Source organism: Symsagittifera roscoffensis, chromosome 3, assembly GCF_963678635.1.
Source record: "Symsagittifera roscoffensis chromosome 3, txSymRosc1.1, whole genome shotgun sequence".
Taxonomy (NCBI): Eukaryota; Metazoa; Xenacoelomorpha; order Acoela; family Convolutidae; genus Symsagittifera; species Symsagittifera roscoffensis.
In genome coordinates, this window is record NC_087064.1 from 68,861,176 (window position 1) to 68,924,989 (window position 63,814).

At 35.3% G+C, this 63,814-nt stretch overlaps 2 protein-coding genes across 3 annotated transcripts; both read right to left on the bottom strand.

Moving 5' to 3' along the window:
* Nucleotides 1-22,119: 22,119 nt before the first annotated feature.
* Nucleotides 22,120-48,995, bottom strand: LOC134841802 (phospholipid phosphatase 3-like). Its single transcript, XM_063857839.1, has 5 exons — nucleotides 48,493-48,995; nucleotides 47,995-48,152; nucleotides 44,420-44,560; nucleotides 43,600-43,890; nucleotides 22,120-22,331 (listed from the first exon to the last, which is right to left on the bottom strand). Exons 1-5 carry the CDS (start codon nucleotides 48,993-48,995, stop codon nucleotides 22,120-22,122), a joined length of 1,305 nt encoding a protein of 434 aa, XP_063713909.1.
* Nucleotides 48,996-50,526: 1,531 nt separating this feature from the next.
* On the bottom strand, nucleotides 50,527-60,447 carry LOC134841167 (uncharacterized). Of its 2 annotated transcripts, none has more exons than XM_063856971.1 (8): nucleotides 60,300-60,447; nucleotides 59,413-59,507; nucleotides 59,059-59,142; nucleotides 56,607-56,758; nucleotides 55,768-55,994; nucleotides 52,548-52,848; nucleotides 51,530-51,800; nucleotides 50,527-50,876 (listed from the first exon to the last, which is right to left on the bottom strand). In XM_063856971.1, exons 1-8 carry the CDS (start codon nucleotides 60,367-60,369, stop codon nucleotides 50,598-50,600), a joined length of 1,479 nt encoding a protein of 492 aa, XP_063713041.1. In that variant the 5' UTR covers nucleotides 60,370-60,447; the 3' UTR covers nucleotides 50,527-50,597. The 2 variants fall into 2 exon arrangements, with proteins under 2 accessions (XP_063713041.1, XP_063713040.1); XM_063856970.1 differs by having other exon boundaries at nucleotides 55,768-55,991; nucleotides 60,300-60,438.
* Nucleotides 60,448-63,814: the final 3,367 nt, after the last annotated feature.

Sequence of the window (63,814 nt, forward strand, 5' to 3'; positions counted from 1 at the left end):
AAACAGCGATCACTCTCAACGATTAAAAGCTGCATTTTTTATTCAAGTAGCAAAAATCATTGCTGATGCATAAAAGGTAGAGAAATAAACTTTCAAACTCTGTACCCTAAAAGCAAGTTTTAGTGATGAAAAATTTGAATTCTCAATGGTTTTCCGAAAAGGTTCTCCATCAGGATTATGCATTCAGCTACACTAACTCGAAGTGAGATTTGTACCACAATACTTTGATTTAAAGGAAATCTTCAAAAAACTTAGAGACATATGTAGGCTCCCACAGCATGAAAGAGAAAAATTAATTTCATGAGACAAACCAATTTCACAGAAACTGTAAAAATGAGAATGAACAGAATGTGCCAACAAGTGCTGTCATTGATTATAATCAAATGGTCAACAAGTGTTGCTGGTTTTTGTCTGACAAATTTTGTGGTTCTCAGCGCTGAAACGTTGATAAATTTAGCTGATGTTGTGTTTCAAGCCAAAACGAAGTTAGGTTTTGTTCAACTCATTCAATTTTCCGAATTAAAACGTGTACAAATCTGTACATACTCTTTTTTGATTTTGTATAACATTGTTTTGAAACCAATTCTAAGCTACAAAAAGGAGAACTAGTTTTTTCTGTATATCATTTTTAAATATTTGGCTGAATTAGAAAGTTTGTCGATTCAGTTTTTCAATTAACTTAAAAATTTCTAACTCAGAGATGCTATTGACTTGATGATATTGTATGACTGATAAAAAAATGATAGTATTGCAAATTGGAGAGCAGGTGCAGGCTGGAATTTTTTATCTTCAAGTGACTCAATGGTGAAGTTGTCTCAAAACTTACTATAGGACGGGCGAAAATAGTTTTTGGAAACAAATCGTGTTTTCAGCAACAAATGGGACCGTTTACTCTCTATTTAGGTGAAAAATTTTCCTGAGCAGAAAAACAATAGGAGTGGAACATCAAACAAAAATAAGAGTTGGTGAAGACAAAGAAACAACTCTAGGGCTTAGATTCAATAGTTTTTCTTAAGCGAGACAGAACTGAAGAGTGAGGGTGCTTGTTGGCAAATTGAGGACAGAATTATAAATGATGATGATAAGAAGAAATTGACCTAAATTTTTTGTCAAGAGCTCTCACCTTAATAAAAATTTGCTGAATGAGCGGATTAAGGATGAAGTGAGAGCCAAATGGGAATTTTCAGAGGTTTAAGAGTGTGCACTTGAAGTAAGGTTAAGAAATCGAGAGTAGTGAGTTTATAAGCAGAGTAAGCAAATCTTCAAGGTTTTTGAACTGAATCTCCCAGGGTGAAACTGGATAAAACTGAAACTTCAAGGTAAAAACGATCCTACCGACTAATGTAGGTTTTGATAAACTGAGTATTCTGTTTTTTTTTACGAGAAATCATTACCCATTTTTCAGCTCAAACTAAAAAATTGATTGGATATGGCATAATGTTTTTCAAATCACTCGATGTGATACCACGAGATCAGAATTCAACACGCGGCTCTAAAACAACTATTGATTCAAATTTGTTTTCCTACCAACCTGTGATATACGCTTCTTTTTATATCCTGCAATTGGATTTAAACATGTATACAGTTTTTATAGTTTAGCAGGCGATGCAGGTTTTGTTGGAGGTTGTTTTTATTCAGAAATTTGTTTTCGACAATCATTGCTTCTAACTTTAATGATCTCATATGAAACTGTAGCTGGTCTTTCTTTTTCTCCAGTGATGAAACGTTTGGTTCAGATGAAATGGCTCAAAGTGTTCCGGTAAATACAGGCACCAAGACAATTTTTCCATTAATCAGCCTAATGTATTTAAGAAAAAAACTGATATTTATCAGGTTGAAGCGCCTTTTCCTTTTTCGAATTGTTTAGTCTCCTCGCGTTATTTAAGAGAAAAAAGCTTTTTAATTTTTTTTGCTTTAAATTGACAAAGATTTAACTTTCAAATAAAAAAAGTTTTTATAAAAAGGAATATTGATTTCTTTTATAAAAAAAGATTTTATCAGCGGGCAATGAAGACAAAATTACAATTGTTTTAATTGAATAGTTCGATGACAGTGATTCGTGTTTTTAGAAACAACACAAAAGTCGCGATTTATCCAATGTTCTTCTTTTCAAAATAGTAGTTTTACTTCACGGAGTGTTCATTTTTTTAAACTAAAACGCACTTATTTTTGTGGGTGTGGTTTTTAGTTCAAATTGAATAACAGAAAAAAAAAGTTCATTTGATATGAATTTTTCTAAAAACTTGAGTCAATTTTTTTTAGTCAGTTTGGAAAATCCTCAACAATTGGAATCTGCTCTGTAAGCCTCTGCAGTGTCCCGGCCCACAAAATTTGTAATTGAATTTTGTATTTGTTTCTCCGGCGTTGATATCACAAGTTCTCTCTCAAAAACCTTTTGTCTTTCGGCAAAATTGCAGGTAGTACTCATCGTTTACCTAATCTGAGCCAACCAACAAATATCACAGGGTCCACAAAAAAGTTTTCAATTCGAAAAATTTATAAAACACAGCAAATTTACAAAACCACTTCGCGATAGTACATTTTTTCAGTTTGTTTTTTTCTCTAACGATTAAAATTATTGCAAATTTGTCACTTGACATATGATAATTTTAAAGCATCAAAAAATTCCTGATTAATTTCTGTGCTGAAAAAGAAGAAACTCAGTTTTGAAAATGTGTTTAAGTTTCTTAAGTTCTTAATATTTATAGAAAACAGCATCTTTTTTTGTCATCATAAGCAAATTTTACAATGAATGTTGGATATAACACACTTGTACCAATCCCCGGTTAACTATAGGGGCATGTTTTATTTCAAACAGCTGAAAAATTATAAGCTAGATAATCTTTGAACAACTACATTGTGTCACATAACACATTGTGACTCTTGGGCGAGTTAAACTACATCGTTCTTGAGCTTTTTATCGTTTATGTTTTTCGTTTTGTACAATTTCAAATTTTCAATTTTACTTTTTATACAAACCTCTAAAAATCTCCCTTTTTGGAGATCTTTTGGCACGAAACCGTTTGAGACGCTCAGAGGAAATGTAAATGAGGTTTTCAAAGGTTTACCAATTGCTAAGCAAAAAAAAAACAATGCTGAATTTTTTCTTTAAAATACTTTTTTTCATAAGCTTTCAATTAGTCCGAAAATATAAAAGAAATAGTTTCATTATTTATCTTCCAGGAGGGATAACGTTTCAAGAAAAATTTCATTTCGGAAAGGATAGCTACTTAGAGCTTTTGTTTTCAATACTGTTGTTTTGGAGTTTAAGTTTTTGGTCTTTAATTGCCGATTCGAAAAGAATTCACCGACCGTTCCTTGAGATCGTTCTCTCAACTCTATCATTTTTTCATTAGAAAATGCTTAGCAAAAAAAACAATGCTGAAATTGTGTGCATTCATATCTCTTTAAAATATTTTTTTTCATAAGTTTTCAATTAGTCCAAAAAATATAAAAAGAAATAGTTTCATTATTTGTTTTCAGGAAGGATAAGGTTTAAAAAGAATGTTTCATTTCGGAAAGGATAGCTACTTAGAGCTTTTATTTTTAATGCTGTTGGTTTGGAGTTTAAATTTTTTGGTCTTTAATTGCCGATTTGAAAACTTCAAAGTATTGAGAATTTAAACAAAAGATAAGCAAAAAAAACCATGAAACGTTCCAATTGAGAAAGAATTTACCGACCGTTCCTTGAGATCAATTTCGCAACTCTATCATTTTTTTATTAGCAATTCCTTTTGTTTCAATGGTTTCAGTAAAAAAAATTAGTGCTTTTCTCCTGGCAAAATTTACTTTTGAATAGGTTTGCACCTTCTCTCGTCTCCCACAGTAAAAATTCACGAAGTCCTTTTGGGACTCGATTGTTGAGTCCTGAAATGCCCATTCGCCATTTTTTTTGCCTCAATACAACACTGTTTTGAGTCAAGACTATAAATTAGCATTAAGAATTAAAAAAACAGCGATCACTTCCAACGATTAAAAGCTGCACTTTTTATTCAAGTAGCAAAAATCATTGCTGATGCATAAAAGGTAGAGAAATAAACTTTCAAACTCTGTACCCTAAAAGCAATCTTTTGTGATGAAAAATTTGAATTATCAATGGTTTTCTGAAAAGGTTCTGCTGAAGACAACACTTCCATCAGCATTATGCATTCAGCTACACTAATTCGAAGTCAGACTTGTACCATATCAAGGTTATTGCAGCGACAAACGTTAATTAATAAGGAGTGAATTAATGAGATTTGAGTGATAATTCCAGTAGCAAATCAGATCAAATATATATGGTAAACCACCCGCACAAAGTCGCTCGAACCAATGACTAAAGGTCATGTTTCACCAGCTAATTTTAACAAAAATCGGGAAGTGATCTTTCAGTTTGAACTGAATAAGAAAGATCAATTCCAGTTCAGTTAGGAAAAATCACCAATAACCCGCCTTTCAAATTAGGTGGTTCCTAGTAGAATGTCTCGGAAAAATGCAGTTTTGCACTTTCCCAAAATTTTCGTCAATGCGTCTGCAGGCATGTTTGCTGTTGGTAAAAAGGTTAATGTCACCTTCTTTTGTTCAACTAACTCTCGAAGGAAGTGTAGTTTTATGGCAAAATGCTTCGTCTTGCCGTGGTTCATTGAGTGTTTACTAAGGGCAATACAAGCTTGGTTATCAACGAAAACTTCTAAAAGCCTATTACAAAGTATGCCTAAGTCGCTAAGAATGCCCTGTAAATGAATTCCTTCCTTTACTGTTTCGACCACAGCATTGTGTTCTGCTTCGGCTGTTGAATTTGATACACAACGCTGAAGTCTGCTAGACCAACTGATTACACCTGAGTTGTCACTGAGTTTAAAACATTATCCTGAGGTACTTCTCCTATTGTCTATATTTCCAGCCCAGTCCGCATCCGAATAGCTAACAAGATTCAAGGCCTTATCCCTCCTGTAAACTAAAGGTAAACTTTTCGTTCCTAGCAGATATCTAAGACAATTTTTCCGGCTTTCCAATGCTTTTCACCTGGGTTCTCCACAAAAGAACTTAAAAAATTTGCTGCAAAGCAAATGTCGGGTCTACTTGATAAAGCTAGGTAATTTAGACAACCAACAAGTCCTCGATAGTCACATTTTTTCATATTTTCTTGTTCTATGCTACCTTCTAAAGGACAATCTTCTTTTGTCAATTTTTCGTTTTCACCAATAGGGGTAGTTATCGGCTTTGCTTCGGTCATTTTAAATCTTGATATCAATTTTTCAACATATTTCTCCTGGCTTATCCTAATTTCGTTTCCTGAGTAATCAATTTTCATTCCTAAGAACCATTTAAGATCACTTATCTCGCTTATCTCAAATTTTTCAGAGATATTTCTTTCAAACCAGCCACCGAAATTTTTGTCTGCTCCACAAACCACTATATCATCGACCCACAAGCAAATTAAACCTTCTATCTCTCCCTCAATCCTCCTAACAAACAAGCACTCATCAAAAACTGAATTTTCAAAACCTAATTCCTCAAGATAGCTTTTTAGAGTCCTATGCCAGCTTCTACCGGACTGCTTCAGTCCATAAAGACTTTTCTTCAGAAGACAAACTAAAGGTTTTCCTTCTTCATCAAACTTCTCGAACCCTTCAGGTTGCTTCATAAGAATTTCTTCATCTAGTTTAGCATTCAAGTATGCAGTTTTTATGTCTAACTGTCTCAACTATTTTGAACTGCTAAGCTCAGGACTATTCTTATGGTCGACATCTTGGCTGTAGGCGAATACGTTTCGTGAAAATCCCTTCCTCCAACTTGGCTAAAACCTTTAGCAACAAATCTAGCCTTAAACCTGGAAATTTCACCATTAGGTCCGTACTTCAAAGCAAAATGCCATCTGCTGCCTCTAGGCTTCTCTCCTCTATTTCTAACTAGTTCCCAAATTTTGTTTTTCTCTAATGAATCAAACTCTTTTTTCATTGCTTCTTGCCAGTCAGGGTCTGCTAAAGCTTCCTTAGCACTTTTCGGTATATTTTCTCCAAAAAATACTACATCACCTACTCTTTCTCCTTCGTCAATTTCTATCTTTTTCTCAAAGTAGAACTTAGATTCGTCAAAACTAACGTTTCTAGTTTTTTGCACTTTGAGTTTTCCTTCACTCTCAATTCCTATCAGATAAGCTTTACTATTTTCCGATGTCCCTAAGAAAATTCCCCTTCTAGAGTTTTTGTCTAGTTTTTTCCGAAACTGTTTTTCTACAAAACTATACGCTACACACCCAAAAGTTTTCACAAAATTAAGGTTGGGTTTTTCTCCATACATTGACTCGTAGGGTGTTTTGCCTATAGCAGAATGAAAACACATATTTTTGAGATTAGCAGCCATATTAAGAGCATAAGGCCAATAAGTTTTCGACAAATTCGCATCAAAAATCATGCAGCGAGCCATTGGTGTAATTGTTCCCCACAACCTTTCTATCTTTCCGTTCTCTTGAGGGGTATAAGGAGCCGATGTTTTCAGTCTTATTTTTTGTTTCCTACAAACTCGCCTAAAATCTTGACCCATGTACTCTCCTGCGCCGTCTGAAGCTAAAGTCTGAGGGACTCCTATGTCTGCAATGAGTCAAGACTAAAAATTAGCATTAAGAATTAAAAAAACAGCGATCACTTTCAACGATTAAAAGCTGCACTTTTTATTCAAGTAGCAAAAATCATTGCTGATGCATAAAAGGTAGAGAAATAATTTTTCAAACTCTGTACCCTAAAAGCAATCTTTTGTGATGAAAAATTTGAATTATCAATGGTTTTCCGAAAAGGTTCTGCTGAAGACAACACTTCCATCAGCATTATGCATTCAGCTACACTAACTCGAAGTCAGACTTGTACCATATCAAGGTTATTGCAGCGACAAACGTTAATTAATAAGGAGTGAATTAATGAGATTTGAGTGATAATTCCAGTAGCAAATCAGATCAAATATATATGGTAAACCACCCGCACAAAGTCGCTCGAACCAATGACTAAAGGTCATGTTTCACCAGCTAATTTTAACAAAAATCGGGAAGTGATCTTTCAGTTTGAACTGAATAAGAAAGATCAATTCCAGTTCAGTTAGGAAAAATCACCAATAACCCGCCTTTCAAATTAGGTGGTTCCTAGTAGAATGTCTCGGAAAAATGCAGTTTTGCACTTTCCCAAAATTTTCGTCAATGCGTCTGCAGGCATGTTTGCTGTTGGTAAAAAGGTTAATGTCACCTTCTTTTGTTCAACTAACTCTCGAAGGAAGTGTAGTTTTATGGCAAAATGCTTCGTCTTGCCGTGGTTCATTGAGTGTTTACTAAGGGCAATACAAGCTTGGTTATCAACGAAAACTTCTAAAAGCCTATTACAAAGTATGCCTAAGTCGCTAAGAATGCCCTGTAAATGAATTCCTTCCTTTACTGTTTCGACCACAACATTGTGTTCTGCTTCGGCTGTTGAAGTTGATACACAACGCTGAAGTCTGCTAGACCAACTGATTACACCTGAGTTGTCACTGAGTTTAAAACATTATCCTGAGGTACTTCTCCTATTGTCTATATTTCCAGCCCAGTCCGCATCCGAATAGCTAACAAGATTCAAGGCCTTATCCCTCCTGTAAACTAAAGGTAAACTTTTCGTTCCTAGCAGATATCTAAGACAATTTTTCCGGCTTTCCAATGCTTTTCACCTGGGTTCTCCACAAAAGAACTTAAAAAATTTGCTGCAAAGCAAATGTCGGGTCTACTTGATAAAGCTAGGTAATTTAGACAACCAACAAGTCCTCGATAGTCACATTTTTTCATATTTTCTTGTTCTATGCTACCTTCTAAAGGACAATCTTCTTTTGTCAATTTTTCGTTTTCACCAATAGGGGTAGTTATCGGCTTTGCTTCGGTCATTTTAAATCTTGATATCAATTTTTCAACATATTTCTCCTGGCTCATCCTAATTTCGTTTCCTGAGTAATCAATTTTCATTCCTAAGAACCATTTAAGATCACTTATCTCGCTTATCTCAAATTTTTCAGAGATATTTCTTTCAAACCAGCTACCGAAATTTTTGTCTGCTCCACAAACCACTATATCATCGACCCACAAGCAAATTAAACCTTCTATCTCTCCCTCAATCCTCCTAACAAACAAGCACTCATCAAAAACTGAATTTTCAAAACCTAATTCCTCAAGATAGCTTTTTAGAGTCCTATGCCAGCTTCTACCGGACTGCTTCAGTCCATAAAGACTTTTCTTCAGAAGACAAACTAAAGGTTTTCCTTCTTCATCAAACTTCTCGAACCCTTCAGGTTGCTTCATAAGAATTTCTTCATCTAGTTTAGCATTCAAGTATGCAGTTTTTATGTCTAACTGTCTCAACTGATACCTATTTTGAACTGCTAAGCTCAGGACTATTCTTATGGTCGACATCTTGGCTGTAGGCGAATACGTTTCGTGAAAATCCCTTCCCTCAACTTGGCTAAAACCTTTAGCAACAAACCTAGCCTTAAACCTGGAAATTTCACCATTAGGTCCGTACTTCAAAGCAAAATGCCATCTGCTGCCTATAGGCTTCTCTCCTCTATTTCTAACTAGTTCCCAAATTTTGTTTTTCTCTAATGAATCAAACTCTTTTTTCATTGCTTCTTGCCAGTCAGGGTCTGCTAAAGCTTCCTTAGCACTTTTCGGTATATTTTCGAGAACTTCTCCAAAAAATACTACATCACCTACTCTTTCTCCTTCGTCAATTTCTATCTTTTTCTCAAAGTAGAACTTAGATTCGTCAAAACTAACGTTTCTAGTTTTTTGCACTTTGAGTTTTCCTTCACTCTCAATTCCTATCAGATAAACTTTACTATTTTCCGATGTCCCTAAGAAAATTCCCCTTCTAGAGTTTTTGTCTAGTTTTTTTCCGAAACTGTTTTTCCACAAAACTATACGCTACACACCCAAAAGTTTTCACAAAATTAAGGTTGGGTTTTTCTCCATACATTGACTCGTAGGGTGTTTTGCCTATAGCAGAATGAAAGCACATATTTTTGAGATTAGCAGCCATATTAAGAGCATAAGTCCAATAAGTTTTCGACAAATTGGCATCAAAAATCATGCAGCGAGCCATTGGTGTAATTGTTCCCCACAACCTTTCTATCTTTCCGTTCTCTTGAGGGGTATAAGGAGCCGATGTTTCCAGTCTTATTTTTTGTTTCCTACAAACTCGACTAAAATTTTGACCAATGTACTCTCCTGCGCCGTCTGAAACTAAAGTCTGAGGGACTCCTATGTCTGCAATGAAACTTTCCAACTTTTCTGTTGCCTCATCTCTCGTCTTCATGAAATAAATTTTCAAATATCTAGAAAAACTGTCCACAAAACCTATAGCATATCTATGTCCATCCTCAGCTAGCGGATCGATAGGACCTAAAATATCTGTGTGAACAAAATCTAGTGTCCTGGTTGCCCTGGTATAAGAATCTTTCGGGACTGGCTTCTTTTTTGCTTTATTCAACTCACAAGTTTCACAATTCTCAATTTTAAAATCACTAATCTTCATGCCTTCAACATGTTGCTCCAAATGACTTAAATCTTTGTAGTTATTATGACCCATCCTGCAATGCCACTGTTTCAATGTGCTTACTACATAACACTCGTCTTTTCCTACAAAAGTGTCCCATAAAAAGAGACCACTTTCCTCTCTTAATGGGTAAACTGATCCATTTCCCTGGCGAACAAACGAGCTCGCACCAAAAACAACTTCTGCTCCTGCTTTCTTCATTTTTGATACACTCAGCAAATTTCTTGAGTTTTCAGGAACGTACAAAGTATCCTTCAGCTCAATCATCTTAAACTCGCCTTTCTCATCTTTCACTCTGAATCTAACTTCACCTTTCCCTAAAATTTTTGATTCAGAGAAATTTGCATTGCTAACCGATCCTTTGAAGTTCTCATCTAAACTAACAAACATGTCTCGATCCTTAATCATATTACTGGTAGCTCCAGAGTCTACAACTAAGTCCTCGCCCGGAGACACTCCACTCAGAAAACTAAAATGAGCCTCTGTTTCAGCTACTAGGTTCTGCTGTTCTCGTTTAGTCTTACTAATGAACTTTTTCTTTGCTTGGCAATATTTTGCAATATGTCCAAACTCCTTGCACTCATAGCACTGTATTTTTTGAGCTCTATCTTCACTATCTCGTCTGCTAATTAAGTTTTCTCTGCACTGTTTCGACACATGTCCTCTTTTATGACACTTGAAACAAACTCTGTTCTCGCTATTAAAAGCATGCTCTTTTTCGATTACTTGTCTCTCGCTATCAAAATTCACTAAATCTCTTTTCAACTCATCTAAACTTTTCTCATCTCTACTAAACTTAGCTATAGTAGAAAAAGTTTCAAATTGTTTTGGAAGTCCTTTCAAAATAATTGAAATTAACATTTTTTCACTCACTCCTTCGTTCACTTGTTCTAAGTTATACTGAATCTCCTCTGCTCTAGTCAAATAATCTATCACTGTTTCATTGCTATTCTTTTTCAAAGTTGTAAGTTCGGAGATTAGTTTTTGCAGCCTGGGTCTTTCAAAGCTCTTAAACCTTTTCCGTAAAACATCCCAAGCTTTGCTACCATTGCCTTTATAAGGTCCTAAAAACAAAACTGATTTTTTATCTAGAGACTGCACAAGTTCGTACCAGATATGCAACTGTTTTTCTTCAAAAATCTCTTTGCCTTTATCTATTGCAGCTTGTTTTTGATCACTGCTCGCATTCGGTCTTAAACTTGGCATAAAATTTCTATAATCAACTGTCTCATCTAAAATCTTGTTTAACTTCAAGTGAAAAATTCGTGCCTCAAATTGCTCTTCAAAGTAGGAAAAATCTTCTTCTTTTCCCGAAAAAACTATCCTATCAGTTTTCGACATTGCTTTCCTAATCCAATTTTCGACTTAATTCTCACACACAAAAAAAAGCTCCAATCCAAAACTCAAAAAATTAAGTATTGCCCTAGGTAAAAGTTCAATGACCCCGTTTTCTCTTACATCCAAATCATATTCTACAAACAACAATATCGCCCGCTTATATAATTATGCAAGTATATTTGATTACCTAAATCTGATTTGGAACCTAACGGAGTGCGTACTGAATAACACATCAGCGACCTTAGCAAAGCTAAGGTCCCTCCTCAGATTTCATACTAGGTAATATCTATATTAGCAAAATAGAAATTCGTTTTTTTTATTCTGGGGTATCAGTTTTTTTTTCTTTTAATTGCAATGTATTCTTTGGATTGCTTTTGTGTCGGATTCGAGCAACCGCGTACGAACGAATTTATCCTTCGTACGAACAAATAAAACATGTAATTAATCAGTTTGTTTCAGTTTTATTTCACTATCAATAGTGTAGTGCTTCTTCCACTGCTGTGCTCACTCAGTGCCCCTTCGTGCAGCTTTTGACCGTCTTCTCTTCTTCTCTGTTGTGTTTCCCTGCTTCTATCGTCAGAGTTGTCTATCTCTAGAAGTTGTGTTGCCCTTCTTCTATCTTTGCACTTCTCTGTCTGATCAATCGTCTATCTCCAAGTAGTCAAGTAGTTTTGGCCTGCTTCTCTCGCAGTTGTCTAACTGATCAGTTGTATATTTCAAGTTGTGATTTTCACTGTCACAACTCCACTGCTAGTCTCAACTTTTTTCCTTATTCGTTTGAACAAACAGTCAATCTTGACTCCTGACTTCTCACTCGTGATTGGGCATCTGGGCCCATAACCTTTCAAGGTTATTGCAGCGACAAACTGTTGATTACTAAGGAGTGAATTAATGAGATTTGAGTGATAATTCCAGTAGCAAATCAGATCAAATATATATGGTAAATCACCCGCACAAAGTTGCTCGAACCAATGACTAAAGGTCATGTTTCACCAGCTAATTTTAACAAAAATCGGGAAGTGATCTTTCAGTTTGAACTGAATAAGAAAGATCAATTCCAGTTCAGTTAGGAAAAATCACCAATACAATCATGGATCAAACATGATCGAATCGTGGGTCAAACAGAAATAGATCATAGGTCAAACAGGGTCGATACGATTGAAGAGGGTCCAACCATGAGTCGACCATGTTCAAATAATGGGTCAAGCAGAAACTACCACTGGGTCAAACGAGAGCGAACAATGTGTCAGCTAGGGTCAATAAAGTCGAACAGGGTCATGAGTTAAATAGAGTCAAATCCTGCAGAAACTCGTTTATCCTGGGCTGAGTTGCTCGAATCTTGATTCGACCAAAACGGTCAAATGCTGTCTTTTTCTGTCGCAAGTTGAGATGGTCTAACGAGGGCTCAAGTCGAACCAAGTCGAACCTTGGGTCAAAAAGGGTCAAATCACAAGTCGAACAGGTTGGAAAAGTGAATCGAACCGGGTTTAATCATGGATCAAACCGAATTTGATTTATGATTGGAACAGGCTCGAAACATTGGTCGAAAAGAGTAATCGAATTGTGGGTCAAATAAATTCAAATCGTAGGTCAAACAGAATCAAGACAATTGATGAGGTTCGAATCATGAGTTTTAGCTTGAGACGATCAAATAAAAGCATAAGCCGAACCAGGTCAAATCTTCTCGGTATGGTAAAAAAAGGGTTGAATCATGGCTCTAACAGAGTTGAATAATGAGTCAAACTGAGTCGAATCCAGCAGAAAACTGTGTATCCTCAGCTGAGCTGAAGTACTCGACTCTTGATTCGATCGAGACAGTCGAATGCTGTTTCTTTTTGTCGCAAGTTGGGACGGTCGAACGAAAATGTAAGTCAAACCAGGCTAAATATTCGGTCAAACAGGGTCAAATCATGGGTCGTACATGGTGGATGTGTGAATCAAACTGGATTGAATCATTGATCACACAGAGTCAATTTCTGAGTCGAACAGATTCAAGCAATGAGTCAAACAAGATCGAAACGTGGGTGAAACAGTGTCAAAAAAGATTCAAAATACAGTCAAATCAAACAATTCGATACAATTGAACAACGTCGAACAATGATTCGACCATGGTTAAACCATGGGTCAGGCCGAAACTAATAATGGGTCGAACAGAAGCAAATCAAGTGTCAGACAGGGTCAAATTAATTGAACAGGGTCGAATAATTGGTAAAAGAGAGAAGAGCCGTTGGTCAAACAGGGGCGAAATGTGCATGGAACCCGGTTGAATCTTGGGTCAAATAATATCGAATCGTGGGGCAAACAGGGTCGAATCACGATTCGAAGAGGGTAGATTGAGTCAAACAAGGCTGAACCATTAGTCGAATATGACCGAATGATGGATCAAAGAGAGACGAATTATGGTCAAACAGGGCCGATTCCTGCAGAAAAGTGTGTATCCAAAGAAAGAAAAGGTCGAAGGCTGTATTTTTTGTCGCAAGTTGACACGGTCGAACGAAGGCTTAAAACGGACCAGGTCAAACTTCGGTTCAAACAAGTTCAAATCATGAGTCAAACAGGGTGGAAATGTAAATCGAACCGGATTTAATCATGGATCAAATAAAGTCCAATTATGGGTCAAACAGTGTCGAACCCTGCAGAAAGGTGTGTATTCTGAGCTGTGGTACTCGACTCTTGTTTCGACTGGATCGGTCAAAAGCTGTCTTTTTATCGCAAGTTGAGACGGTCGAACGAAGGCTTAAATCGGACTAGGTCAAACTTCGGTTCAAACAGGGTCAAATCATGAGTCAAATAGGGTGGAAATGTAAATCGAACCGGATTTAATCATGGATCAATTAAAGTCGAATTATGGGTCAAACAGTGTCGAACCCTGCAGAAAGGTGTGTATTCTGAGCTGTGGTACTCGACTCTTGTTTCGACCGGAACGGTCAATAGCTGTCTTTTTTTTTGTCGCAAGTTGAGACCGTCGAACGAAGGTTTAAATCGGAATAGGTCAAACTTCGGTTCAAACGGGGTCATATCATGAGTCGAGCAGAGTGGAAATGAGAATTGAACTGAATTGAATCATGGATCGAACAGAGTCAAATCGTAGCTCCAACAGTGTCAATACAATTGAAAATTCGAATCATAAGAGGAACAAGATCGAATCTTGGGTCTAGTAGAAACGAATCTGGGGGGCAATCAAATCTTGCAAAAACAAAACGTGGGGGAACGAACAGGGGCAAAATATAAAGCCAAATATGGTCGAATCATAAGTCAAAAAGAGTCAAATCCGGGGTCAGCTTGTGTCAATCAAATCAAACAGGGTCGAATCCTTGGTCAAACAGAGTCAAATTATGGGTCGAACCAAGTCTTCTAATCATCGGTTGAATAGGGTTAAACCATGCGTCGAATATCGTCTAAAAATGACAATGGTCAAATCATGAGTCAAAGAAGGTCGAAATATGGGTCAAATATGGTTGAATCATGTTCAAACTGGGTCTAATCATAAGACGAACAGGTTTTAATTGTGAGTCGAATCAACGATCAAATAGAGTAAAATTGTGGGTCAAACAAGGTCGAATCATGAACGATCATGGTCAACTCATGGGTCGAACACAGTCGACTTTCATGTTTCAAATAGGGTTGATAAAAATGAGAAGTGTCAAACCAAGAGCCAATCAGGGTCAAATAGTGGGTCGGACAGCGTCAAGAAAATGGAACAGGGTCGAATCAGTGGTCAAACAGAGAAGAATTGTGGATCGAACAAGTGCAATTTTAGGGTAGGGTGAAAAAGGGAATCGGACCAAATTGAATTATGGATCAAACCGAGTCGATTTATGGGTGGAAAATAGTCAAACCATGGGTCGAACAATTGCGAATTATGGGTCCAAGAGTGTCGAATTGTGGGTCAAACAAGCTCGATAAAATTGAACAGGGTCGAATTATGGATCACGTTGAGTCAAATCGTAGGTCGAACAGGATCGATACAATTGATGAGGGTCGAGTCACGTGTTAAACATTGAGATCAAACAAAGGCCGAAACCGAATCAGGTCGAAATTTCTCGATAGAGTGAAACATGAATGAACCATGAATCAAACCTGATCCCATTATGAATCGAACAGAGCTTAATCATGGGTCAAAAAGGGTCAAATCCTGCAGAAAAGTGTGTATACTGGGCTGAGGTACTCGACTCTTGATTCGAGCAAAAGCAGTAGAATGCTGGCTCTTTTTGTCGCAAGTTGAGACCGTCGAACGAAGGTTTAAATCGGAATAGGTCAAACTTCGGTTCAAACGGGGTCATATCATGAGTCGAGCAGAGTGGAAATGAGAATTGAACTGAATTGAATCATGGATCGAACAGAGTCAAATCGTAGCTCCAACAGTGTCAATACAATTGAAAATTCGAATCATAAGAGGAACAAGATCGAATCTTGGGTCTAGTAGAAACGAATCTGGGGGGCAATCAAATCTTGCAAAAACAAAACGTGGGGGAACGAACAGGGGCAAAATATAAAGCCAAATGTGGTCGAATCATAAGTCAAAAAGAGTCAAATCCGGGGTCAGCTTGTGTCAATCAAATCAAACAGGGTCGAATCTTTGGTCAAACAGAATCAAATTATGGGTCGAACCAAGTCTTCTAATCATCGGTTGAATAGGGTTAAACCATGCGTCGAATATCGTCTAAAAATGACAATGGTCAAATCATGAGTCAAAGAAGGTCGAAATATGGGTCAAATATGGTTGAATCATGTTCAAACTGGGTCTAATCATAAGACGAACAGGTTTTAATTGTGAGTCGAATCAACGATCAAATAGAGTAAAATTGTGGGTCAAACAAGGTCGAATCATGAACGATCATGGTCAACTCATGGGTCGAACACAGTCGACTTTCATGTTTCAAATAGGGTTGATAAAAATGAGAAGTGTCAAACCAAGAGCCAATCAGGGTCAAATAGTGGGTCGGACAGCGTCAAGAAAATGGAACAGGGTCGAATCAGTGGTCAAACAGAGAAGAATTGTGGATCGAACAAGTGCAATTTTAGGGTAGGGTGAAAAAGGGAATCGGACCAAATTGAATTATGGATCAAACCGAGTCGATTTATGGGTGGAAAATAGTCAAACCATGGGTCGAACAATTGCGAATTATGGGTCCAAGAGTGTCGAATTGTGGGTCAAACAAGCTCGATAAAATTGAACAGGGTCGAATTATGGATCACGTTGAGTCAAATCGTAGGTCGAACAGGATCGATACAATTGATGAGGGTCGAGTCACGTGTTAAACATTGAGATCAAACAAAGGCCGAAACCGAATCAGGTCGAAATTTCTCGATAGAGTGAAACATGAATGAACCATGAATCAAACCTGATCACATTATGAATCGAACAGAGCTGAATCATGGGTCAAAAAGGGTCAAATCCTGCAGAAAAGTGTGTATACTGGGCTGAGGTACTCGACTCTTGATTCGAGCAAAAGCAGTAGAATGCTGGCTCTTTTTGTCGCAAGTTGAGACCGTCGAACGAAGGTTTAAATCGGAATAGGTCAAACTTCGGTTCAAACGGGGTCATATCATGAGTCGAGCAGAGTGGAAATGAGAATTGAACTGAATTGAATCATGGATCGAACAGAGTCAAATCGTAGCTCCAACAGTGTCAATACAATTGAAAATTCGAATCATAAGAGGAACAAGATCGAATCTTGGGTCTAGTAGAAACGAATCTGGGGGGCAATCAAATCTTGCAAAAACAAAACGTGGGGGAACGAACAGGGGCAAAATATAAAGCCAAATATGGTCGAATCATAAGTCAAAAAGAGTCAAATCCGGGGTCAGCTTGTGTCAATCAAATCAAACAGGGTCGAATCTTTGGTCAAACAGAATCAAATTATGGGTCGAACCAAGTCTTCTAATCATCGGTTGAATAGGGTTAAACCATGCGTCGAATATCGTCTAAAAATGACAATGGTCAAATCATGAGTCAAAGAAGGTCGAAATATGGGTCAAATATGGTTGAATCATGTTCAAACTGGGTCTAATCATAAGACGAACAGGTTTTAATTGTGAGTCGAATCAACGATCAAATAGAGTAAAATTGTGGGTCAAACAAGGTCGAATCATGAACGATCATGGTCAACTCATGGGTCGAACACAGTCGACTTTCATGTTTCAAATAGGGTTGATAAAAATGAGAAGTGTCAAACCAAGAGCCAATCAGGGTCAAATAGTGGGTCGGACAGCGTCAAGAAAATGGAACAGGGTCGAATCAGTGGTCAAACAGAGAAGAATTGTGGATCGAACAAGTGCAATTTTAGGGTAGGGTGAAAAAGGGAATCGGACCAAATTGAATTATGGATCAAACCGAGTCGATTTATGGGTGGAAAATAGTCAAACCATGGGTCGAACAATTGCGAATTATGGGTCCAAGAGTGTCGAATTGTGGGTCAAACCAGCTCGATAAAATTGAACAGGGTCGAATTATGGATCACGTTGAGTCAAATCGTAGGTCGAACAGGATCGATACAATTGATGAGGGTCGAGTCACGTGTTAAACATTGAGATCAAACAAAGGCCGAAACCGAATCAGGTCGAAATTTCTCGATAGACTGAAACATGAATGAACCATGAATCAAACCTGATCACATTATGAATCGAACAGAGCTGAATCATGGGTGAAAAAGGGTCAAATCCTGCAGAAAAGTGTGTATACTGGGCTGAGGTACTCGACTCTTGATTCGAGCAAAAGCAGTAGAATGCTGGCTCTTTTTGTCGCAAATTGAGAAGGTCACAGGAAGTCTTAAGTCAAACTCTGTGGAACGAAAACTGTAGAAATTTGAATCAAACAGAGTCAATTTATGGGTCGAACTGGGTCAAACCATGAGTCGAACAAAAGTCGAACCTTGGGTCAAATTGAGTCAAATCGTAGATCGAACAGTGCCGATACAATTGAACAGTGTGGAATCATGGGTCAAGCAGAAACGAATCGTGGGTTGAGCAGGCGCGAATCATGATTCGGAAAGGCTCAATAAAATAAACATGGTCGAAACTTGGGTCAAATAGAATCAATCAAATCTGAGGTCAACTTGGGTTGAATCATGGATCTCATAGAGGAGAATGATTGCGCGTTAAACTTGGCCGAACCTTGAGTCAAACAAGATCAATTAAACAGATAGGGTCAAATCATCATTCAAACAGAGTGGATTCGTACGTCGAACAAGGTCCAATCAAGGGTGGAATAGGGTCAAACAGTGGGTCGATTAATTTGAATCATGGAAATTAAGGATCAAACAAGATTGATAATACTGAATAGCATCGAATCATCGGTCAAATAGAGTCAAATTGTGTGTCGAACAGGGTCGAATCATGGGTCATTTAGGGTCAGGTTGGAAGCATGGGTCAAATGATGGCTCGAGCAAAATTTGAATCATGAGTCTAGCGAGGTCTCAAATGATGGGTCAAAAGGGTCGATTCATGGGTGAACCGGGATCGATAGAGTAGGTCAGGGTCGATTCATGGGGCTAACTTGGTCAAATCAGGGGTCCATTCCAGTGTGTTTTCTGATTAACAGGCCGCCATGAGAAGGCCTACATTTAGTCCCGTCGTCAAAAATTAGCAAAATTTTTTGGGTCAACGAAAAAATTGTCTCTACACATGCGTAAAAATTGATTGGCCAATCTGAGAACAAGAAAACGAATTGATCAAACCAAAGTATGACTGCCACTCATACTGAAGTAGCTCTTGTTTTCTGTTTTCTAAAAAACAATTAAAAATTAAATGCAAATTTTGTTTCGCAATCTTGTTCCATTCACTTTTAAGTACAAGTTGGAACTGTTCGAAAACTTTATATAGAAAAGTAAAGTTTTTTTGGACATTTAAATTTCCTCAGCTCAATTGGGAATGCTTGTTGGACCGAACAAAGTTTCTTCCCCCGACCCACTACGCTATAAAAAGTCTAGTAAATAGCTCCGAAATAAATATCTTAATTTTACTTGGAATCCTAACGTGTAAAACTTTTACAGATGAAATATATAGTTTTTCATCTTGAGCTCAAGTAAAAACTTTGTATTCAATTGCACAAACTTTTTGTGAATACTGCTACTTGAAAAATTATATGGTTTTTTGTCCGACTTTCAAAGAAAAAGAAAAAATGTTTTTAATCCTGGCGTTATTTTTTTCTCAAGGTAGGTTTTGGCTCTGGATTTCGCATTTTGGAGGAGTTGTCCTAAACCGGTTCACAGTATGTTTCAAAACATTTTCACTAAATCATTAGCAAAAAACCGACTAATAAAAACATCAAAAAAAATAATGTTTTTTAACTTTTTTTTCTCTAAATTTTCATTTAATTTTTTGGGCAATGTAATTTAGGCGATGGAAGTTGTTGATTATTTTGATATAGAAGAGATTAAGCGCACTCTCATTTTATCTAGAAAAATGCAAAATTAGTGCTAGCTTAAGGGTGCAAGGTATTTATTTTGTTTAAGATTATTACACATGTCAGGCGGAGTGTCGTGATTTTTTGCTAAGTTTTCATCGAGTAATCTCAAGTTTTAAATGTTTATTGATATCTTTTCTCGCAAAAAAGCCGAGGTTTTTTTTCCGCAATTTTAAGCGTTTGCCGTGAACATCAGTTATTTAAATTCTTTGGATTCCCCTACGCGCGTGAGCATTTGGTTGCTGAAGCTTGAATATTGTGAGCTCAATACAATTAAGCACAAGATCAGAAATACCTGAAAATTTTTATTGATTTGTTAGTCTACATACGTTTTGTCTCGTTTTGACAATTTGGGGGAAATTTTTGACAGAAAACAAAGTTATTTTTTTTATAATCTTGACAGTTTTGCAAAGATTAGTTTTCGCTATAATTGATCGCATTTTTCATTGCTTGAGCAGAAAACTAGTTTAGGCGACTATATATAAATTGCGTGAAAAAAAGGTGCGTTTCTCTCAATTTAGTTGAGACTAAAAATGAACAGACCAAAAACGGCTTGAATTTTTGCCAACGTTTTCATTGTGAAATTTTTTGTGCGGATTTTCCAATCATAATCTAAAACGGGTCAAATCATTTGAGCCTTTTTGCCGCCCAAATTAAAAACCAATTGAATTGACTCGTTTTAAGGAAGTATCTTTGGTTTGAAAATCCGCACGACAAATTTCACCATGAAATAGTCGTAAAATTTTAAACAATTTCTGTCCTTTTCATTTTTTGTTCTAATTTAACCCAGTTGGAGAAAAACAGGATTGAAGTTTTGATTTTTTAAAACTTTATCCGATTCTTTCTTATCAATGCTATGGAAAAAAATTCAGCTCAAAGTTCAAGGTAACTTCAATCATGCTCAAAAAGATGTGTAAAAAAACAATCCAAATCAATGAAGTATGTCATTAAAAGTTTTTGCTGCATTCATCGACCCCTGTATCTGTGGAAATGAGATAGGACTCACAACAGGCGTCTTTCGAAAAAACTTTTTTCTACCAATGGAATGGAATTTTTTTATACTATTCGAAAGGTATTGTTGTCCTGAGCTCTAATTTGAAAAGATATTTTACCTGTGATTATTTTTCGTTAAAGTTACGGAGGTTCAAAGATTGCAATTTTGGCCAATTTGGGACAATTAACGCGCGATATTTCGCGCTATTAACGCGTGAGCGGAGAGTTAATCCGTCTTAGAAATCGTTCCAAATTGGTTGAAAGAAGCTTATGTGCCATAATTGGTTTGTTACAAGGAGCGAAATCTATCCTTTTAAACTTTATATGGCGTGTGGGGGGATGATTTTAAAAAAAAATTCAAATTTTAGAAAAAAAAATTCATTTTTTATATTTCATTGAATTTTTTTAACGTTATTACCGCTCCATAAACCTTAAAAGGCAGTCGGAACAATCAGGGCTTTGTTCTGTTACGAGCAGTCTTGATGTAAGTGTTTTCGAAAGGAAGAGAATAACAAAGCAGAACAGATTCCAGTACAAAATGAACTGATCAACCACAGCCAAAAAAGCAGACAGTTCGATAAAAGTTTTCATCTGGATTCCCCGCCCGCTAAGGCATGACAGTCTAAATGCTAAAACATGGCTTATAAAAAACAAACTTTTAATCCATATCTTGTAAGAAAATAAAACAGCCACGTTCCTTCTGGTAAAACAGCCACGTCACGCAATTACCCATGTCTCTTGAAAATCACGGCCGATTTTTTATTTTTTTTTGCATGCGTGTTATCGGTACTTTCAAAAATCGAATTCCACAGTATTTTAGTTTTCCGGTGGGCGACGGTTATTTCTCCGTACAAAAAAATCTGGTCACAACATCTGTAAAAATCCCTCTTAATGCGGCTAACTACATACACCGGATAGCCGTTGTCCCAGAATGCTCTCAGAGAAAAAGTTTTGATTGAAGAAAAAAGTTTACAACCTTTTTTCTAAATTTCCCGTCAGTTTTTCAAAAGAGGCAGTTGCATTAGCATTTTTTTGATAAAATTTGCATTTCAGACTGTATGTAGCAGGTAAATTAATTCAAACTCAAACGTTTTTTTTAAATATGTAAATTAAATTAAAAGTTATTATAATTACAGCCAATTTTTGTCGAATTTTTTCCCTGGTGGTACCTCCAGAAAAATTGCTGAAAGTCGATTTAATCAATTCACCAATCATTATAAAAACTTAATAGCATCAGTTTACGCGATGCGAACCATCTCCCCCTAAAAAGACCAAGTGAACAATCTCCCTTCTAAAATTAAATGGCAAATTGAACCAGTAAGGCTGCATGTATTAAGCTCAAGACTGATTGGCCTGCAAAATTATCCTTTTTAACCTCGTGAACTATCTTACCCCTATTTTGATTTAGGGGGAGATATTTCCCTTGTTCCTTTCAGCGCCAGCACGCACTTTTTGTTCTGTGGTTTGTTAACTTGTTTATTCTACATATTAAATTTGTTACCCTCTTTGTACCCTGTTGTACCGCCTCTTTGTACACTGCATTTTTCTACGAGTTTGAAACCAAAAACTGCAACTGATGATTTGCGTTTTTTGACGACTTGTACTTTTGAACCGAAAGCCCGCTTGAAATTTTGGGCTTAACTGCTGAAATGTCTAATTGCTTAATTGCTGAAAATTCGAGCTGAATTTTCAATTTAAAGAAGAAGATTTTCTGAAACATGAAGATTTAAACTGAAGCTTTAATTTAAGATGTTTTTTGACAAGCAGTTTGATTTTGACCTCACTTAATAATTTATTGCTTGAATGGGCCCAAAATTTGATTTGGTTGTTAGGGTCAGTCTATTCTTCGTCGTCGCTGCTTTCCGAGCTACTTTCACCCCCTCTAAACCCTCGGCTCTCATTGGGGAGTACTCCTCGGGTGGTTTTGAGCTGCAGTCGGGGGGAGACGGAGGGTAGGAGGAATGCAGCGTATGAGGCACAGAGTACCCCCACTATACTTCCAGCCAGTACATCAGAGGGGTGGTGTTTGTTGTCACTCACTCTGCTGAGGGCTGAAAATAACTATAAATTGTTTAAAAAAGAACATGAAAATTTTGGTTATAGAAAGTAGCAAAAACATGTAACAGAGAAACAATATTTTAAAAATAAAAAACCTTAAAAGAGAACTGTATGATTAAGTTAATTTATCATACAGCGTTTGTATCGCCAAAATAGCAAGTTTGCATGCAAAATCTACCGAAAATTAACGGATTGTTTTTTCTGACTGTTCCAAACTTCTGGCTTTTTATTGTATGTTTGAAGTTAATGCCAAGTTGTTGGTGATTTGTTTTCTGGTCAAGGAGCCAAGCTAAATTGTCAAATAGTGGAATCTCTTAATTTTGATTAAACAAAAGTTTGAAAAAAAATTGAGCCAGTTACTCAGAGCGCGGGGGGTGCCTCAGGTTTCTCAGATTTTTGCTGTTGGCTCATAACGTTTGCCTCGAGTAGGTTACATCTCTGTAATTTCATACCATTTTGCACGATTGCGAGCGAGATTAGTAGCGGTAACTGAGGGATATGAAAGATTGACGCGTGGACTGTAAGCAAAAGTTGTCTACAGGACTGTTCTGTTCAAACCCTAGCGTGTAAGAAGCAAAACAAATCGATATGATCAAAAATATGTACTATTTTGAAAGACCTTCCAGATACAGTGTTGATTTGAATTAACCGGACAAAGCGAACAACATTGAAAACTTAAACGCGTTTTTCTCAAAATTGGTTAAGATTAGACAAAAGTGAAGAGTACAAAAATTGCACAGAATTTCACCAGAATTAGTATGGTGCAGTTTTTCCCCAAAATTCTGAGCCAAAATTTTACCCCAAAAATAGGTCATTTTGGCGATTTTTATTCAATTAAGAATTACACTGAAACGGCTAAATTAATGGCTCATAAAATTAAGAAAAAAAACTTCTTACACTGCCAAACAAAATTTTAGAAAGGTATTACTTTCAAAAATCTTTTTAAGAGAATAATATTTTGGTTGATACCCTAAAAACCATTTTCACAATATACAAATCAAAATCTTTGGTTAAAGACAAATTTCAAACGTTTTACGAAAACTTTTGAAAATTTTACCCTTCTAAAATTTTGTTGGGCTGTGTACGAGGTTTTTTTGTTATAATTTTTTATCAAAAAACCTGGTAGTTTCAGTTTAATTCTCGATTCAGCAAAAAAAAACATAATGACTTATTTTTGGAATAAAATTTTGGTTCAGAATTTCGGGGGAAAATGTGCCATAAAAATTCTGGTGAAATTTTGAGCAATTTTGTTCTTTTCACTATTTGTCCAATCTTGAACCAATTTGAGAAAAAAGGGTTTGAAATTTCTAATTTTGTTTGTTTGTCCGGATAATTTATATCAGCACTGTATTTTATTGAAACAAATGATACATTTTTAAACAGATCAAACTTAAAAAAAGAGAAATTGTTAAACTTTTTGTCTTTTTTGGGCTTGAACTGACTCCTCTTGTTTTCTATTATTTTCTAGCCAATTGCCCTGCCAGTGCTTGCTATGAACACAATTAATGGCAACAAAGACAAGAGGAGAGAATGAATATCTAATTATGTAAAGTCATTCAAATGATAACTATAACAAAAGTCGAAAAACAAGGTTGTGGAACCTGATCTAAACTACATTTTATGATTGGATAAATTAGATATTTTACCAATGTAAAGTATTTAATATTAACCAATCATGATCCATCTAACTAACAACCCACTTATTTGTAAGTGCTGAAGTTACTTGTAATTTCAGCACCAGAGAGATTTGAATTTAACTTAGAAATTAGTTGGACTCTCCCGAGCACTTCAACAGCCGCAATAAACCAGTATACCCTAGATCTATTGAGCCTAGCAGAGACTAGTTAAACAACCTGAGACTAGATAGTATAAGAGTAAGATTAGGATCGGTATTAGACTAAGAAGTTGCACGAATCTATCCGGCCGAAAATAAGATAGCGTGACGAGCAGACGGTGTACCCTATCCGAAATTACTCTATGAGTTAACCAACTCGGTCCTAACTCATCTGGTGCGACCATAAGTCTCGAACAAGACCTTAATAGCTTAGAATTAACCAAAATAGATTAGAAATTAGACAAAAACATTTAAAAAATGTTATACGACAATAATTTAATCGAAATGTCTCTACGACTCAATAGATCAGAGCCAATATTCCGAACCATAACAGAACTACCCGGAATTGGAAGAAGACCTCGAACCAGAGACGACATACGACAAAGTAGAAACTTGCCATATAGCTATATGATAGTTAGGCAAAAACCAGAACAAACTTTTATATTTAGAATATTACTGGCAATGAATTTAGATTTTCATTTGCAAACATAAAACCTTGAAGTTAATCTTCAAAATCATTTCAGGCGCTAAACAAAATTATTAATATACAATAACGATTGATAAAAAGATCTAAGATCGTTTTCCTAAAATTCTGCAGTAATATACAAAACATGTTTGAAAAATATTTATTGAAAAATAAAAAATAAAAATTAGTAGCATGACAATAAATGGTTAGTAATCATAAATCATCCTGTTGTTCCAGCTCCATCACCTAAAACATAACAGCAATCATAAACCCACTAATATCATCAAAACACTAAAACTTTCCTTTACACATATTTAAAATTTTATTAAAACTTAAATTCACTTAATTTTAAAACCAGATCATCAAGGCTTATCCTTGGATCTTAAATCATTTTCTACTTAATTAAATTTCAAATTTGATCATCAAGGCTTATCCTTGGATCAAACAGAACAACTTTGTTCTCCCCCACCCACTTAATTAGTGTCTAACGACCTCAAACGTCGATTCACTACCCAACCCTTTCTAAAGACCTAAGACTAATAGAAATTTTTAAACAAAACTAATCATTCAAATTAGGATAAACAGTGAAGAACTTCGGTTATTCATCCTTCACTTGACCCCCCCTCTTAACAGACCCAGGATAAATCTTAGACTTAGTAAGTTTAAAATAGTATCTAACGAACTACTCGCGTTCTAATTATACCTGAACCTTGTGGATCGATTTACTATTCTCCAACCCTTGAACACAATCACTACCCCTAAGTAAGATTAAGTAAGTTAACACCTTAACTTATACTAGCCACGAGAAAGTAAAAAATCATTCTTCGGAATCGATATACTTTTCTCTCCAACCCTGAACAAACAGACCCAGGTTAAGCTAACCAAAAAATCGTAAGAACTAACAGTTTAAGAAAATAGAAACCATTTAACAACCTTTTGCATCCGTCATCCTAAACCTTATGTCATTTAAAAACCTAGGAAATAAACAAACAATCGTTTTACACAATTGTGAAATAGATAACAAAAAATACGACCTTGTAATCACACCTCATACACAAACAGTTGGATACATTCGAACAAAACGACAAACACTAAAAAGAAAAATAATAACGAAACAAAGACAAATAACACGAAAAAGATTTTCAAAAAATCGAAACGCATTTTCAGAATCAGAAACCAACAGTTTAGACGAACTTTACAAACTAAAAGAATCAATAGATAAAAATTACCCACTTCACGATCAATTATATTTTTCTGACTCAGAAACAACTTCAAATTCATCAAAAAGAGGAAAAAGAAGAATAAAAAAGCAGTATAAACACAAACCAGTACATTTATACAATTGGAATCAACCAATTCGACACATTAATAATTACATATTAACAGTCATCGAACGAAAAAATGAGCTCAACGCACACCCCAGGTGAAGAAAGTCCAGATGATGATGAAATCTTTCCTTTTATAGTAGATGCAACCACTGATAGAGGACAGCATATATTTTGCAAAAATTTATTATTAAATTTATCTGAACCCGGAATCAGTCCATGTAAAACAGAATTCCCAGATGTAAAAATCAAAAGACAAATCATAGACCACTACTTAAAAGATATATGCAACATAACACAACAGTATGGAATCTACTCCATAGAATTCACCTCACCAAACCATAATAATAGAAAATATACAATTCAAACAGACGATCTTGATTTAGAATTTTCAAAAGTTTTTTCAGAATAAATAAAAAGCATCCAATATCATAACTCACAAAGAGCAAACTCCATATTCACCAATGAAGTTTTCGCAATAATATATAGTTATATTTCGATATTAGAAAACGAAATCCCAATAACAAATGTCTCACCCACAGAAACATCTAAACATTTAAGAGTACGACATGAAATCACACTACTCTCTAGTTATTTAAACATCATTAAAGAAAATTTCACGAAAGACGACGTTTCACAACATACAAAACACGATCTACAAAAAATTTTGGCATGGTTCATAATAGATTATTTCACACACAATATTGATTTAATTGCACAAGCAAGAAAAAATTTTAGACCCCAAAACTCGAACGATGATACCGCTATCACAGAACAATCAGATTATGTTTGGGACCCCGAATGGTCTCATCCCGCATTTATAAGCTTCCCACAAACAATCTCAAGTCAAGCAATAAGTACGATATCTTACATAAGAGATTATGTAAAAGTAATACCATTAACCATTGATGCAACACCATTAAACTATAATACATTTTTGCCCGATACACAAAATAATAGTTTAAACTCTACAGTTATACACAATGAAAACCTCAATGGAACTAGGAATCTTACTCAACAAGATATCCAGACACCATCACACTTCATAAATGAAGAAATTGTACACACAACAACTACACAACAAAGTATTTCACCAATACGCCCAAATTTAACAACACCAAGAAATACAAATCCTTCACAAACACAGGTAACCTTACAATCAACCGTTAAACCTTCGGTTGCCCCTAAATATTCACATATGGATTACCAAACATACAGACCCATGACAATACCATCAAAAACACGCAAAACATTCACTAGAAACAACTTTGCAGACCATAATTATAATTATACACATCCATCAAAAACATATAACCAACCACAAAGAAATTTTAACCAATATACAAGATCTCGAAATTGGGATAACCCAATGACCCAACCTAATTCAATAAATTTCCAAACAAATCCTCCACAGGATCACAGTGAAAATTACCCATTTTTTCAACAAAATAAAAATAAAAAACAGACATCTTATCAAATGGATTATTTATCCTCAGATGATGATTTCTTACAACCAGATATATTTGCACCAAATACTCAAGAATATCGTAGACAAGGAATACAGAGAACACGTACAAATCATAGAAATTTTTCTCCACAACCAATAGATGCACAACATCAACAACCAATTCAACAACAAAATCTAATTAATACACAATCTTTTCAACCAATTCAACAACAAAATCCAATGACTGCACACTCGTATCAAGCATCACAAATGCAAAATGAAATACCACTCCCATATTATCTCCAACAACATGAAATAACAAGAAACCAACTTTCGAATTTTTCTCAAATGCCAAATGCAGCAGAATCATTACAAATGACAATGAATCCATACCTTATGGGTGGATCATCAATAACATCAAACAAACCTTTAATGGTTTTCACAGGAACAGACCCTGAATACTCTGTAGAAGATTATTTAAATGCAGTAACAGCAAACCTGATTTTAAATATTGGACCTGAACCAATTAATACGCCACTACATCAAAATTGGATACATCGACGCACAGCGTTAATACAAACAACCTTAGATGGCGCAGCCCAAAAATGGTTTTCAGTACTACCTCTAGAAATAAAATCAAACTGGAAAAGGTTTACACAGGAATTTTCAAAAATGTTTGACTCCGAAAGAAACAAACAACAACAAAGAGTTTTATGTAATGAAATTCGCAGATTACCAAACGAAACCATCAAGCAAATAGCAGTACGAATCGAAACACTAGTTCGAAAAGCATATTCATTAAATACACATGACTATAAAAACACAAAGATGACAGAAATCTTAATGATGACCTTAACACCACAATTAAGGAAAATAGCAATAAAAAAGAGAGCATCCCATCCTTCTTCAATTCGAGAACCCGATTTAGATTTTCGAAAACTAGTAGACAAATTAGAACAAGCAGAAATCACGATGAAACTAGAAGAAACGGAAAATCTGAAATTACAATACGTTAACAGAATTGAAACGACTCCCACTAATATTAATAATATACAGGAATCAGAGACAGACCTCGTTGAAAAAATCATTGAAATACTCAATATTTATGAAAAGAACCCAAACTTTAAAGGCAAACCATCTTTCAAAAAATGGTGTAATTATTGCCGACGATACGGACATAGTATTTCCGAATGTAGACAAAAACAGCAAGACAATCAAAATAAACCTCAAAAATATAAAGAACCAAATAAATCATTCTATCAATACATGAAAAAAGATCAAAATCTACCGAACAAAACAGTTTACAGCAACAACAGTTCAGGAAAACCACTCCCGAACAATACAAATTATACAAGAAATCAATCACCATATAACTCAAGTTATAGAGGAAGATCACCAGAACGAAGAAACACGAATAATTCATCAAAAAATCACTACAATAGACCAAATAGTCGAAATAACTACTCCAGATCAAATTCAAATACACAACGATTTGTTTCTAGATCTAATTCCCAATCAAGAAATAACTACTATCCAAACAACCAATCACGAAATTCATCATACAATAGGAATAGAAACTACTCCTATAATCGAAATAGAAGTTATTCAAACAACCGAAACCAGAATTACCCGAACAATCAATCAAGGAATAACTCATATAATAGATCGAACTATAACAGACCAAACAACAATTATCAAAATAGATCGCGAAATAATTCACAAAATCGACACCCAAGTTATAATAATCGTTATAGAAATTATTCCCAATCACCACACCGGAATAATAATAACTATAATAATTCTAATAATCGCCACAGAAGTAGTACACCTAAACATCAAAGACAAATCAATCAAGTACAATCTAACCCAGAAACAACATCAGACCCTCCAGGTATTGATGACACAGTAACTGATACGTTACAACTCAATCAAATAAACTGTACATCATCAGATTCAGAAAGTGATACTGAAAACACTCTTTCTATCAATATGATAAAAGTCGAAAATGACTATGAATCTGTCATATATGAACAACCCTTTTCATCACACATATATGAAAATCAATCAGAATTTCTTCAAAATTATTACACTACACCCATAAATTCCACACCAACGACGCAAGAAACAAATGAGATTAACACTACAAATCAAACCAATAAAAATACCAAAACAAAATGCTTGAATACAAACCACATTTATCAAAATATACAAAAAGAACAACCCAAAGAAAAAATTTGGACAATACCATTTCTCTTAGAAAGCCCAAGAAATAAAGAATTTCAACCACCAGACCTTGAAATAGATTTTTTAATTGATTCAGGAGCAGAATCAAACATAATAAACATCCCCACATGGAATGAAATAAAAACTTTACACCCAAAGCTAACACCTCTTGAAACCTCCAGTAAGTTAGCAACAGCACAAGGATCAACATTGATAAACTACGGAAAAATCCAATTATTTCTCCTCCCCACCAGAACAATGGAACAAAGCAAAATTTTAAATAAGCCATTTAAACAAATATTCCATATCACTGACATTAAATATAATATCATTGGAATACCATTTATTTCGAAGTATATACCAACAATTAACATACTAAATAGTAAAATATTAATCAAAAATAAATATACAAAAACAAAAGAAACATCCTTAACATTTTTTCAAAGATTAAATAAACAACCACCATTCTTTTCAAAATTCTACCCGATATTTAACCAACAAAGAAAACACCTAAAACCACTATCAGGAAATATCTATAATTTTTCAATCAAACAAGTTCACCAAAATGATAAAGAACAAAACAAACAAAAATTTTATATGTCAGAATTTGAATTCAAACCTATTCACAAATTTTTCAAAATCACAATCTCATCCATAAAATATTTGAAAAATTCGAATTCCGATATCATTTCCTTACATGTCTATAACAACACACCTTACCAAGTAACATTACCTTTAGGACTTTTAGGATATTGTGAAACCAACGCTACAATATCACCAATACACGAAAAAGCCTATCGCGTAAATAATATACTCCAATTACTAGATATTTGCCAATCTACAATTCTTAATGAAGAATTATCTATAAATAATATAATAAGTAACGAAAACAGAAATACGGATTATTTCACAAAAACTCCATATTTCAAACCTACATTCAACATAAGTAACTACACAGAGGACCAACAAAAATTTTTAACAATGTTTAATTTCCAACATTCACAAATAACACAAGACGAATTCGAAAAATTAGCCAAACAGCTAATTAAATATTCATCAGTCTATGCAACATCAAAATTCGATGTTGGAAAAATCAGTTCATCACTACATCTCCCGTTAAAACCAGACGCAGTTTTCAAAAAACAGAGAGCAAGTAAAGTACCAATTCACTTACATGATAAAGTGAACAGATTACTCGACATTTTAGAACAATACAACATTATATCACCAGTAAACAAAGAAGAACAACCAAAAGGCAACACATTTATCAACCCTGTTATCATTCTAGCTAAAGGAGAATCATTGAAAATCGTTCTCGATGCTAGATACCTCAATTCACTTATAGATGAATCAAAATGTAATTGGCCCATTGAACCAATACAAGTTATTTTAACAAAAATAAACGGCAAATACTTTACAACCGCCGATATGAATAGTGCATACAATCAAATGCCACTAGATGAACAATCACGACGTTTAACACAATTTGTTATCGGAAACCAACAATATGAATTCAACCGCTTATTCTATGGAATATCCATAGGACCAGCAGCATTTTCAGCTTTTATGAGCAAAATTTTTAGACCACTGACACTCAAGAAAAACGCAATCACCTATTTAGACGATGTTTTTATGCAATCACAAACAAAAGACGAGATGTTCAATGTTTTAGAAAAATATCACCAAATACTTCAGAACGAAAATCTGAAGGCCGCCCCCGATAAATCACACTTCTTTTTGACAAGAGTTAAATTCTTAGGACATAATATAGAAAGAAAAACAATCACTCCATTGAAATCACGCATTGACGCTATTCAAAAACTTCAACCACCAACAAATAAAAAGAAAATCCAAGAATTTCTTGGAATGTTAAACTTTTTAAGTAAATATGTTTATAAAATGCAATTATATCTACGACCATTTTATAACATCCTTAGACAACAAAATAATTTTGAATGGAACACAGAACATCAAACACGATTTGAAGAAATAAAGAAACTTTTAACTGAACAAATTTCAAACACAATTCCAGATTCAAATCAACCATTTTATGCAATGTGCGATGCTTCGAACTTTGGCATCGGTGCAGCACTATTACAATCACATAATGGTACAAATAAAATGAACCTCATATCAGCAAATTCTCGATTATTCACTCAAGCAGAGCTACGACTCTCAACTCTAATGAGAGAATGTACAGCCATAATATATACACTGACAGAATATGAATTTCTGATACTTGGATCAAAACATCCAACAGTTCTATTCACAGACCATAAACCAATCATCTTTCTCTTTACACAAAAATCTAACCCAAACCACCGAGTTTACAGATTTCAACTAATTCTAATGAAATTTCCAAACTTACATATAGTTTGGACTGCAGGAAAAAATCTTGCATTACCAGACACCTTAAGTCGAAATACACCACCTGAATTACTTACACGAAAAACAACAGTTGAAATACCCAAAAACATAAAATTCTACCTTGCAGAAAACGAAACATCACCCCGATTGGAATGCAAATATGCAGTAAAAACTGATATTGAACAATCACAAATAAATAGTTTACAACATTTCCCACTTTATTTAGATTGTCAAAATAATCATTATGAAGTTGATTTACTTGGAACATCAACTTTCAAACCAATCCCATATTCTCAATGGATAAAAAATAACACCCAACAAAAACGAACAAAACAACACCCGCCTAAAAAAGACCATTTTCCACTAATTGAAAAAGAAGATTTAACTGATAAAATAAATTTATCAGGACCACAAACAAATGATTCAAAATACACAATAAATCAAGTTTTTGACCTTCACGACCCACTTGATACAATACCCTTATCTAAATTCGAAATTGAAAACATTTTTCTCCCTCCAACAGAAACGATTACAATTTCAACACTGAAACAATATCAAAATCTTGACCCGATAATTAGACAACTAAAATCATGGCACAAATATAAAACTAAACCTGTCAAGGCAGATTCAACCATTCTAGGAAACAAAACACTCCTCCGATACTTTCGCAAATTTAACAGCACAACAATTAACGAAAATACAGACCTTTTAGAGTATAACCTGAATGAATCTACAGTTCCATGTCTCCCTTTAAGTATGATTCTTATAGCTTTTAATATTTCACATACACAAAATATTAAAGGACACTCTGGATCAGAGAAAACATATTCAAATTTTATACAAAACTTTTATTTCCCAAATGCACCAATTTGGATAAAAGTACTATGCAATGACTGTATAGTATGTCAACTAAATAAACCTTACCCAAATCAAAAACAAATAGCACAAAAACAAGATTTTAAAGGACAAAGTTTGTACTTTAATCATCGTATCTCATTTGATACTAAAGGACCAATTTCACCCTCATCAGAAGGAAACTCCTACATTATGGTAATTGTTGACGCATTTACACATTATGTAGCACTTAACCCAGTACCACATTGTAACGCTTATTACGCTTACACAACACTCTATGAACACTGGATAGCAAAATTCGGACTACCAGAAATTTTAGTTACAGACAACGGTACAGAATTCATAAATAATGAAATTATCACACTATGTCATTTATATAACATTAAACACAAACCACGTACATCTCATGCACCTTGGACAAACGGCTTAGTCGAAGGTATGAACCGTTCATTACAAGAATATCTTAGATGTATCATCAACGGAAATGATACAAAATATACCGAATGGTCAGCAGATGTAAAATTATTTCCCTTAGCGTATAATTCACAAATTACGACAACTTTAGGAATGTCACCATACGAAATGGTTTTTAACCAAAAGCCACGCAAACCAATAATGTTTACAGCAAATTCTCATAAAAACGCACAAGGTTATTGTCAACCAAATAAAGATTCAATTTGTTATAACCTACCTTTACATACACACGATGAAGATCATTTTCATCACCCACAAATTCTTAAACTAGCCTCCGGTACACACACCGAATGGATTCTAAATAGAGATAAAAAACACAATGAAATTTATCAAAAAATAACAAAAAAGTTATTACAAAGACAAAACATTAATGAACAAATCAATTCACGTTCTACACCAGCCTCCGAATTAAAAATTGGAACATTTGTTTTAATACCTAATTTTAATACTCAAAAAGGAATTTCTAAAAAATTACAACCCCTTCGAAAAGGACCATACCAAATAATTGCAAGACCCACTGATGTCACATATAAAATTACCGACTCAAACAAAAAAGAAATCGTTCAACATCGAAACAACCTATTACCTTATTACCCAAAAGAATACGCACTCCGCGAATTAACTCAATTATATTCTTTCACAGGATTAAAAATCATTCAAAATGAACCACATCTGAAAAACACAGAACAAAATGATAACCCCACCGAAAATCAAAACACAAAACCAACCACCACCAAAAACAATACACAAAACCATAAAGAATCCCCAAAACAAAGAAAAAATAGAAAAATGACCGAACAAATAATACCCCAAGAACAAATCGACAAATCAGAAAATAGAAAAACAACAAGACTCCGAAATCAACCACGTAAAAACTATAAAGTATTCATCCCCCAATCTAAAATTTTAAAGAAAGTGGAATTTCAAAAGTAATTTTAACATTATACTTCACTATCTTGAAACCTTCGAAACATTTTTCATTTACATTTTTCAAAATAACATGCTGACAAATACGTAATAATTCTAGTTCAAAATAGACCAATAGGATTCATCCAATCCGTCACTTTCCCTAACTCAAACTAAGACCAATTAGACGAATCATATAGAACTCCAGGCACATCTATAACTATGACTTTACGACCTCCAGGTCAAAAATAAGCAAACCACTCCAACTTGACAACTAAAATAAATATCACCATAATACCGTACCCCTCCCTTATCTAATAACCCAAAGATCAACAATATTTCCCCAACTCAGACCACGAATACCCCCAAAGCAAATTTGTTAACTTAGCCTAAAGTAACAAAATGAACATTTTAATTAGCCTAAAGTATAAAAATCTCACCATACCCCGGATCATTTGACAAACAAAAATAAAGAAAAAGACGACCTCCCAGTCACCATGAAAATTGCCCCCAACAATTTTTTACAAAACTCAACCCACTTGTCAAAAAACTAATAAATAATCCGACCACACTAGAAAATCGCCTCAAACAGCAAAAAATATTCGACCAAGAGATCATTTCTTAAATGCTCTTCTCTCAATCAGTTACTCAAATACTCATAAATTTTAAACATTTTTTTACAATATTTGAAACCTTTATAATATTTCTTTTTGATATACTTGAATCTTTTCTAATAATCCTAATCATTTTTTGTAACATTTTTTTAATTTTCTACACTATTCTCGAACTATTCCTCCAACTTTCCAAAACCCTTGATTATATCCACAGGTACGATTTATACAACTTGTCTAAATGATACGAACAATTTTCAGTAGAACTGATATTTTTTTATTGTTTGTAATTTTCATAGCATTCTTATCATCACTCATTTTGACAATATGTAAATGTATAAAGAAAGCAATCTTCACATTTGCCCTAGCAACAATCCTTCTAATTCTTTTTTTGGAAGAATATTATAATAAACATAAACCTTCCCACTAAAGTAACAATTCAAAAATCCATCAAAAATTGCTACCCAACAGTCACAGAATCAGTCTTCACCGACATCATCCCAAGATAACCAAACACCACCTTCAACTACTCAAAATCCTCAAACATCTACACGAATTTCTTTTCAAGACAATCCATACACTTTTGAAGAACGACATGCTCGTTTATCAGAACCACTAGAACCAGTTCAACGACAAGCACCTCTAAGCGAACCAACATATAACCTATACCCAACACTACCACAAGAACTAAGTAGAATAAGAAATCCTAGTCAAAACCAAAATACAGTCGAAATAAATAGACAAATTATACATCCTCGACGAAACAGAAATTTTCAAACTCCCCGAGTTCACTTTGATATACCTCAATCCCCATCACAAAACACTCCAGAAAACACCATTGATACATTACCAGAAACCCCTACGATTCTTTCACAACGTAGCACCTCAAGCCTACCATCAGATTACTTAGGTTCAACACCAACATCTGAACAAATACGTGAAAATCCCTTTAACCCCCCAAACCAGGCATCACGACTACCATATTGGACAACACATTCATTTACACAAGGTGAATTAAATTTAGTAAATAATCCAATAGATATTTCTACGGATACAACAACATCCTCATCACTACCAGAAACATTATCACTACCATCAACACCATCAATAAGCCAGATTTCACCACCACCTTTTAACTTAAATTTTCCAAATAATCTCGACGCCAGATATCGAGAACAATCATCAATAAATATTCCTTTAAGATTAGATTGGAATACATTTACAGCACCTCCACCATTATTTGGACAACATCAAGAAAGTAACCGCCTTCATAACTGGGCACTTAATAGATTACAATATCGCCAAGATATTCACAACGATATCCGTAATCACAATATTCAAATACTCCAACAAAACAGTTTACAATTAAAGTTTGAAATCACAGTTAAGTTAAACAATATTACCCAACATCCCTACCCATTAAACCCACCTAACATAACAGCTCAATCACTACCACCACCGTTTATAACTACTGAAGTAATATACAAATACGACAGATATACCAAAAACACAATTGGCTACATTACATTTTATAATCCATACTCAGGATTATCATACACATGTATATTCTAAAATTATTAATTTTTCTCCAACTCCTTTTTCTAGTAATCTCAAATCAAAACATAAACCCTTCTCCTCGTACAGGACCACAAGATTTATTAGTAACACATTACGATTGTGAAGAAAATGAACAAAAAACACTACATAAATATGCAATAAATCAAGTATCACAATGTGAAACAGAACCACAAGCTATAGAAACCACAGATGTAATAGCAACACTCTATTCAAAAGCCCGAGCAACAACAGTTACAGGTTATAAATTCACAGCAACATTTTCCGAAAAGAAAGTACATTGTTCACAAGTCTCGAACGGAAACAAAAACCGACTTGACCATGAATCATTCTATCAAAGTAATATAGAACGTCTTTTACATCTCAATCCCGACGATTGTAAAAATGAATTACTTAGACTAAACATCACACAAAATAAAAACTCCCAAAGAAAATTAGTTAATTTTCAAGTTTTTTCAGACTCTGTACATCAATCACAACTTGAAAGACACCAAGGACATATAAAACTAGACGAAAAATACCCGTATAACGGCGCACACGGACGATTAACCTATGACCTACACGATAAACATTGGATACCACACATTGGTATAAATGACCCATCAAACTGCAAAGCAGACACAAAAAATAAAGGATACCAAGAAATAATGTTTTTCGATTGGAAAATACAACTCGAAAAAATACAACTAACACGAGATTTATCAGATAATACAATGATCTATCAAGGAATCAGATTACCTTGTAAAAATGATCAAGGTTATTGCGACCCTACAACGAGAACACAAGCAACAATTGTTTGGTTCCCCGAAGATACATGTACAACATTTCAAGTAGCAAAAATACACGCTCGTATGATAAAATTTCACGAAAAATATTTTATACAATCAATTCCATATGAACAAGTCCATCCATCACGAAAACTAAGTTCTAATTTTAGAAACATAGACAATATAGAAAATAAATTGACACGTTTTCAAATATATCAAGAAACAGAACTTGCATGTAAATACAGGAATCCACTTCACAGAACACAATACTCTGAAATATTAGTTGAATACGAAAAAGGATCCGACATGACCACTGGAAAAGTAAAAATCGACCCATATGCCACAGGTCATCCTCCAAACGAAGGAACATCCTATATACCAGTTAATTTTGAAAAAAGCAACGGACAACCTGGTGGACATCTAAAACCCCATGACACCAGAAGCACACGCTTACAAGAATTATCACTAATGAATACTACATATTTCGGTAATATCCACTATGATATTCATTTAGATATGAAACTAGATTATACAATTAGCCGAATTTTTCAAGAAATGTCACTCTCCGAATTAGAAACACTACACCAACTATGCGAATTAGAACGAACACAAATATTACAATCACTTGCACTAGCAGTATTAAAAATACCCTATGCAGGATACTTATTATCTGGAAATAGATCAAATTTTTTAGACTATGAAGGAAACATCTTATGGTTTTATACTTGTACTAAAAAAGTATCACCACTATACGTTTTTGAAGATAAACGATGTTATAAAAGAATCCCTATCTTTTATAAGAATAAAGTACATTTCGTGGATACACTTTCACGAAGAACCTATTTCTGGGATACCGCAGTCCCATGTGGATCAGAAAACAGCCACAATGTAGTACAACTAAACCCTGATGAAAATAAATATTATCTTCTCACTCCATATCCCACATTAATGCAATCACTCAAAAAATTTTCACCAGAAAGCATTCGCGCTATTGCTCGAAACCCAAATATAGACTTACAATCAATAGGAATCTATTCAAAATCAGATATTCAACATCACATTAGAACACAACAATTCCAAGAATTATTAACACAAATGGACACTATACAAAGACAATCAATAGATCAAAATTTACGCAAACTTGCAGAAACCGCAGGATTTGCCGATATCTACACGCAAGACTATAGCGGATATTTTAAAGACATTAAAGATTATATATATCTAAACGGTGAAAAATACCGTCCCCAAGATATATCACCAATTAACATTTTTAGCTTTGTTACACTCAAAAATGAGATCCTCGATTTTCTAGGATGGCCCTACTACATCTTAGAAAAATTGACTATTTTATACGCAATGTTTAACTTTATTGGATTTCTTTTCTCACTTTTAAAAGGAATCTACAACACATGTGCTATACACACACAAGTAAACAGACAAGCAAGCGTAGCACGCATACTCTTTGCAGGATTTTTTGGAATCTTTTCTACATCTATAAACAAAATTCTTTTAGACGCACAAATAAAAGAATATAACACAAAAATAGCAACACGACAAAATACATACGACGAAGAACATAACAATGTAGACATAACGCCAACGGCACCACAATTACCACCCCTACCAAATAACCATCCACTATCCCTAGTCCCACGAAATTTTCGAAATTTAGCCATCACACATAATCCAAATTTTCGACTCACCACATCACAAAGTCCCATCCAACATATAATGACACACCAGTCACAAGATGATAATACTTATGAACAAATTATTGAACAACCCCATACCACCGCTTTTCAGTCTCAAAATAATCATTTTTTTAGCCCACGATGAGCCGCCAACTTGGATCACTACACCGATCAAATTCCCACCCAACCAATCTTACCTCTCCAATCCCAATAATACCACTTTTTGCTTTTCCGCCACCCGATTTTCCACCTAGTAATGTAACATCAGGCATGAATTCCGACACTAATTCACACATCTCAGTTTTATATTCCATCTCACAACTCAATAACCCGAATATTGAAACCCCCGATGAATTTGCCGACTCAGAACCATCCCCATCCAATAATTTTCATAACTCTTCTAATTTTTCTCAACCCCCTTTTCAACCCATATTATCCAATAACCCTGACCCAATCACTCCCACACCCTCTTATGCTTCCCAAGTTACCCCAACCTACTCCTCATACCATTCTGACCAATCATCTCATTCTCCAGACACCCCCCGAATCTCCCCAGAGCTAGATAATTTTATTACCCTTCAACAACAACCCTACCACCTTAATACCCCAACCATAAACCAAATCTCCTCCACAATAAAATCATCCAACCCCCCTACCCCTACACCCTCTTCAAATTATACTGAATCATTAGCACCATCATCCACATCAACTGAATCTTCACTCAACACTAATAGAGCTTACCGCACTTTTAAAAGAAAGTTCCCCAACCATCCTTTCCCAGCAAAACCAGGAACAGCCCGTGAATACATCAACCACCCCAAGCATACTAACACAAAAGAATTTTTAGCCATCACCTTACCCTCATTCCCACAATACACCTTAAACACCCCCCACGACACTAACGAAACACGCAACTTTGTAGATGAATACGTTTTAATGCCCACTCTCTCTTGGACCTCATATTATCATTTTACTAACCCTCTTTGCTTACCTTTATCTAACACTCACATCGATATAGAGCGAAATACGGACATGCTATATCGACTCACTACACCACTAACCGCTAGACAATTTACTTACGTTGGATATAAAAAATCACTAAAAACACACACTGCACCTAGAGCTAACGAATATACACTCGAATACTATGATCACAACATCATCAGAGCTAACCAAGATCAATTCTTAGACGACGATCGCTTCGCTAATCCACAAATTACTGAGAAATTTTTCATCAAGACACCATATATATTTACACTAAACATCTTCGACCGAAAGTTTGATCACATTATTTCAGAAGCACTAACAAACACACAGGCATACGAAAGTTTTAAAGAACGCTTCCAAATCTTTTCACTAACCTTTCATTTCCTTGCACCACACGAAAGAGATTTACACTGCTCACACGATATTATGTTGCGCACTAAACAAACACATACATATAGTTATTATCGCTTCATCCAAAATCACTTTGACCTCCACACACCATCTAGACAACCACACCATCGTTTCCAATTCATCAACTCAAAATACACTTCACCGTATTTCCTAAATTTCACATATTGTATTAAAGACACTAACCTCCATGGTATTCTTCGTAATTATGACCCCATAACCCAAATGTACATTTTCTGCCCCATCACCAAGACCTTCAACGCCGAAGAATCCCGACCCTTCCTTATCCCGCACGAGTTTGTACAGCCTATAGAAATCCCAATTTTAGAATTCATCCACAACACTAAATTTAACCACAAATTATATAACTTAATCCAAAACACACCTTATGAGTTTGCAGTAGGCACTGAAGAACTAACCACTATTAAGGCACTTCAATTGCTTTGGCCACTGCTTCAAACTAAAAATATCACCCGGTTGGAAAGGAATCATATACTAAACAAAACTAACCAACGCAGCTTACTAAATACCACAAATCATAGAATAACAGCATGACTAAGAAAAGGAAACCAACGGTACCCAAACCGGATTAACCCAGTTTAAAACTGGATAATTTATTCTTTTGAAGACTATTATAAAGTCTAAGAAAGAAATAATAAAACACAAAAAAGTCGAAAGACAAACCCATACCACGAACAATTTGATTTTTGGAAAAAGGACATAACCAACAAGACATAAGAAAAACCACAACAAACCCAACATAAAACGTTGTCACATAACAGGACCCCTCACAAAAACCGCATGAAATCATACTCCCACTCCTGGCCTAACCCACCAGGAAGGACGTCCTGAGCATGCTCTATAGCCGGCCTAACCCACCGCGCTACATCCACGCTTTGTGACCACACCTCTATTTTTAATAAGAGCTACTCAAGTGTGAGTAACTCTTCAAAATAACCGAACTAAAACAAAAAGCTTTTGTGAAAACAACTAACTAAAATCATAATTAAAAAATATTAAACTAATAAATGTTTTATAAAATGTAAATTACATTATGCAATACATAGATCAGAATACAACACCAAGGACGAACATCTAAAGACAAAACGACCCCACTACACTCGAGAGAGAATGGCCAACCACAATCGATATGCCACTCACAATCACAACTCAAAGGATTTAGAGTACGACTTGACTTCGCAGAAAAGGACTTCATTGAACTAGACCAATGACCACCTCGATGTTCAAGTATACGTACAGATCCGAGTAACCAGGCATCCCCTCCACGCACAATCTCCACGCCATTCCCAAATTAGATCAGACACAAAAGAAGTTCTCCACGCAGAACAGAAAAACCTGACATAGCAAACCATTCTGAAATCAGATTTGAGTTTGTTGCAAAGACTTAGTCGTTGTCACTAGAAGACACAACGTCTTATGTCTCTAACTCCAGCTTCCTGGAACTTCTTTAACAAAGAGGAAACAGAAGAAATAAGATGTTCGCCAAACACCAACGTCCATCATCCATCCTTCGAATTGCAGAAGAACTATTCTAAAAAACTCTGTAAAACCCGGATGGGTGGAACCTGATCTAAACTACATTTTATGATTGGATAAATTAGATATTTTACCAATGTAAAGTATTTAATATTAACCAATCATGATCCATCTAACTAACAACCCACTTATTTGTAAGTGCTGAAGTTACTTGTAATTTCAGCACCAGAGAGATTTGAATTTAACTTAGAAATTAGTTGGACTCTCCCGAGCACTTCAACAGCCGCAATAAACCAGTATACCCTAGATCTATTGAGCCTAGCAGAGACTAGTTAAACAACCTGAGACTAGATAGTATAAGAGTAAGATTAGGATCGGTATTAGACTAAGAAGTTGCACGAATCTATCCGGCCGAAAATAAGATAGCGTGACGAGCAGACGGTGTACCCTATCCGAAATTACTCTATGAGTTAACCAACTCGGTCCTAACTCAGTTGTAATATTGTACTGAGCAGTCCTGAATTTTTTTCTCATCCATTGTAACTAAAATATCAATCGGATTATGCTTGTTCTTAAGTTTTTAAATTAGTCTAAGCTAAGAAACTAATTTATTTTTTAGTCTAAAGTAGAAAACTCTTATAGACTGAATTAGAAAATTTCTTAATATAGTCAGTATTAACTTAGTCTAAGATTTTTTTTTGTTCTAAGTTTTTTTGTTCACAAAAATGATTTCAAAGTGGATTTCCGGTGTGCTGAAACGAAAAACATATGCTATTTACTAATGATTTACAGGTACATTTTAATTTGTACACTTTTCTAAAAACTTTGTGAAAATCCCCCTTCTTTTTGAGAAAATTGAGAAAAACCTAGACGCACACTTGATTTGTTGGACCGATCTAACCGAGTATCAGCATGCTATCGCGTTTGTTTCGTTATATTGATTAGACAGTAAATCTGGATTTTTTGAAGAGGTACCTAGTCCTGGCAAGTTTGCTTGCACACAGGCTTTTTACGCAAAATTTGACACACTTGATTACTTCATGTTCAGGGAAACTTGCGGTGCTCAGAATGTGTAAATGGCAGTTTTCAATTTAAATCTCAATCACTTTAGCATTAGCAGCTCTTTTCTCCACTCGCTCAAAAAGATTCCTTTTTATTAGCATGGTTCCTTCCCGGCTCGAAATTGGACCTCGTTTTGGCCTCTATTTTTTCCATGGAGGGTGCAGGTTTAACCCAATTCTAGAAAAAAGGATTAAACGAGCCCAAATTTTAGCAAAATAAGCTAAATGAGCTCAATTTTATTTTAAATAGACCAAAAAGAGAAAATAGTAACTTTAATTATTGATAGAACAGAGGTGGAACAGAGGTCTTGGGTACACTATGGGTCGGTTCGATTCCCTCAAGGAAAAAATGTTTTTGTAGAAAAGAATATGATTGAACCCATTTTTTGGTCCTTGATTTGCCATGTAATGAGATGAATGAGCCCCATTTTCTAAATATTGGGCTCCTAATTGGGCGTCATTTTTCCGTGATAACTAGGGAACCAATGGTACTAAAAATTGGGCTCATTCAGACCCTTTTACTGGAAAGTTTTATGCAAAAATTTCGACTCTGGTTCGCATTCCTCTTTTCTGCCAAATATAGTAAAAAATTTTATTTGAATACGTCTACTTACAAAAAAAAACAAAAAAAAACTGCTTGAATAACAAAACCTGACAACAATGTGAGGCTTCTGCCTGACATTATTATCTATATCAAACCTTGTATTCTTTCAGATAATCTGTCAAAATTTCTTTTCTGGTGAAGTAAAAAAAACTGTTCTCTTCACCTGTAAAGAGTGCCAAAAGCAGAGCCACTAGAGTGACCATAGGAGTCAGCAGAGGTGCCAGTGGAATGTAAGGTCTGGCTCTTTTATGCAGATACAGCACCAGGAAAGTGGCCACGTAGAAAGCCAGTGAGGAGTGCCCGGAGGGAAACGAAAGTCTGGCGTCCCGGATAGCTGCTGGATCTCCGGTGCAGACGTCGTGTAGGATGTAGGAGCCCCCTGAGGGCGAGGAGGAGCAGTTAACTAGATCCCAGTTGGGTTCGCACACACTTAGAAAGTGGGGTCTCAATCTTCCTAGTCAAAAACGGGAATCATGTCATAACGTGTATTTACGCGTTCATGCTTCCGGGTGAGGCGCAGAAATTACTCAGCGCAGAAATTGGATTTTCCCCAAAAAATAGAATTTAGCAACTTCAAGTAATAAGCATAACTGCACGTATGTCAGTCCTTTCTATTGTGGATAAGTTGTCTTAAACAAATTTATGAATGTTGGGCAATTGATCTTAGACAAGTCCATTGGAAAAAGTAAATCGAAAGTAGCACCTGAAAATGAGATATCTAGATTGTGAAAACATTTTGAAATGGCGTGAAAGTTACGTTGTTTGAAGTAACTCCAGAAAAAAAGCAGAGAGAGTCAATCACGTATCGAATCGCTATGATGTAATCTAAAACTCCCCTTTTGTGCACCATAATCTATTAAAAAGCTACCCTTCTATCATAAGAAGTGTGCATGTATGCTTCTACAAAAAGCGCATATTGATAAACTATATTTGGAAGTATGTTTTGATTTAACTTTTTTTTTCTAAAATTGATTTTACCTTACCAATGGTGAATTTTCCGAGGTCAGTGATTGTCATGCAGAGCACTCCTCCGAATAGGAAGGGAAGGCTGCAGTGGACCAGGGATCCGAAGAACAGCCCAGAGCGCCAGAGGAGTCTCCTCAACCAGCCAAATCCAGGCACACCTGAACATAATGAATGATACCTCTGGCACAAAAAGAACTCTCGTTATTTTTCATCCAAGAAGACTGAAACGTATTATTGTCTGAAGCAGCATCTCAACATACAAACTAAAAACAAAAATAGCACGCTGATATGTTAGCAGTTGAAAGTTTGTTGTTTTGCAAAACATCTATGATCCGTACGAGAAGGCATAATCCATTTTAAAAAAAATTCGAAGCACTTTCAAAAATGCATTCTAATTTTCACAATTCCCAGTGGAATTTTAAATTATTCTTTTGATCCAGTTACCACAAAACAAAAGTTATATTTACAAAGTGTCAATCAGTAGCGGATTTAGGGGGGGATTCGACAAAATTTGAAATCTTTTCAAATATTTCTCACCATTTCCCCCCCCCCCCTCAGGGATTTGACCCCCTGTCGACCCAAAGAGTCCCCCCTTTGATACTTTTTCAGAAATCCATTTTTGGCCGACCGACCCTAAAATTTTTCTAAAGGCGCCTTCGGCGCCAATATATACTAACTTTGAGGGGGAGCGCGCGCCAAAAAAAGTTAGTATATAAACTATAATTATAAACACTTCAAATTATAAACACTATCAAAACAGGAATACTTTTTTTTCAAGTTTCAAAGTCATTAGTTTTTTTTAGATTTGTTAACCTTGTGTTGTGGCAGCGTTAATAAATCTTAATTGAATCGTTTAATTATAAATTTTCTAAAACTGAAAACTTAGTTTGCATGAGCTTAAAAAATAAATTTTTTGCTCTACTCCTTCTAAATTGGAATAAAATTTGACATCAGACAATGCACACACTGGAAATCATTCACTAAAAAATACTGAAAGTGTATAATCAACCTTTTGTAAATCAAATACGTCATTCTGAATCTTCAAACTCAACATTAGAGAATTCAAAATATACAAAAAGTCCAAAAGAAGAAAAAGAAGTTCAAAGTTAACACATGAAATTCGAATGCATCACTGACATTTTTTAACCATATAAGTGAAACAAAACTTTCAAACAAAACAAAGCTCACTATTCAAACTCAAGTCATTGAACATCTTCTTCATTTAAAGAAAAGGCAATAGACATGAGAACATTGCTCGCCCAAGGTGCACTTTTTGCTGCTGTTATGACTGCTAATTTATTGCTTCATTATCAGGAAAATGAAAAGAGATTCGTTTTGCACATGACTTTTTTGTCGGGACACATGAAAACACTTTGATGCAATAAAGGAAGAAAATAGCTCAATCATAACAACAGACAAAAGTGCAACTTGGGCGAATAATGTTCTCATGTCTTTTAATCTTTGTTTAAATGAAAAGGATATAGAATATATTGAACTCGAACAAAAAAGTGTATTGATTGAAAGTAGGTTTGTTACACTTATATACTTAAAATTGTCTTTGTTTTGTTTGAGTTTTTTTGTGATGAAGTTGAACGTCCAGTTCTTTAACTGTTTGTTGAAATTAATTCCCAATTGTTGAATTTGAACTTCTTTTTGTGGTATTTCAATTCAACAGTTGGCTCTCTATCTGCGGTTTTTTGAGGTACCAAACGAATGAGACGCAAAATGAAACTTGAGTACTTTGAGTGTGCTGCGCAAGACAAGGTTTTCAAACCACAAACAATGCTGATTTTTTTCCGAGTTTTCAAATAACCAGTTTTTTCTTAGCATGACATGGCACGGGTAATAGGAAAACGCAAAGCTCTCAAAAAAATAAAATCGAACCAATTTGAAATTTTTGTGTCAAAATAACTACAGTTTATTTAATTTTGACAGCTTGGAACAATACTTTTATTTAAAAAATCACAAACGTTTTGTTTTTTTTAACCAAAAAATTGGAATTTATGGGCTAGGGGGTTTGATTTTTGCAACGTCTCAAAATAATTTTAGCAACTAACTTTTTCAGAACAACTCAATCTGAGCCTAAGTTATTTGAAAGAAAAAGCTTCGTTAGAATTTACAAAGGAATGTTGAAATTTTTGAGTATTTAAAAAAATTTCTGTCATAATTGGTCTCTTCCTTTTAAAAATTGTGGAGCTGTATAGAAGGTCAGCTTCACTTATTTTAACAATTATAGGCGAGGTTTGGAATTTCATGCAAAGCATGTCAACTTCACCAACATTCTTTTTATTCAAAAGTGCTGGCAAGAAAAAATTTTGGATTTTGTATCAAACTCTGTCCATACTAGATATTCGTCGCCAAAACGTATACAAAAAACAAAGAACGAGACAGCAAGTTTTTTAATCCAACGATCATTAGCGGCGAGAAAACTAAACTATGAAAGATTTTGAAAAATACATTTTTTGAGTTTTATCTTCTTAAAAAAGTAATTCAAACTTATTAACATATTACTACTATTGAACAAAACCAAGTTTTCAGTCATTCACCTATAAAATTACTCACCAATTACAATACTCTTGGGTAGCGAAATTAGTATAAAAATATTTTAGGTACAGTATAGCTTTTCCAGCAGTAAAAAAACGGGCAGTTTTTATTGTAATAATTTTTATACTGTATTGATTGCAATGAATTTTTATTTTGTAATCAATCATTAAAAAATGTAGTATGGAATTGATATGTCATTAAAATTTGCCTTTCTGCTAACCATATCGAAGCAGATAAGTTGATTCTTTTTTACCAAAAGTGATTCAACTTTTTGCTCAAAAACCAATTTTTGTATAACCCCTACCATTTTCTGAATATAATGTGTGGATAACCCAAAGAAAAAAATCTTTATAAAACAATCATTTGTAGATGCTGCAAAAAAATTAGTTTTTAGCCTCAGATTCTATGTTTTAAGTATGTTGCTCTTTATTGAAAAAAATCTGTTTTTATATTTGAAAAATGCTTTTACAATCTGTATAAAACGTATACAATCTAATCTGCGTATAATTGGTAGAAAATTCAGTAAAAAAGTAGCAGCAACCAAATTGGATTATGATTGATTATTAAAAAAATGAAACTCAAGCTTTTTTGTATAAAAACGGACTAAAATTGATTTAAACTCTCTGTTCTGTTCCAGTTTTTGAAAAAAAGCGAGGAATATACATGCTTGGGGTAGTATTTAACTATTCACACTAATTTCCGAAAAAAAATGCAGAATAGAGATTGAGTTTGGAATCTAATACAAAAAAGCGAATGGACTACGCACTATTCTAATGGTCTTTGAGACTACAAAAATTATTCCATTAAAACTTAAATTTTTTTATTCAGGATGCTAAAAATATTTCGCATTGAAATAAAAATTTTAAAGTTTTAAATGAATAAAACTTTTGTCCATGAAGGTCACTGCGGCTCCCACTCTTCGAAACATCAAAATACAGCGTATGAAAAAAAACAAGACTGAATGGATGGATAGATTCAATCTGCTGCCTTTTTCTTTTTTTTCTGTTGATAATTCAACGGCTTTTATCCAGAGTTTCGAGATATTCACCTGAAGGCGAAGAGACTTTCCGACTTCTGCTATTCCTGCCGTGACTGTAGATTATGAATGCGAGTGTCCATTCCACACATAGTATGGCCAGCATGTTGGAGGAGTATCCGATTAAGTAGACAAGGGACGAAGACACAGTCGATTGGCGAAACGGGTAGCTGCACAAAACACACGAATCCCTCAATATGGCATGAACAAAAAATGACTCAGTTGCTGTCCGATATCCGAATTTTAGAGAAATTCAGGGGTTATTAAGGTTTAGTTTAATTTCGAACAACTTGTCAGTTTTAGCTGATACAAAAACATACAAAATAAGCTGTTCTTACAGGGAGAGCCTCAAAGTAGATTTCAAAATGAAATAGAAAACTAAGTTACGCCATCTACTGAAAAATAATTTTTTGTATTTTAGGCAATGAAAATTGTAGTAGATGCGCTCTTCTGAGAGTTTCTTAGAAATTCGCCCTTCTTTTTTTGCTTGTTTTGTCGTTTTGCTTTTACCTGATGGATTGGTCGTGGCAGAAGAAACCTCTTCTGAAAGGCAACACCGACTGTCGCATCAGCTTTGAGGCTGAGAAGAGAAAACAATAAGCGAACAGCGACTGCAACACTTGTGGAACTGAGAAGTTTAAAGGGTATTCAGAACTAGATGACGAAGGAAAAGCGAGATGGTGTAAAAGATGAAACGGTTCCTGATCTAAAACACTCATAGTACTAGTAAGACCGCTTTCCTCTAAAACACCCCCAGTTATGCCAGCGTATGGCTGTTCTTCTGGAGCTGTGTGGCCTGGAAACGTCGGATATGTCGAGTAAGCTGTCGGATTTCCGAAAGAAGTCGATGGATTGGAGGCAAAAGGCGAGACGTGTAATGGTACTTGAGGAAAAGCTGATGGAACTCTGAATTGATGAGGGTTTTGGTACTGGTTGGGTTGATGCTGATAGTTTTGTTGGGCGGAGTAGCGGTTAGCGTGCAAATATGAAGGTGGCGGGGAACGGTTGTTCATATCTGGGACTATTTTGATCACGACTGTCGGTTAGTATCATGGAGCTAGTTCTTCAAGTAATTGAGCTAAAAGGTTAATTTTTCGAGTATTAGATGTACAGTGACAACCGAATTAAATCGAATATCAATTATTTAACTCATATTTTGAAAGATAATTTCAGGTCATTTTATTCAATTTTATCGGCATTGTATATACTTGAAAATTGATGTTATGAAGATAAAACCGCAGATTGTTTAGTTGAAATGTGTGATTTTATGCGGTCGGAACTTATTTTCTCCCTATTTTCTTCTTCGTCTAGAAGAGTACAAAAATTGAGAAAATTACTTCATGAGCTGACATGTTCATATCAACTATCGCTGAGATTGTGTTTTTTTAGAAAATTCAGTTTCAGGTGGCTGAAACGTCAAAATGTTGTCTTTTTTTCGAAAAGTTGCCCCTTTTCGAAAAAATCCTAAATCGTCCCCATCTTTGATATTATCGTTATAAAATTAATGCGGCCGACAAAAAAGAGACGCCAAATTAGCAGCAGCCAAAGTTAGTGCAGTTTTTAAACGTGCCATGCGGAAATGGCACGTTTTGCCCCTCTTGATTTCAAGGGAACATCTCGCCTCTCACACGTTTTTCCCCAACTTTTCTCTCACAATTCGTCCCGATGTATTTTTAGCATTTTCCATAATTAATTTTAATGGAACTTTTTTGCACGGCCAATGGAAATTTTTGCGTTTAATATGTGGTTGTGAACTGAGCGAACAAAATTGTTAGGGCCAAATATGCGAATAACGAAATGCGACATACCATTCCATAAACTGAGCAAGTTCTATGATACTTCTATGGTTGGAGATTTTTTTAATTGAAGGTTTTAAATAAAATCAACTTTCCCGAGCTAGTGTGATATTCGTGACTATTCATTTGCAAAGTTTTTGAAATAAAAGTTATTTTTCTGAGGTTTATTTTGCAAAAACTACAGAGTAATGATGTTTCTTAAGTCAAAATGTCAAATAGTATGAAAATTACGGGCAATATTTTGATTTAATGATCGTTTTTCTGTGCGATATCTATTCAGCAAGCGCGTATGTGGCTGAATGGTTTTAGCATCATACTAAATAAATTCTAGTCGTGTTTCGGTCTCCTAAAAAATTCAAATACGTTTTCTCTCTGTCAAAAAAATGGTCTATGTTTTGGTATTCGGCAAATTTACCGACAGGAGAGTGGATGAGGATGTCACTCCAACTGTGAGTTTGCATTTTTAATGAAATTTTAGCGACTATTAATGTTTTTATGAATGTAAGTTTCAGTAGGTAAGTTTCAGTAGATTTCGAAAAAAGAGATTTTTGAAGAAGTTTATCAATAGTTTTTTTTTTGCAAAAATCACTGCGCTTCAAACGTTTCTGCTCTTTCGCTATAATTACAACATATTTCAATACTTTTGAAATCTTTGAACAAAATTGAAAAATGTAAAAGGTATGAGAAATATGAATTTTTGATCATTTTAGAATTACTCAAATTTTATCAATTTTTGTGTTTTGTTTCGAACGTAGTTTAATTGTCTGTTTGTTTTCAATAATGAATTCCTCATGACAAATATACAGCTTTTTATTTGAGTCAGTTTCCGGTGACGTTGTTCGTGGTGCAAACTCTTGGCAACTTCTGCTGTTTCGTCTCGTCTGAAACGCTCGCTTGTGCCACCGACTGTCTACTGTAAGACTGTACGACATAATTGACAATGTCACTGAAGTCCTGGAACTGATGACTCTGTTGGAACTGTTGGTGGTGTCTCGTTTGCAGATGTCTTCTTGAAGTGTCCTGGGAATGAATCTCTTCGAACTCAGTGGGTGCCACTAGCATCGTGTTTTGTTTCTGAAGAGTGCGCATTCGGCCAGTCTAAATTAAAAAAAGTCAGACTGGTATGGGGATCGAACCTCGGAGAGGACGCAATGTGGAAAAGCGAGTGGTTTTACAGGAAGAGCTTTTTCAATACGCCCCAAATTTTTTTAATTGCAACTAAAAAAACGTTACCCTGAGTTCAATGAGTTTCTCAAGGCCATGTTTTGTCAGTTTTGTGTTCACTTTGTGTTAGCCTTGCGTGAATATGTTTTTGAATTACTGGCTTCTAAGGGGCAATCGATGCCCATACCTTGTAGTTCCCTATTTTGAGACTTGACGACGTGCTGCTATATGATTGTCTTTAAAAAGTTTAAGAAAACTGAAACTCTCGAAAAAACTAATCCAAGCGCTTCAACCGAATCAAAGCGCTTAGGTTGGGTCAGCTAAAAATAGTTAACTTAAAACAAAGGGGGAACCGATGGGTCGCCAATAAGTCGAATCCCTGAAGAAAAGGAAGGCGTCCTCTCAAGCCTACTCACCTCTCCCAAGTTTCCCTCCCCCCTAAGCCCGCTACTGCTCTAAAGGATGTAATTTCATCAGAGAAACCATCAACAGAACAGCCGACTAACTTTCAGCAGCCAAAAATTATCGCAAATTTGCAGCAACAACCAAAAAACGCCGCGCAAATTGAACCATTTTGGCAAACTTACCTTTGACAACCTGGAATCGGTGTACCTTCTGCTAGTGGGAGAAATGGAAGCAGAAGAGTGACGTAACTCATTTGATCGTGGGAGACTTAGCCTGTCGCCCCTTGCCCCCACCCCTCCTTCAACCCCCTCGTATAGTCCAACTGTGAGACTGCCTCTGGACTCCTCTCTGATGACAGAAGCTATTTTGGGTTTGCTGGTGGATCGAGATACTATAGGGGGAGTTTTTTCTTCGCCCAAGCCCCAATTGACCCCACTGCCACTGAGCGAACACCTGGATAAACGTAGATTCTTCGGCTTTTTTTCCAGAGTTTCCCAGCCCCCTCGTAAAATTACAAAACAAAACTGTTCGAAAATTGTTTAAACGGAATTTTGCATATAAGAATTGTTGTGAAAATTTGTTCACCTTTTCACGCTGTTACGTTTTGATGCAATTTTTAACATAAAAAATCATGTTAAATAGAATTCCATGAATTGAATTTCAGAAAAAAATCAAAGGGGGAACTGGAAAAAATCCGAATCCTCGAATCAAGCATGAAAGTTTGAGGGCATAGAAACTTGATTTTCGAATGATTGTTTGCCAGAAAAAAAATACACCAAAAATGTGAAATTTACTCAAAAATTTGTGTCCAAAACAAAATTGCCCCAAGTCAAGTTATCCAACTTTATCCAAGTTTAAGTTATTTTAGAGTTGCAGAAGCACTGCAAACACGTGCTTGCCCTCATGAGCTGGTAAAAACATCGCAAGTTTAAGGAGGACACTTTGTGATCCAAATTTCTGGGCATATTTTGTTTGGGTTTTTTCCAATCTTTTGGGCAATTTTGTTGGACACAAATGTCAGGTACACAGGGTCGATGGTGGACTAGCGTTAAATCACTGATGTTTTATTTCTCAAATTATATAAAGTCTACCGCTTTCCAAAGAAAATTAGGTTCAAACAAGATAAGAGGTCTTTTAAAATTTTCTCCCTGTAATATCCAAATTAGGTATTAGAAGATCCAGAGAAAAAGAGACACTTGCCTTCGGTTATAGCTGGCTGGGTCTCCTTGAACGGAGAGGACTGAAGCGGAGGCTAAAATGGGGGCCGTATTTGGGTGATGCTTCATGGAAGCGGTTTGGTAGTGTAGCTCTTTATCATACTGCAGTTGTTTAGCTGGATCCGGTTGGTTTATCGATGAGTCATCTTTATGGACTTGGGCCAGAGATGGAGTGGCTGTGGTGACTGCTACTGTCATTGCAGAGCTGGTTGCACAAAGAGACGCGCTTCTGGGGACATTGGAATGGGTTTGAGTAAACGGACTGGCCAACGATGAAGATGAATCTTGAACAGGATGAAAACTTGGATCAACCGTACAATTCCCCCACCCTCAAATCGGTTTAAGGGGGAGGAAATATGGGTTTTTTATAAGCTAAAAATTATCCGTATCACTAAATAAAATTGAAATAAAATATTAATTTGTGTAACAAATAGCATAAAATGCAAGCCCGCATAAAAAAGTGTAAAAACCAATTCAATTTTATTTGCCCGCTTGTATGAAATGCAAATTTTATACAGAATTGGGGAGGGCATTCTACGGCAGGTCACTAAGGGGGGGAGGGGGTAAGATTGTACGATTGATTCGAACATTAGTTTTAAGAAAATAAATTGAGAAATACACGACTTACATTCAATGCACTTTTTGGATCTACTATACAATCTCCCCCTCTCAACAAAGGAAGAGTGGTTTGTAAGGCAAAATCAATCTGCAAATTTTTGACCAATCAGAAAGTAGCAAAAATTGATTTCAAATCGAGAGCTTTGGTGGTAAATTATTGCTTTTGTCTATAGGGGTAGAAAGTCTTTAGTAGATACCATACGAGGGTATATTGTTAAGTATCTCCCACTTTTTATTGAGGACTCCTGTCTATGCTTTCAAGTTCTGCTTAAACCTGACCTGTGTTTGCAATTAAAAAGGAGAAATCTATGACTCTGAGAAGAATTTTGGCTAATGCAATTGTATTAGGTGCAAACTTTCGTCTCAATATTTGCTCGCAATGGTGCGAATTTTATCTTTTGGTGACTTAATTATACGCTAAATTGCTTTGAAAAAAAAATATTTTGAGACGGGATTATGTCATAGCAAGACTTCAAGGGTTTTTCCGCTATACAGCCAAAATAGATACAGTGCTGATTTAAAATATCCGATCAAAATGAATCAAATTTGAATTTGGGCTGAGATAAGGCCAAAACTGATGAACAAAAAAAGCTAAGAATTTTACCAGAGTTATTATAGCGCAGCAATTGGTTAGCGAATTTCGGGACTAAAACTTTATCCCAGAAATGAGTCCTTTTGGCTTCTCTAAGTCAATCAAAATTTACGTTAAATCTAATGAGTTAAAAAAGTGAAATTTAATTTAAAGTCAACCTCTCACTCACGCAAACAAAGTTTTTTAAAAGAACACCCGCACCGGAGTTCCATGGATAATAATCGATTATATTGGATTTTTGTTGACAATATCAATAAAACTACAAAAATAATCGATTATAATCGATTTAAAATGGATTATAATGATACTATTTCTCTAAGCAATATAATCCCAATATAATAGATTATAATGGATTATAATCGATTATTTTTGAAAGAGAATAAAATTTGTTTTTAAAGCAAAATATTCCATTTTTAATTGATTATAATCGATTATAATTGATTATAATTGCGAATTTCTTCTTTTAAATTTTCAGGAAAACTGTTACCAATGTCAGGTGCTTAGTATGGAATAAATTAAATTCAATATATATTTTCATAATTTTTTTTGACAAAATTTTTTTCAAATTTTCGAAATTTTTTTTTAGAAATTGTGCGACCTCAAATTGACTTTAAAACGCAAATAGACCCAAACATGACAAAATATGACTAATAATCCTTCGTAATTTTATATTATTTCAACCTGCCCTGGAACGTTTATATTACCCAGACCTGGAACGTTTATATTACCCAGACCTGGAACGTTTATATTACCCAGACCTGGAACGTTTATATTATACCCAAAACTTTACCCTGCATGTTTTTAGGAAAACTTAGTAATCTTACATTTTTAAACTTGCTTTTTTCTTCCAGACATAGAAAGAACTAAAAATAGAATAGCCTAATTAACGAAAAAAAAATGGAATATAATGGATTTTCTTGACAAAATAGTCGATTATATTGAAGAAAAAAATGGATAATAATGGATTATAATGGATTATAATGGATTTTTATTTTTCAAAAAAAATCGATTTTAATGACCACATAATCGATTACGTGGTCTAAATTTGCCACAATAATGGATTATAATGGATTATAATGGATTATAATGACAACATTTCAGACAACATTTTTCCAATATAATCGATTATTATCCATGGAACTCCGGTGCGGGCAGTCTACAAACAAATTGCGCAAATTGTTAAAGAGTTGTTTTAAAAGAAAAAAAGGGATGTTTTATTTTAGTAAAAATAACATTGTCTATCAATCAAAAATAGATGTTTCTTAAAATATTTTGGTGTTTTGACCCTTCCTAAACTTCAGCTACGTAAGAGAGGCTAGGCTGACTTTGATATAATTTTCAAGACGTTTGTTACACCGCAATGTCAAACTTGAGATTGAAATCGATTTAAATAGATATTTTTACAGATAATCTAGAATAGAAAGCGATTTACGATAGAATGGATTAAATGAACTTTAACGGTAGAAAACAAAACCGATTTTGTTGCCTAAAAGTTGAAGACAAAACTTGATTTGAATTGATATAAATCGATTTTGTTGTTAGTAAAACTCGGACAAAAATGAAAACAAAATAAGTTGACAAAACATGGATTTAAACCAAATTAGAATCGATTCAAATTGGCATTTTAATTTACATTTTGTATCAAACCAAATGAATTTTCAAGCGATTCAAATCAATTTTTTAGGTCTTTGCTACATTATCTGCATAATTTTTTTTCATTTTTGGGTCGGATACGAAAAAGCACGACTTCCAAAGTCCAATCTAAAGGAGTCCAAATAAAATCAGTCAAGTTTCAAATTTCTCTTTTATCCAAGGCAGTCGAACCCTTTTTATGTGATAAATGTAAGTAAGTGCGGCTGTTTTCCAGTTTCCCTTCCCAAACAAAATGGGCAAAATTAATTAAACAGAAAAAAGTTTACAAATGGCTTTTTGGTTCCAATTTTTTTGCAAAAATTAAAAAGGGGAACTAACAAAAAGCCGTAAATAGTCTAACCTGGTTCTCCTGACATCATTGATACCATCTCCACTTGTGTATGTGCCTGAGATGGCTTAGATTTCCCCCTTATCGACTGGTTGAGACCCAAAAACCGGGCCAGTATACCCTGGACCACTATTCTCGTCTGCCGGACTCTTTTGCTCCTCTTGCTCGTATCTTCATTAGAATCGGTGTGTTGATTTTCTTTCTGCAGCTGTTGTTTGCGCGTTGATTTAGCGTTTCTGCTTTTGGGCTCTTTTCCAGTCTTTTGTATTTTTTTTAAATTGCTATTCTGTGATGGAAGGGAAGAACCTATCCGCTAGTTTTGCTTGAAATATTACCCCCAAAAAATTCTACATAGAATCAAGTGTTTTTTCATATTAAAGCCCTATGGATTGTGATTCGAACTCTAAAAAAATTGAGATTTTTTTTCAGTTTTTTTTGTTTTTTTTTCCTCTTTGTGTTTGAATATCCTTTCTGAATCCCTGGTGGTCGGGAAGTTTCGTGCTAGTTGGATAGCAACTGGCTATTCTTGTTCTTGCTAATCATTATACTTTATAACCTATACTTCTTGTATTTTATTTTTGATTTATCATTTTCACTTTTATTGCACAATCAACGAGAATTATCAACTGAATAGATCCCCCTCAAGCATATAATGGCGCCAAAAGCGCGTCTAGAAAAAAATTAGGTTTTTCGACTGAAAATGGATGTCGTTAGCAAAATCGTTTGCTTTAGCAAAAAGTGGGTTTTTTGGGTGTTTGTGCGGCGAGGGGGTCAAATCCTTAATAGCACGTTTCAGCATGCCTTAGTTTTTTATAAAAGTATTGAGGATCAGCGCTCCGTTGGAAAAGAACCTATATCTGAAGTTGCTTCTGTTGTGTCTGTGATATTGTCGGGCCACTGTCTCCCAGTACTTCTCCGTAGATGGACACCATTGGCGGAATGTGACGTCATACTGCACCACACCCCTGCACTCCCTGTCCGCCACGCGCACCAATTCCTCTATCTGCAAAAAGAACTTGTCTTGTTTAACCTGTCCACGGAAGTCAACTCCTGGCTTATCACAGGAGCCAGGCCTCGCGAGGGGGAAAACCCATGAAAAACTCTCTAATAAATAGGACCCTAACGATGTTTACAAAGGCGAGAAAGTATCCAGGGACGCAATCCTCCAATCAGTCAACCACCATATCCCCTGCGGCCGCCGCAAATCCGAGAAAGCCTGCATTCCAGACGAAGCCAAAGTCTTAATCAAACAACGCGACCACATTAGACTCATTGAACCCACCGGCCCCAACATTACCGCTCTCAACAAAAATATAGCAAAATATCCAATGCTAATCAGGAGAAAACTTGGCGCGAATTCGGGACTTCGAGTAGCCATAGAACCAACGTCAGCAAACTTTGGCAATTAGTGCACACTTTGAACGATTCACGCCCCGAAGACTCAAACCACAATATACTTCCCAACTCAAAGTCCCTCACTGACCCCTTTTCAATAGCGAACGTATTTAATGTTCAACTCACTCTTCGCGCTAACACACAAAACTTGCAAACGGAATCGTAACATAAAGAGATACGCAAGGCAACTCTCCTTTGTAGATGCGCCTCAGTTTTCTACTGTTGAAATGAAGAAATGCAAAAAAAAATGACGCGTCCATCTCAAGTTTTCGGTCTCAATGGGCTTGCAATGACTCACTTGAAACATCTCAAAAAAACTGCCCTTGACTTCCTCACTAAAGTCATAAATCTAATTTGCGCGCTTCGCAGATCCCATCAATTTTGAAAACAGTCTCCATACTTCCCCTCGATAAACCCTTTAAAGACCCCACTCTGTCTAAATCTTATCGCCCTATTTCCCTACTCAGCCCAGTTATCAAAATTGTTGAAGCACTCCTCATTCCTCAAATAAAACAACACCTAAAACATAAGCCACACCAACACGCTTCCTGCCCCTGCACTCCACCAGCGTCATAACCTCCTTAGACAATTTATTTTCTCATGGTTTTGTTCAAAAATTGCCCCTAAAAGAACACTTTTTGTAGCTTTAGATCTATTAAAAGCCTTCGGTTGCTTGAGCCAGCATTCCGGCATTGAAAAATTGACAAACTCCTTAATGCCTGAACCTACCAGCCGCTGGCTAAGCAACTATTTCAGCGGTAAACAGGTCAGATCCTTTTTCAGAGACCATCTAACCAAAGCGAGAATAGTCAGCAGTGGAGTCTCTCAAGGCTCAGTCATATCCCCCACACTCTCAAGTACTATGACCGCGATTCCCTTTCTTGAAAATAAAACCATTATATCATATCCAGAGGGTTTCAATGTCTAGACTCAACGCACAAATATCAAAACTCTATCTTTTTCTCTCTCCGCTTATCTAGACTCCATTTACACCTTCTTCGACACTTTCAATTTGAAATTTTTTCTCTCCAAATGCTCAGTAACACTATTCTTACGTGGCTCAAAAAACTAGAAGACTCACACCAAGTCAAACTCCAGTACACTCTGCTCCCACTGGACCACAACTCCAAAAAACTATGACTCAACTTAGACCCATGCATATATTCACTGCACTGCTAGATTCAAGCTACTAAAGGCAAGAATCGTAGCTCAGTCCTGAAAATATGGAAACCTTTCTAATTATGCACAAAGCTATGATTAGACAAAATGTAGAGTACGCCGCCCCAGCATGGTCACAAAATCAGCACTACCTCCATCCAAAATTTACAAACTGTACGTAAAGCCGCCCTCCGCACTGTAAATGGGTGCACTAAAAGTACAAAATTCAAACACCTAAATACTAAATGCCTTCCTGTAAAACATGCCTTTCTGTAAAACATCATATAAAGCTACTCTTTTCCCAATACTATTCAAGTTGCCATCTACACAACCAAGCCGGAAGAACAAATAAAACCCTCTATCTAAAGCCACCATGCGGGTCTCCTAACAGGTTTGATCGACCCCAACGAGTACATCGACAAGTATGATCGTTTTTCTAGCTCAGACAAAATTATCTAGTTATTATTATCTTGCGATATCACATAATTTATCTTGAAATCAAAAATGTCAAATAATTTTTTTTGGAGATTTGGCATAAGCATTTTTTGGGGATTCGATTGACGGCTAAAATGTATTTAAAATGTATATCAATCGAATGCCATTTTTTGTTCTTGAAAATTGCAAAAAGGTAAAACACAAAGTAAAAAAAGTTTAAACAAAGTATCTGAAAGTATAAAAAAAAGTTGATCATAAATTATACGTAACTCAAAAGATAAAACAAAACATCATTACAGAACGTATGTTCCGTACCTCTTCCTCGCTCATCTTGGACAGTCGGAGGATACTGCGCATCTGGTCCGTGTCTATCTCTCCAAGGTTGTCTTTATCGAACACCTACAAAAAGACAGCAGGGTTTGTAGCGACAAAAAGAAGCACATATTCCATTTAGTAAAAGAACTTTGATAGCTGAAAGTATGTACGCCTTTTTTGAGTTTTAATTATTCCAATCGTTTCGAATTATTCAAACTTCGAATTACTCGATTGTTATCGTTCAAATAAAAATTGCAACTATAAATAATGTTTTCATAAAAAGATGTTCATCAAACTTACAAGTGCACCATATTAAGTGTGCTCTTCATTCATAGCACATGTTGTTTTTAATACCTTGAATGCACTTCTGAGTTCCTCCTCCGAGTCAGTATCTCTCATCTTCTTCGCCATCATGTACAGGAACTCACTGAAGTCTATAGTGTGCGACCCTAAAAACAAATAACATGCAAAAATTTTCAAACAAGAGCTCAGATATAATCTTTCAACTTTAAAATCATTTATGCGCGAACGAGATATACGATACACAAAAGAGCCGATCATTTTTTTACGGAGAGCCGCTGTTGTTCCCATGCAAATGAACTACATGGACGTTTTTTGATTATTTTTCTGGGGCTGAGAATTGTTGCCTCACTTTAGGTTACAAGCACCACAAGTTTATTCTGCAACAAGATTCAAAGCAAGCATAAACAAATAAAGAAAGAGATAAATGAAAAACTTTTTAAGGCTTCTGAACAATTAATTTTCGACCACACCGATCTTCGACTCTTAACAATACGCCACCAACCAACCAAGAGCCTCCCTTGTGTTCATTAATTTAGTGCAACCACTCAAACTGACACAAAGTGTACCAGCACTGTCCACTACTTTCCTCGTATTAGCCCATTATTATCTCATTAGCCCAATTTAACCATTCTTTCTCATTAGTCCTGCCCGTTTTACCCTCCAACCCTTTCTCCAGCGCTGCTCCCCCTTCTCCGAGTGAAACTCTTTTCAGGGTTCGGGTGTTAAACCCGTTTTGTTCATTAAATCAAAAAACAACACTCAAAAAAATATAAACGGAAAATAATATTCACCACATAAAAAAAAATTTATTCACTAGTTGCTATTTTTTCACTGCTAAAAAAATTTTCACTTCTATGTCATGCGCGATTTAAAACAACCCCGTCCCCACTCTGCCACTATCCCTCCAATAGAGCCTTTACAACCCCCCCCCCCCTTACCGTCAATGTCGACATCCTTGATCATGTCAGTGAGGTCTGTGTCGGTGGGGTGCTGTCCCAGACTCCTCATCACAGTCCCTATCTCCTCAACCGTGATCGATCCATCCCCGTCTCTGTCGAACAGTCGAAAGGCCTCTCGCCACTCTAAACACAGATTTTGTTAAAGAGAGGGGGGAGGGAGAGATTCTTTACTAGATACCACATAGGGTGGAAATAGTAAATGAATAAATAAATAAATTTGTTCCGCAGTAATCCAACAATAAATAAAACTTATCATTGAAAGATAAACAACTTTAGCACGCGCAGAAAGTATTTCAACCTGTTGAAGCGCCGCTGAGAATTCTCTATTAATTACTATCTTATCCTAGATTTATTGGTAAATCTATAAACTATTTATCCAGAAAAAAATATAGAATAAAATAAATTGAAATAATGTTTTTTTGTTTTGATTGCTTTATATCAATTTACACGATATGTTTTTTCGGATGTAAGCTTTATGATCCAATGATTTTTTTTCTAACATCTCAATGCTTGTTCAAAGAACTCTTGAAAACATTTGAAACCTTGATAACATTCAATGAACACATTTGATGGCCGTCAATTACAGGGTCAAGGTTTCCGACTTAAGTTGCGACCGAACACGATCGCTCGAGATACCGCTACCCAAATTTTGCAGTCGCGTCGATAATAATAGCCTGAGGCTGCGATTTGAGTCCTCATTAACGCCCAAGACCAAACTGTCTCGTTTTGAACTAAATTTCAGATGAAATTTTAATTAAGAAAAAAAAACAGGGTAAGAGTTAGGGGAAAGAGGCATGATATTATTATTGCCAAATTTTGCTCAACAACCCCCTTTGGAAATCATAAAACCACCTTAACTGCCAATTTGGGGTAATTAAAATGCGAAATATTGGGTAGTTATAACACGGGCAAGAAGCAAATTAAGGCGTTCCAATTTGAATTGAGGCCAGTAAATTAATCCTATCATCACAAAACGACACGCTAAACATACCCTTCGTATTTTACAAAAAAAAACTGTTTCTTCCTTTTTCTCAGTTATTGTCAATTATTTAAACAAAAAAAAAATTAAAAATTCAGTTGGCCTTAAATTTAGTCAAAAAATTGAGGGCTCCGCCCTGATATACGTGCAGTCTTGATGTTACGACTTTCGATACGAAAGTAACGGAATATTTGTGCTCGGGGTGGGTTTTTTTTTCTTCAGACAAATTTCGACTTTTTAACTAGCCATTTTTGACGGAATTTTTTTATATCATTCGAAAGGTATTGTTGTCTTGAGCTTAAATTTGAAAAGATATTTCACCTGTGATCATTTTTCGTAAAGTTACGGGGGTTTAAAAATTGCCATTTTGGCCAATTTGGGACAATTAACGCGCGATATATTTCGCGCTATTAAAGCGTAAGCGGAGAGTTAATCCGTCTTAGAAATCGTTCCAAATTGATTGAAAGAAACTTATTTGCCATAATTGATTTGTTACAAGGAGCGAAATCTATCCTTTTGTACTTAATATAGCGTGTGGGGGGATGATTTTCATTTAAAAAAATCAAACTTTAGAAGAAAAAAAAATTCATTTTGTTTTATTTCATTTAATTTCTTAAATGTTATTACTGCTCCATAAACATTAAAAGGCGGTCGGAACATTCAGGGCTTTGCCCTGATACGAGCAGTCTTGTTCAGTTTTATCGATGGTTTGAGCTTTCTTTAAAAAAACTAGAATCACAAGAAAAATGCAGCTGCAAAGTTGATTTTAACGTCTAGCTGATAATACATCGCCCTCGGTTAAATAAAAGAGCACAAAAATTGAACAAGACTGTTCTTATCAAGGCGAAGCCCTGAATGTTTCGACTGCCTTTTTAGGTCCATGGAGCAGTAAAAACATGAAAAGAAATATTAAATGTAACAAAATAAAAATTTAAATCAGTGTTTTAGAAATTTGAGTTTTTTTGTAAAAATCGTCACCCCAGAAGCCATATAAAGTACAAAGTGGTACATTTCGCTCATAACAAATTAATTATTGCATATAAGCTTCCTTCAACCAATTTCGAACAATTTCTAAGACGGATTAAATCTCCACTTACGTATAATAGCGCGAAATAAATAGCGCGTTAATTGTTGCAAACTGGCCAAAGTGGCAATCTATAAACCACCATAACTTTACAAAAAATGATCGCAGCTAAAAAATCTATCAAAAATAGATTTTTAAAATAGATTCTAAGCTCACGGCAACAATACTTTTTTAATGATAAAAATCTTGTCAAAAATGGCTAACTTAAATGTCGAAATTTGTCTGCAGAACAAAAAACCACCCTAAGAACAACAAATTTTCCGTTACTTTCGTTACGAAAGTCGAAACAAATAGTTTTGCGTAGTTCTGAAACCAAGTTCAAATCCCACTGGTAGTTGAAGCCATCTCCCTTAAAAATAGATTTGATTCACATGTATTGTAATATTTTGTTCCCATTTCTTTTCCTATTTTTTGGATTCCAGAAATTTTCATTGTTGACTCCACAACTTTTCGATCAGATTGATTAAACTTGCGCTGTTTAACGAGAAAATCAACAGAAAAGTACCGGAATGTTATAGCATTTGCTTCCAATGAAAAAGAATACCGCGTTCTCCGTGGAAGTTAAAGCGAGCATGGCTAATTTTTCATCTCTGTATTCGCTATTTTTCTGGATTCCATAGTTTTGATCGTCAAACTTCTACAGAGAAAAACTTTCCAAGCTTTTCATTTTCAAAATGAAAATTGCCAAAAACAAAATTTTACAGAAATAAAGATCACACAACTTTTTTTTCGCAAAATGTTTCCGATAAAACACAGCGTAGAAATGGATGAGAATATTATTTTAAAAAATTTGCTTGCAAGATTTTTACTAATAGTTTTTATTACACTTCTAGCTAAAGTGTTAGCTAACAAATACGCTGAATAACGAAAACAGGCAGTGTTGTTTTCAATCCAGTTGAAGCCAAAAAATGCCTGAAAAGAAAATACGAATTAGAGGATTTTGGTTGTGAGTAGATGGTGATTGAGGATATTATTTAAAATTTTGATTGATATTGCCCCGTTGAACCGATAGAAAGAAGAGCTCCACTTTTTAATTTGAGAATCTTTTGTAGAAGTAGAAAAATTTATAGCCGCCTGTTATGCAAATAAGGCGAAAGCTTTTGATCAAGAAATTTAAGGCGCCTTTGGCGTCAATATGTATTTTTTTGCGGTGGAAGCTCGCTCTGACAAACTGCAGTTTTTGGGTGAGAGGCTTCCAAAAAGTGCCTGAAAATGTTTTGTTATCGATTTTTTCAAAAGTTAGCCAAAAGCTATTTGGTTTCAAAAATTTTAGTTGAAAACTCGAAAGATCAAAGGAATGTCTAACATGAACAACTTTTCATGATATTTTCCAAAAATTTAGCTGCAGATTCTGTTATAGTCAGTAAGACGAATCAGTGGAAGAATGGGTTTATTAAGACCCAATTGTGTTTTGTTATTGGGAGAAAAGCA

What these genes read in the sequence shown, in the direction of transcription:
- LOC134841167 (XM_063856971.1), bottom strand. Translation starts at nt 60,369, where the DNA reads ATGAGGAGTCTGGGACAGCACCCCACCGACACAGACCTCACTGACATG. An exon ending in AATGATGTCAGGAGAACCAG is followed by an intron (nt 52,849 to 55,767) that starts GTTAGACTATTT and finishes ATCCTGTTCAAG; the next exon opens with ATTCATCTTCATCGTTGGCC. An exon ending in CCAGCCAGCTATAACCGAAG is followed by an intron (nt 51,801 to 52,547) that starts GCAAGTGTCTCT and finishes ACGTTTATCCAG; the next exon opens with GTGTTCGCTCAGTGGCAGTG.
- LOC134841802 (XM_063857839.1), bottom strand. Translation starts at nt 48,995, where the DNA reads ATGAACAACCGTTCCCCGCCACCTTCATATTTGCACGCTAACCGCTAC. An exon ending in TGCCACGACCAATCCATCAG is followed by an intron (nt 48,153 to 48,492) that starts GTAAAAGCAAAA and finishes TGTTTTGTGCAG; the next exon opens with CTACCCGTTTCGCCAATCGA. An exon ending in GAAAGTCTCTTCGCCTTCAG is followed by an intron (nt 44,561 to 47,994) that starts GTGAATATCTCG and finishes CATTATGTTCAG; the next exon opens with GTGTGCCTGGATTTGGCTGG.